Source organism: Hyla sarda, chromosome 7 (genome assembly GCF_029499605.1).
Source record: "Hyla sarda isolate aHylSar1 chromosome 7, aHylSar1.hap1, whole genome shotgun sequence".
NCBI classification, from domain to species: domain Eukaryota; kingdom Metazoa; phylum Chordata; class Amphibia; order Anura; family Hylidae; genus Hyla; species Hyla sarda.
Genome location: NC_079195.1, coordinates 207,649,451 through 207,720,361, shown reverse-complemented (window position 1 = coordinate 207,720,361; position 70,911 = coordinate 207,649,451). Strand labels below are relative to the sequence as shown.

At 42.8% G+C, this 70,911-nt stretch overlaps 1 long non-coding RNA gene across 1 annotated transcript; it reads right to left on the bottom strand.

The window, feature by feature from the left end:
* Window positions 1-33,858: 33,858 nt before the first annotated feature.
* LOC130282169 (uncharacterized) lies at window positions 33,859-41,850 on the bottom strand. Its single transcript, XR_008846263.1, has 2 exons — window positions 41,739-41,850; window positions 33,859-34,353 (listed from the first exon to the last, which is right to left on the bottom strand). It is a non-coding gene; the product is annotated as an uncharacterized LOC130282169 (long non-coding RNA).
* Window positions 41,851-70,911: the final 29,061 nt, after the last annotated feature.

Below are 70,911 nucleotides of genomic sequence, written 5' to 3'. Positions count from 1 at the left end.
AATAGAACATACAGACACATAATTCATGTGATGAAGTCCCACAGATTTTCTAACTTTTCTAGTCCCCTGAAGCTAGGAACATTTCTGCTGCATCTTTTTATATTAATAATAGGCAGAGCCTGGACTCTCAACTATGTAACCAAGTCTGCAAAATGCCAGACTAGTCACATTCTCTGTACGAGAAAATGGAGCCTAATCGGAAAAAAAAAAAAAACATTGAACATTATTGCGCAAATAATATGAGAAAAAAAGGACAATTAGGATTGCACAAGTCCATAAAGTAGCACTGAGTATTGTGTACAGCAAAACCAGAGAGAATAAATTGGGAAATACAGCAAAAATGGGAGCTGCTGAGACTCCCCCGGATTCTATGCGGGTGCTGAATCTCCACTTTTGGAAACCTCCAGTTTCCCGGGACTAGGGACGTGACGTGACGTCACGCCACGCCCCGTCCATTCATGTCTATGGGAGGGGGCGTGACGGCCGTCACGCCCCCTCCCATAGAAATGAATGGACGGGGCGTGGTGTGACATCACGTTACGCCCCTAGTCCCGGAAACCTGGAGGTTTCCGAAACTGGAGATTCAGCACCCGCATAGAATCCAGGGGGGTCTCAGCAGCCGCCCCCCCCCGCGATCAGACACCTTATCCCTATCCTTTGGATAGGGGATAAAATGTTTTTGTCCAGAATACCCCTTTAAACCTTGTGGGAGAGGAAAAGCAACACTAGCGCTCCCGTCCTCATGTCCTAATATCAATACTGTAATCAAATCCCAACCTCATATCTTGTCCTCATATTCCGAACTTATATTCCGCACTCATATCCATCCTCATCTCTCATCCTGACATCCCGTCCTCATTAGTGATGAGCGGCAGGGGCCATATTCGAATTTGCAATATTCGCAAATATATGGATGAATATTCCTCCTATGTTCATGAAATTTGTATATTCGCTATGTTTGTTGACTTTTATTCCCATGCGAAAATCGTAATGAAATTCGTATCGTGCGCATGTGCGATTTTGTATTTCAACTAACTTACATTATACCCTACACTAGAACCTATCTTCTAAACTAACCTACCCTATCTAAATCTAAAAGAAGGGAGGGATCAGTGTCCTCTGGAAGTGCCGATATTTCCGAATATTTGCATATTCTCATATACGAAATATTCGCGCTCCACACCGACTCACACAGTAAATAATATTGGAGCCTTCTTTGGACAACAACAAAAAGCATGGTCTCAAATGGCAGGAGGTCTTCAACCCCAAATGCGGTTGTGCATTTATACTGGGGGAGCAGATCCTGCCCTTGTAGTCCGTTGCTAGGGGCGATCCCCAGCATAAAAATGCATACAATGGGGGATGCCTGCAGCGGACTACAAGTGCCACAATAGAATCCTACACCAGATAAACGGTGTGGATGTGTAACAATTAGAACAATACAATACAGGAATATGGGTGCACTACTGTGGTAGATGTATACAGTGACATTGGCTATCCCTCAACACTGATGTTAAAATTGAGATATTCGCCAGTATATCCTTATATGAAGGACACATTCAATACCAAGGTAAGATACCTATAATGTACTATATAAGCAAAAATTAATTGTTAAATACATAAATGGCTTAATTAACTCCTGTAGTGGTTTATGCACTATATATATACAGTGGTCCCTCAAGTTACAATATTAATTGGTTCCAGGACGACCATTGTATGTTGAAACCATCGTATGTTGAGACCAGAACTCTATGGAAACCTGGTAATTGGTTCTGAAGCCCCAAAATGTCATCCAAAAATAGGAAAAAGTGAGAATTAAAGATAAATAAGTAGATAACTAATATAGATAAAACAAATCCTTACATATAAAAGTAATAGAGAGCTGCTGGGAGCTGTAAATCACTGTCTGTGTCAGTGTTTCCCAACCAGGGTGCCTCCAGCTGTCGCAAAACTACAACTCCCAGCATGCCCGGACAGCCAAAGGCTGTCCGGACATGCTGGGAGTTGTAGTTTTGCAACAGCTGGAGACAACCTCTTTGGAAAACACTGGTCTATGTAGAGGACAGAAGCTTCTTCAGGGTCCTGTACAGAACACGCAATGTCCTAAAAAAAGGAAAATGGAGCCGCCCCCACCTGATGTCCAAAGGAGCAGCTAACCCTGGTACAGGTAAAGAGTACAGAAAATGTAATACCTCCCTGTACTGTAGGGGGGCGCTACCAGACACCAGTCAGTGCATGCACTTTAGGAATACACGGGTTTTACCAGTGAACTATCCATTCTGATTGGTCGGTTCTTCCAGCCATTGACACGTTTCGCAGATTCCAAAGCATTGTATGTTGAGTCTGGTTTCAAGTTTCAATGGTCCAGAAAAGACCATAGTATGTTGAAACTATTGTACGTTGAGGCCATTGTAGGTTGAGGGATCACTATATATATATATATATATATATATATATATATATATATATATATATATATAAGGTACTATGCTTCTTATGTAGCAAATAAGTCCATAAGTAATAACAGTCGCATGTACATTTGATAGCATACATAACAATTCTGAACCCAAATCCTTTCTGAACCCAAAAACATGTTACGAGCACTAGGGGATTGTGGGCAGTATTTATAAGAACCATATTTAAAAATCCCCTTTGGCGTAGCCTTGGTAAGCCAATCCGAGCTACTCGTAGACACCCTGCCCAGCACTAGGATGTCTCTCAAACTATGAGACCTATGGAAGGTTATTATTTGGGGTTTTTAGTTTTCTTATAATATTTCATCCGTAGACTGAACATTAAGATGGCCTTCTTGATCACTAATGCAATTGGTTGGTACGGGAAGGGAAATACATTTATTTTTCTACGGGAGATCATGATGTCCTAAACTGTGAGTCTTTTTTTATTATGGTTCCATATAGTTGCCCTATTTACTTGTGGGATGTTATATCACAAATGATAGGATGTCATGATTCTGGATATTAAAAGGAGTACTGCAGCAAAAAGTAACTTATCCACAATCCACAGGATCTCCTGAACAGGCCCCGACTCTCTGAGAGGTCAGCGCGTGCGCCATTAATTTTCAAGGAAGCGCCCGAGATGCCCAAGTACAGCGCTCGAGTCTCTTGTGCACTCCCATAGAGAATAGAGCGTGTGACAACCCCAGGAGATTGCGGGGGGTCCCAGTGGTCAGAACTAACGACAATCTGACACTTATCACATTTTCTGTGAAAAGGTGGTAAGATACTTTTCACTGCAGTGTCCTTTTAATCTTGATGGGAAACAAACAATTTTCTTATAACTTCATTACCAGTTACATGTGTTAAAGAGGTACTCCGCCCCTAGAATCTTATCCTCTATCCAAAGGATAGGGGATAAGATGTCAGATCGCGGGGGTTCCGCCATTGGGGACCCTCGGGATCTCCGCTGCAGCACCCCGCTATTATTACTGCACAGAGCAAACTCACTCTGTGCGTAATGACCGACGATACAGGGGCCGGAGCATTGTGATGTCACGGCCCCGCCCCCTCATGACGTCACGGCCCACCCGGTTAATGTAAGTCTATGGGAGGGGGCATTAGGGTCGTGACATCATGAGGGGGCGGAGCCATGACATCACGATGCTCCAGCCCCTGTATTGCCCGTCATTACGCACAGAGCGAGTTTGCTCTGTGCAGTAATGATTAGTGTTGCTCGCGAATATTCGCAATTCGAATTTTATTCGCGAATATCGCATATATTCGTAAATACGAATATTGTTTTTTTTGTTTTTTGTTTTTTTTTCACAGTACACATCACAGTGATCATCCCTCTCTGCTTCCAGCTTATGTGGTGTAAGAAGGCTCTAATACTACTGTGTGAGACTGGTGTGCGAATTTTCGCATATGCGAATTTTCGCATATGTAAATTTTTGCATGAACACATTTTCGTATATGCAAATTTTCGCATGCGCGAATATTCGCGAATATGATGAATATTCGTCCATATATTCGCGAATATTCGCGAATTCGAATATGGCCTATGCCGCTCGACACTAGTAATGATAGCGGGGGGGCGTGCTGCAGCGGAGATCCCGGGGGTCCCCAGCAGTGGAACCCCCGCGATCTGACATCTTATCCCCTATCCTTTGGATAGGGGATAAGATGCTAGGGGCAGACTACCCCTTTAAGCTAATTGAATAATATGTGTGACCCTCTGTCAATGCTCTTGTTCTCTTCAACACCTTGTACATGGTATGGTCTTTAAATTATTTATGGAGAACCTCTGTCCATTTTTGGCCTGGTGCTCTGGATCCTAAGGATGCATTCTATGACCAACCAAGACAAGACTCCTGTGCAGCTAAAACGAAATGAAAGAGCGTTCTGTGGTAGCTTGGGGGGTGTAGGGTATGGGGAGTGTAGCTGTGCAGGTAATAAAGGGTGTTTGTTAACCCTTGCTATTCGTGACGCCAGGGTGTGGGCTCCTCAATAAAGCTTTTCCTACCACCGCCCTTCCCAGGAACGATAGGGAGGTAGAAGATACTGAGTTTAAGTAGTGAGTAATAATGGATTGTCCACAACCGGAAAGCTTCTGTAAACAGCGTTAACTTTACTGAAGATTTTCTGTATACTTCAACAACATAGCAGTCTCTCATCAATACAACTTCCTTTTGTAGATTGACAATGGTTGGGACTTTAGCTTTAAGAGTCTCTAGACTATTGCGCTGCTCCACTGGATTTAGAGAATTAGTTGCGGTCCAGGAGTCAGGCTAGTATTAGCAGGAATTAGAGTAAGGCTCACGATTTTTAGTTCTGCTGAGGCCGTAGGTTTTGAGTAGTGTTGAGCGGCATAGGCCATATTCGAATTCCTGAATATTCGCGAATATATGGACGAATATTCGTCATATATTCGCGAATATTCGAATATTCGTAATATTCTCGTTTTATTTTCGCATATACGAACATTCGCGTATGCGAAAATTAACAGTCTCACACAGTAGTATTAGAGCCTTCTTTACACCACACAAGCTGGAAGCAGAGAGGGGTGATCACTGTGATGTGTACTGTGAAGAAAAAAATAAATAAATAAACGAATATTCGTAATTATGAATATATAGCGCTATATTCGCGAAATTTGAGGCCTAACGTGTCATTGAAAGTTGCGCAGCACACCGTCCTGTTAGTCTGGCATCCACGAGAGCAGCAACCCAAGAGAGCGATAATTGGACGCTGCTCCCTTATATGGGCAGGGGCTGGACTAACGCTAATTGGTCCAAACGGATGTCAATCACCTTTACAGAGAATGCTGTGTATCACGTGACCCAAGGACCTCCTAAGGTCCTGCAACATACCATAGAGGTTACTAGCTTGGTCACATGACCGAAGGTCCTGCGACGCTGAACAAGGTAAGTACTATACATTCCTATATAATATAGATAGAATTACTAATATATACATGTATTACTATACAAGTTAAACTTAAGGAGAGGCGACTAGGGGCTGTCCCACCTGAGGAACCCTACCTGAACGTAGTTACTCAGACTTTGGGGACCTCTACACTAGGTACTGGATGCAATACGGTACCGGGACACCACAGTTCCATAGCATAAAATCGCCTGTATAAGGTTCAAACCAATAATGTAAGAAACTCTTACCAGAGGCAGTTGTGTGAACTCACACACAACAATGGTCAGCGTGGGTGAGTGTATGGACCTGGTCTGCAGCCTCCCCGACCTTGTACGATAATGCAGGTGCTGACTTCCACAGAGCGGTGGGTGGATTGCGGCGCTGACCAGGAAAGAACACGTCCAGTAAGTAGAAAGGATTTATTCAAATGCAACACGTTTCATTTGAATAAATCCTTTCTACTCACTGGACGTGTCCTTTCCTGGTCAGCGCCGCAATCCACCCACCGCTCTGTGGAAGTCGGCACCTGCAAGACTCCTGTACAGGCTGACATAATACAGTGATATCGTCATGCTGTTGTCAGCTCAGTGCAGGCAGGCCCAATAATGTCCCTGCATCATATCAGGCACCATTACTGAGTAAAGGCATCAAGGGGCACCATTAGGGTGTTAGAGGGCACTAGCAGGAGCCTTTTACGTGTGGAAGGACAATAAAGAGGCACCATTCTTGTATGAGGGCACCATTGCTAAGTGGGGGTTCAAATATTGTGTGGAGGCCTTAGGTTGGCACCAATACAGGGGGATACTATTACTGTTGGAATAAAGAGAGGGGACACTTATTACTGTATGATGGCACTAAGACAGCACCATTACTGAGTGGGGGCACAATTATTGTTTGGAGGCCCTAGATTAGCTTCAAAAAAAGGGTTACTATTACTGTGGGGATAAACAAAGGGCAAGGATACTGTGAAGGGGGCACATAGGGGTATTATGAATGCATGAGGGCACTATCATGAGGGCACTAACAGGGCACCACTACTGTGTGGAAGCACAATTACTGCGTGAAATAGGGGACAATGTCCCTTGTGGCGGCACATAGGGGCTATCACTACTATGTGGGGACAATACTACTGTTAGGGGCACAAAAGAAGGCAATAATGCATTGGGGTCGGATGGCTCTGATGTTTTTTAGATCTTACTAACACCCCTAAATGTGCAGATTTTTTAGGAGGCTCGGGTGAAAGTTTTTGCATTTGCTGAGGACATATTATTGGGAGACCCACTCAAAATGAATGTGTAATGGATCCTGCAGAGACTTTGATGTTATTTGTGGCAGCTCTTTCTTCTTGCTCATAATAGAAGGTATGGGGGGGGGGTTGATTTTGGGGTGCAGGGTGGAGGGAATTGGTTCGAGTGGAGGCTTGGGGGTCTCTCCTCTCAAATGTATCCATCTGTCTAATTTCAGTTATGATTTATTTCATTGTAGGATCTCTCATTGAGGCCAATGGGAAATGTTTCATCAGGGCAGCAGTTGTGTTATTCTATGGAGGTGTTACTAATTACACATCGCTAATAATAATAATTGCACATTTTGCAGCCTGTTTTTCCTTTTACAGCACAGGAATGGCATTTCAGAAGTTCCAGCAGAGGCCCACCGATCGGAATGGCTTTTCAATCAGGTTTTGACATGCAGACCACCCAAAGGATCTTGCGCAGGGATCTGGTTACAGAAAATTGGCAAGATTTTTTCTCTGCATATAAACAGATGGTTTAATATAGGAGAGTATTTTAAACTTCATCTGAAGGTGTTTACACGTCCCTGTCTGTTCCTGCTTTGCAGTCATTCCCGGAGGGGTTACCATTGAGTCTGTGTGATACGCATTCGAATCACCAAGAAAAATGTTCCAGTCTGTCAATCCGATGTTTTTTAACCCGGCACTGAAAGAGTTAAGTGTACAAGGTTTTGTGGGATCAGATGAATGACTAAGCTAAAATAATCATTTGCGCGCAGTTAATGTATTATTATTGGCCATGGCGGACGGATAGGTTTCCAGGTTCAATAACTGCATGTACATTGCTTTGAAAATTGTCCACAAATAATTTCTTTAGATCAGAACTAAATCTAATTTTATCATATCAAATGTTATTTCGTTTAGACAGAGGGGCACTTAGATATAATTGCATTGCATCTACCGTTCCCAGCTCACGTAATGGAAAACATCTCAGCAAAAAAACTGACCGCCTGCCGCGCAATTTGTGGATTCCGATCTCTAGTTGGCATTGAGCGGTAATTGTGGATACAGTCGAAAACATGAGTTCTGATTTGTGGGATGCAGAGTTTTCACTGTTTCAAGGCTTTAGAGGCTTTGGTAGCACTGTATGCAAAGAATACCTGTATAATCTATAAACTTTACAAAGAGGTTCTGCAGCGGCTTGGGTGTATAGAAAGGGATATGAATTAAAGGTCCAGTGCTGGAATGGAAAAATCTGCAAAAGTGCCCCCATACACTACGGCCAAGGCTGGGACAAGGGGAAGACAGTGTAGGCATCTGCCTTGGGTGCCACTACCTTCCTGGCTCAGCAGGGGGACACGATTGCCAGCACCGGAAATACAAGGCACTTGTATGCAGGAAAACTTATAGAGCAAAAGGGTTTATAGCTCCTTGCCCCGCTGCTTACTCTGTAGACAGCCTTGGGCCTATGACCTACCATAGTCTGGGAGCAGTGAAAGTCCTCTTTGCCTGTTTCCTGCTCATACGCAGGCACGATGACATCACTCGGTGTTTGCCTGTCAGCAGTACAGCAACGTGGGGGAGGACATCCCAGGGAGGGCACGAAGAAGGGTGTGTATGTAATGTTTATTTTGTAAGAAGGGTGTGTATGTAATGTTTATTTTGTAAGAAGGGTGTGTATGTAATGTTTATTTTTTTTACTAATGTGGAGCCTTCTAAACTGGAGAAACATATCTACACTTGGGGTAAACCATCGACATCCTAGTGGCACCTATTAGCCACCTACTGAGGGACACCTGGTTACTTACTGGGGGGGGGGGGGGGGAAGCCTTATTATTTACAGAGTAAGGAGAAGGGCTGAAGCCAGGAAGTGGTCTCCGCGCTGCTATACATTCGGTGGGATCAGTAAAAATTCTGAAGTCATCGGTATTGTAAGTTCAACTTTATTACGTTCACACAACGCGTTTCTGGTTGTAAACCCTTTCATCAGGCACGATCACTAGTGTTGAGCGGCATAGGCCATATTCGAATTCGGGAATATTCGCGAATATATGGACGAATATTTGTCATATATTCGCGAATATTCGCATATTCGTTATAATCTCGTTTTATGTTCGCACATGCAAAAATTTACATATGTGAAAATTAGCATATACAAAATTAGCATACGCTAAAATTCGCATATGCGAAAATTTGCATATGCTATTTTTCGCATATGCGAATTTTCGCATGCCAGTCTCACACAGTAGTGTTACAGCCTTCTTTACACCCCACAAGCTGGAAGCAGAGAGGGGTGATCACTGTGATGTGTACTGTGAAGAAAAAAAAAACGAATATTCGTAATTACGAATATATAGCGCTATATACGCGAGATTTGCGAATTTGCGAATATGCGATATTCGCGAATAATATTCGAATTGCGATTATTCGCGAGCAACATTAACGATCACGCCTGACGAAAGGGTTTACACCCAGAAACGCGTTGTGTGAACGTAATAAAGTTGAACTTACAATACCGATGATTTCAGAATTTTTACCGATCCCACCCAACGCATAGCAGCGCAGAGACTACTTCCCAGCTTCACCCTTTCTCCTTACCCTGATTCAATGCCGATGCTTTCAGTATGGGAAGCCGCAGCAGCTTGATCTACTTCGATATGCCTCTGTAAGTGTTGTGCCTGAATTAGCACAACCTCTCCAGGTGAGCACGTTTCCTTTCTCCAAGAATCTTCATTCTACATAGTTGATCCCGCACAAGGAAGCACTTTCTGTCTATTTGTCTTTCTTTATTATTTACAGGGAAGGGGAGGCATTTATCTACCAACTGGAGGACCTACCTACTTATTGGTTGCACCTATCGTGCTACTGGTGGGCTTTTGGCTAATTATTGGGGACACCTGATTACTTACTGAAGGGACAGCTATGTACTGTGGGCACCTATCTAACTACAGGGGGGCACTTAACTACCTAATGTGGGTTAAATAACTACTGTTGTCACCTATCTACATACTGGGGGGCAACTATCTACCTACTGGGAAACAAATACCTAAAGAGCTTCCAGAAGACATCCGATAGGTGATGATGTCAGTCTGTATTTCACAGGAATACAGCTGACCCAGGACTGATCACTACCTCTGACACTATAAATACGGTGAATTTTTGTGGGTCAGGCTGTTGATCACGTGACCCAGTTACAGTAATGAACCAAATGGATGTTCTGGAATAAAACAGATGGTATTCTAGGACTAGTGATAGTCAGTGTGCATGATATGGGCAAAGATAAATCCTCCTGGAGTGCTTCTTTAGCTGTATGTTTATGAAGGAGATTTGTAGCTCTGTATAAGCAAAACTGAGCTTTAACCTCAAGATATATTGAGAAATAAATCATCTTGAAAAGCTAAACCTACCGATGACATAATGTAAAAAGGTGAAGATTCTGAAAGGCAACTTAAAAATATTTGAACTTATTTATCATAAAGTCTTGTACATAAAGAAGCGTAACAATGTATTCATTTATAAGATTTAAGAACGTATATTCTTTTCTTCTAAAAACACTTATTTTTTTAAAGAAAAACATCCAAATGTGTAAATGTTTCTATAGAAAAGTTTATTAAATCTTCCTGGTGCAAACACTTTCTTTCCTTTCTAATAACAAATGTATAATTGACAAAATGTTTGCCTGCGATGTACCAACGTCTCTCAGATAAGGATGGGAAAGTTGTATAAATGTTTGTCTTAGATGTGCAAATCGTTTATGAAGGAATATTCGAGCTGTATAAATGTTTGCTTAGGGCGCATACACAGCTTTAGCCGGGAGTGGAATATTATTGCTTCAGCTTTAGATGATTTTTTAGATGTACTATAGGGATGAACTGTAACTGTATTCAGGATATTACGGCGATTCCATAAAACATAAACGTATTTATTTATTTCCAGTTGTTTGTTTATCACCAACATATTCTGCAGCACTGTACAGAGATTATTAACCGAACAGGTTCAAAATGTATAAGCTCTGTGAGCCGTACCAGGGAGCAGAGTCTAGGGAGCCGCTGGTTTTCACCAGAGCCCGCCGCAAAGCGGGATTGACTTGCTGCGGCAGGCGGCTCCCAGGTCGCTACCCCTGGCACGACTCATCCACAAAGGCTGCTGAGGAGATAAGTGGCACATAAGGAATGATACGGAGTCGTAGTGAGGGACTGGCAGGAGGTCAGGACTGTCAGCACTATAGCAAGGTCAGGTCATGTAGCAAGAGGTCAGAGGGCTGGCAGCACAGGAGCAAGGTCAGGAAACATAGCAATGGGGTCAGATATACAGCAAGAAACATCCAGTACGCTTTCTCTTAGGCAGAATGGCACAAAGATGCGGCAGGGGTCAAGGAAGTGCGGAGTTAAATAAGGTCAGGACCAGACAAGCACCAATCAATGGAGCGCTGGCCCTTTTAACCACAGGAAGCCAGTGCTCGCGTGCCCTAGGAGGCGGGGACACATGCACCGGTGGCCAGGGACAGCGGAAGGGACAGAGACACGGGGAGGTGAGTGATGGCTCGGTGTTCACCTGCGGGCGCTTCCCATGATGTGAACAGCAGCAGAGCCAGCATGGGATGACGGGGCAGGAGTGTGCTTGCGGCCAGCGCATCTGGCCGTAGCGCCACTCGTAATAGTACCCCCCCCCCCTTAGGTCTCCCTCTCTTTTTGGGCTGCAGGACCCTCAGCACCAGATCCCGATCTAAGATGTTCCCAGGACCTCTCCTCATGACCAAAACCCTTCCAATCCACCAAGAAGTACCATTTCTCCCTGATGGTCTTGGTGGCAAGAATCTCCTTAACCTCAAAAACATTGGCAGCACCGGACAAGGGAGTAGGAGAGACTTCGCCGAAAATGGATTAGGAAATTGAATCTAAAGAAGAAAAGAGACCACTTGGCCTGCCGGGATTTAGACGCTGAGCAGACTGAAGGTACAAAAGGTTCTTATGGTCTGTGTAGACAGTGGCGTTGCTAAGGTTGGTGTCACCCGGTGCGGTAGAAAATGGTGTCACCCCATACCTTACTCTCCCCCCCCCCCCCCCCCCGCTCAGTAAGTTTTTAGCCTGTTGTGACAGACACCACTGGTGTAGCGCATTGTGAGAAATTCCAGTATAATAATCAGATATACCAGTTGCCACAGAATAGGAAAGTGTTAAAGAAGTTTTCACCATTTAAATGTACAGCTCCCAGAATTACTTAAAGGGGTACTCCACTGGAAAACATTTACTTTTATATCAACTGGTGCCAGAAAGTTAAACAGATTTTTAAATTACTTCTATTTAAAATCTTAATCCTTACAGTACTTATAAGCTGTTGTATTCTCCACAGGAAGTTGTGTAGTTCTTTCCAGTCTGTCCACAGTGCTCTGTCTGTCCATGTTAGGAACTGTCCAGAGCAGGATAGGTTTGCAATGGGGATTTGCTCCTACTATGGACAGTTCTTGACATGGACAGAGGTGTCAGCACAGAGCACTGTAGTCAGACAGAAAATAAATTAAAAAAGAAAAGAACTTCCTGTGAATCACTTATACAGCAGCTAATAAGTAATGGAAGGATTAAGATTTTTAAGTAGAAGTAATTTATAAATCTGTTTAACTTTGTAGCACCAGTTGATTAAAATAAATGTTTTCCAGTAGAGTACCCCTTTGAGCAGTGGTGAGGTTATGCTGGTAGTTGTAGTTTCACTCATCATAACTGTAGAACTGACAAGTGACTACAGCTCTGATAGGACATAGAGAGGAGAATGTACAATGATATCAGAGACTACAGGTGACGTCTTCTCTATAGTCTTCCCTTATCTAATTCAGATGGTACATACCGCCAGGACTTGTTCCAGCTAAAACTTCTCTCTGCAGAAGGTGACGCCCAGACGTCTCCTCACTATGTCAGCGCATTCTCATCCTCTATACGAAAACAATAATTATTATAAACCTGCCAGACACTGTGTCCTCTAAATATAATACTACTATACACTATACTCTTTGATTATAAACCTTCCATACACCATACCCACTGAATATAATATTACCACACACTGTACACTCTGAATATAAATCTGCCACATACTGTATCCTCTGAATATAAATCTGCCACATACTGTACCCTCTGAATATAAATCTGCCACATACTGTACCCTCTGAATATAAATCTGCCACATACTGTACCCTCTGAATATAAATCTGCCACATACTGTATCCTCTGAATATAAATCTGCCACATACTGTACCCTCTGAATATAAATCTGCCACATACTGTACCCTCTGAATATAAATCTGCCACATACTGTACCCTCTGAATATAAATCTGCCACATACTGTACCCTCTGAATATAATACCGCCACATACTGTACCCTCTGAATATAAATCTGGTGGTGTTGCTAGTGGATGATGGGGGTGCTAGTACTGGGGAGGTGTTTCTGGAGGATGATGAGGGTGCTACTGGCCATCCCCCCTGGCAGTATCACCCCCATCATCCATCGGCAGGATCATCCTCCTGGCAGGAGCACCCCCATCATCCACCATCAGGATCTGCTGATGGAGGTGCTGCTGCTGGGGGGGGGGGTTTGCTGGTGGATGATGAGGGTGCTACTGCCAGGGGGGAGCATTAGGTAGGCAGCAGTTCCCCCACATTACGTAGGTAGCAGTTACCCCACATTAGGTAGTAATTTCCCCACATTAGGTAGCACAGATTCCCCACATTAGGTAGCACAGATTCCACACATTAGGTAGCCCAGATTCCACACATTAGGTAGCAGTTTCCCCACATTAGGTAGCACAGATTCCCCACATTTGGTAGTAGTTTCCCCCCATTAGGCCGCAGGTTCCCTGGCATGTTCCCCACAATAGGTCAAAGTCTCCCCACATTAGATCACTGGAGAGAGATACACACACACAGTCAGAGAGACACACACTCACAGACACGAGTCACACACAGTCACGAGTCACACACAGTCACACACAGACAGTCACACACAGACAGAGAGCCACACACAGACAGAGATAGCGACAGACACAAACACACACAGTCACACACACAGTCACACACAGACAGAGAGTCACACACACACACACAGTCACACACACACACACACACAGAGTCACACACACACAGAGTCACACACAGACACACACAGTCACACACAGAGAGTCACACAAAGTCACACACACACACAGAGAGTCACACACAGTCACACACACACACAGACAGAGACACACAAACAGAGAGAGTGAGACAGACACACACTCACTCACCCATCCAGCGCAGCACTCCTTCTCTCCGGGCGCTCTGCGAGTGACGTCACGTCCTCCTGCGCGGCCCTGCGGAGGGACGTCAGGCCGGTGCCACAGAAGACGTGGGGGCGCAGGCCGGTTCACTGTGCAGGTGACGGAGGGGGGGTGGTGCTACTAGTACGGAGACAGTGCAAGTGGGGGGGGGGGCTGCTAGTACAGAGACAGCGCAAGTGATGACAGGGGGCTGCTAGTACAGAGACAGCGCAAGTGATGACGGGGGGGGGGGGCTGCTAGTACAGAGACAGCGCAAGTGAGGACCGGGGGCGTACCTGGTGTCACCCCATCAAGATGGTGTCACCCAGTGGGGGCCGCACCCCCCGCACCCCGGTCGCAACGCCACTGTGTGTAGATACTGATTGGATGACTAGAGCCTTCAAGTAGGTGACGCCATTCTTCCAAGGCGAGCTTAATGGCGATTAGTTCACTATCTCCAATGGAATAATTCCTCTCGGCAGGCGAAAAGGTCTTGGAGAAAAAACACAAGTCACGGTTTTACCCCTGGAGGTCTTTTGGGTCAGAATAGCTCCAGCTCCTAGAGGCATCTACTTCCAGGGCGAAGGGTTTTTCTGGGTCAGGTCTCGATAAAACTGGAGCAGAGGCAAACGCGGATTTCAATCGGGAGAAGGCTTCTTCAGCCTTAGGAGGCCAGGATTTTGGGTTACTGTTCTTAGTAGAGCCACTATCAGAGCAACCAAGGAGGAAAAGTGTGGAATAAACTGTCAATAATGATTGGCAAACCCCAGAAAGCATTCTATAGCCTGCAGGCCAGTAGGTCGAGGCCAGTTAAGAACAGAAGACAACTTATCAGGGTCCATCTGGAGGCCTTGATTGGAGACTATATATCCAAGAAACGGAAGACTTGTGAGAGGCATTTCTCGCGTAGAGACGATTGTTCTGTAGGCGTCTTAGGACCTGTTGCACATGTGTGCGATGAAGTTTTCACAAGGTCGCTTCCCCTGGCACGACTCATCCACAAAGGGTGCTGAGGAGATGCGTGGCACAGAAGGAATGATACGAGGTCGTAGTGAGACACACACTAGCGTTCTGTAGGAGGGATCCTAGTCAGTGCATAATATAACGGGAGCCGCAAGTGACTCCACCAGCAGAGGGAGGCAGAGAGAGAATGGGCAATGAGGGCAGCAGGAGGAAAAGGCAATGGTGGCTCCAGGCTGTTAATCGGCTGAGGCAGAGTACACAACTATAGTCGAGCCCCCTTGTCCCACAGGCCCCATAGTATTTGCATGGTCTGCCTCTATGTAGGCCAAAGTCCTTAAGCTTAGTGCAGATTCCATTGATTTCTACGTCCTTCAGTCTTCAGGCTGCTGATCGGAAGAGCAGACCACACAACTGCAATTGGACCCCCCCTATCCAATGGACCTCGCAGCAGTTGCGTGGTCTGTCTCTTTGGGTGATACACCCCTGCTGAGGGGGTAATGTAACTCTTTGGGGAGACCACCAGTTGGTGCAAGGAGTCTTATAGGTCAAGCAGCGATGCATGGGAAAAAAATAGGCAAATTAGTCCTCCTCTAGGGTCATGTTTCAAGGTTGGTTGGAAAACACTGGCTTTGCACAATGTTAATTCCTAAAGAACTGAAGAACTGGCTATATATGGAAAAAAGAAAGCGAGGCTTATTTTCATAAAAATTATATTACCGGCATTATTAGTATTATTACACCATGAGTTCAGATAACTATTACATTCCAGCCCCGGAAAAACAATCGTTCTGCATCTGTGTGTAATGAACAAAGAATCTAATTGTATAACATGGGGGATATATAACTTTATACAGCGCGTTGGAGTTTTCTTTCCTATAAAAGGAAACCAGATCAGACAATTTAACACAACAGAACTCCCCATCTGGATTTTATTTCCTTTGGTAAATTATTTAATCCACTGTTCAATATGTATAATGTGTTACTGCACAACATGAGTCAAACACATATATCCCTGACTGTAGTATGTCAAGCCGGTGGTGATACCCCTGCTTATAGGGCTTAATGCTGATTGTTTGACTTTTTTTTAACTCATTTTTATTCTATTTGGCTGAATGGCACATATGGCCTCATATACGCTGTTCGTCTTGTGACCTCTTGTGTGAGGCTTTAGTGAGACAATAAAAAATTAAAATAGTGATGTCTTTGGCTTCTGTGGGGCCCAAGTGGAGGGCTGGCCAAAGTTGGCCTGACATAACAGAGTGTGCCCTGAGGAGCCCACCCCTAATGCAATAATACAACTAGGTTCCAGGGATACAGCAGAAGAAGACAAGCTCATTTGGAGGAGACTTTGGAGCCATCACTTGTCACACTGCTGAATGTCCATCTAGAAATCCCATTCCACAGACAGCGGGTGCCAACAGAACATGCCGGTGCTAGGACCGCTCGGAAATATGCCAACGGCTATGACTTTCCGAGTGGATTCCGCAGAAAGAATTGACACGTCAATCAGAAAATCGGTAATTCCGCCATGTGCACGATGCACCAGAATCCCATTGTTCTCTTCTGCAATTAAATTTCTGATTGGGGCCCCGTACAGGAGATCACGATGGGTCCTGTTGAAACAATATTTTATTTAGATAGATATTCTATATACTGCCCAATAAAAAGGGAACTTTCTGGATTAGAAAGAAAAGGTGATTGTGTAGCCTAGCACAGCACCACTCTAAGGAAAGTGTCTAGTACTGCAACATCATTTTGGGTGTCCCCATATTACAGTTTACGCCATCACTTGATCGGTGGTGATCCTTCATACCAGTGTTCTTCAAACTGTGGACCTCCAGCTGTTGCAAAACTACAATGCCCAGCATGCTGGGAGTTGTAGTTTTGCAACAGCTGGAGGTCCACAGTTTGCAGAACAATGCTATATGCCCTTGGATAAGAAGGGTGCTGTTTCTGGAAAAAGTCAGACCCCATTTTCCTGATCTGGAACAATCCCCTTCAACTTCATCAGGAAACACTTTGCATATGATGAATGAATTCATGGCTGTACTGTGAAAAGGCAGAAATAATAATGATTATTCCTTTGTGACCCTGGTGCTATAAATATCCGAACGCGCCTGTAATTATATCAGCAATTACACTTCAAGGGTCTGATGAGAGACGGCTCGAAAAAAATCCCTTCAGCCTGTCTGTCAGCATCTGTCCTAACAAGCGCTGAGGAACGACATTTCTCATTTATTTCTGAAGACGTGTCGCGGGTTCTTGATGGTTACTGACATTTACTGCTGTGATTATTGGTTTACATTGTGGGGATTAAGACATTTAGCAAACACTGGTGGGATCCACAATGTAATGTGATGACTGCGCATCTGGCTGCTTAATTTAGAATACAATATCTATCTATCATCTATCTATATATCTATTTATCTATCGATTTATCTATCTAATCTATCTCCTATCGATCCATCTCATATCCATATCTTTCTATTTTCTTTCTTTCATCTATCTATCTATATATCTCATATCTATTTATTATTTAACTGTTTACTCTATCTATCTATCTCATATCTATCTATCTATCTAACGTAGAAAGCAGCAGCACTCAATTCCGTGGAAAAAATGTGTGGCTTTATTCAACCAAACATACAGGAGGCGACGTTCTATGATCGTAATAACCACTGTACTGTTGCACTTTGTTTTGTAAACAATTATGACACTAATTGATTGTCACCTGTTGACTATATAAACCCCACACTATGTACCAGTCACTGCTTGACAAAGGCTGTGTGAGACAGCTGAAACGTCGCCTCCTGTATGTTTGGTTGAATAAAGCCACACATTTTTTCCACGGAATTGAGTGCTGCTGCTTTCTACGTTGGATTTACTGGACCTGTGACCGGGTTTACCTGCAGCACCAGCATACACTTAACAGTGCTGCCCACCTTTCTATAATATCTATCTATCTATCAACAAACAGCAGACTACAGCAGCACACTGCTAGTACAAATATACAGATAAAACATGAAATGCTATATTACCACAATAAAAAATGAAAAATTGAGGTGCTTTGCTCACCATTTGGCCAAATAGTTTGGACCATCCCACCGCGATAAGGTGACCTCATTGGGACGGACCCTACACTGTGAATATGCCTCTGTGCAATCAGTTACCAGGCTTGTAAGGTCTGAAACATCCAGCACCTTATAAGATGGGTGGGGTGCAGGAACCAACATGTAGGTAGCCACTCCCCCATACAGTGGGGATCAAAAGTTTGGGCACCCCAGGTAAAAATTTGTATTAATGTGCATAAAGAAGCCAAGGAAAGATGGAAAAATCTCCAAAAAGCAACAAATTACAGATTGGACATTCTTATAATATGTCAACAAAAGTTAGATTTTATTTCCAACATTTACACTTTCAAGATAACAGAAAACAAAAAAATGGCGTCTGCAAAAGTTTGGACACCCTGCAGAATTTATAGCATGCACTGACCCCTTTGCAAAGCTGAGACCTGCCAGTGTCATGGATTGTTCTCAATCATCATCTGGGAAGACCAGGTGATGTCAATTTCAAAGGTTGTAAATGCCCAGACTCATCTGACCTTGCCCCAACAATCAGCACCATAGGTTCTTCTAAGCAGTTGTCTAGCATATGTTTGCTACGGGGATTTTCTCCTGCTCTGGACAGTTCCTAAAATGGACAGCAGAGGTCAGCAGAGAGCACTGTGTTCATGACATCAGAGGAAAATGCATTTCTTTTTTGGATTTCTCTTTAGTATACATCCCCTAAAAAGTACTGGAAGGATTAAGATTTTTTAATAGAAGTTATTTACAAATCTTTCTGGCACCAGTTGATTTAAAAAAAAAAAAAGCATGGGGGTGGATCAATCATGCTTTGGGGTTGTATTGCAGCCAGTGGCACAGGGAACATCTCACGAGTAGAAGGAAAAATGGATTCAATAACATTTCAGCAAATTTTGGATGCTAACTTGATGCCTTCTGCTAAAAAGCTGAAGTTAAAGAGAGGATGGCTTCTCCAAATGGATAATGATCCTAAACACACTTCGAAATCCACGGGGGATTACATCAAGAGGCGTAAACTGAAAGTTTTTGACCTTCACAATCTCCTCACCTCAACATAATTGAAAATCTATGGATAGACCTTAAAAGAGCAGTGCGTGACAGACAGCCCAGAAATCTCAAAGAACTGGAAGACTTTTGTAAGGAAGAATGGGCAAAGATACCTCAAACAAGAATTGAAAGACTCTTGGCTGGCTACAAAAAGCGTTTACAAGCTGTGATACTTGCCAAAGGGGCAGTACAAGATATTAACTCTGCAGGGTGCCCAAACTTTTGCAGACACCATTTTTTTGTTTTCTGTTATTTTGAAAGTGTAAATGATGGAAATAAAATCTAACTTTTGTTGACATATTATAAGAATGTCTAATCTGTAATTTGATGCCTTTTGGAGATTTTTCCATCTTTCCTCGGCTTCTTTATGCACATTACTCAAATTTTTACCTGGGGTGCCCAAACTTTTGATCCCCACTGTATGTATAACACAAAAAAAAGGATAAGTTGGCCAGCACATACTGATACCAAACTATTGCATGGACCCAGAATACAGGTGCATGCTGCTATGCTAAATATACACAAACAGGAGAATACAGCAGCACACTGCTAGCACAAAGATACAGATAAAACATGAAATGCTATATTGCTACAATGAAAAATGAAAATTTGAAGCGCTTCACTCACCATATCTAATTCATCTATCTATCTATCTATCTAATATCTAATATCTATCTATTCATTCTTCATGTCAGTTTTCAGTATACAGTAAGCTCCTCAGCTCCCTCTTGTGGCAGCCAGAGGTTTATCGTTTCATTTACTTTTGAGTTCTGTATCAGGAAAATTAAGCTCAGACAGCTACAAACATTGGGCCTCATTTACTTTTCCGAGTAGAAAAAAAAAAAAAAGACTTTTCCGAGTAGACTTTGTAGGGTTTCTTGAGTCACATGTGTCGTGCACCAGAATTTCCGAAAAAAAATCCAACCAACCCTACTAACTCCCCCTTTACTCAGAAAACTCTACAAAGGAGCGTGGTCATCAGGGAAAGGGGGCGTGTCTCCAAAAAACCCCTACATTTTTCGAAACAAACCTACAAATTTACTAAGGTTTCCACACAAAATGTGGTGGATTTCAGCTCTGGGAAACCTGACAGCTCACAGCAGGTGTAAAAAGAGCAAAATATAAGGAAATCCACCAAATACAAGATACAATAGCAAATACCTTGGAAAAATCGCTGTCGGAAACAAAAACCCACAAAGAAAACTCCACTCCACACTTAGTACACGAAGCTCATTGAGTATGAAATCAATTAGATAAAGGTTGTCCGGGCATGCTGGGAGTTGTAGTTTTGCAACATCTGGAGGTCCACAGTTTGGAGACCACTGTCCTTTAAGCTCCACTTCATGATGATTTTACATGCATTGATACATTGTAGCAAACTACCAAGGAAAGAGATATTTGTGCTAACAGAACTTCATGGGTGTTGTCCAGAAACAGCGCTACTCCTACCCATGGGCTATGTCTGGTATTGCAGCTCATCTCCATTTAGGCACATAGGACTAAACTCCAGTATCATGTGGTACCGGGGTGTTGCAATGGTGTAGCAGGGTCTGGGGGTATTAACCCTGTGGGGTAAGGTGTTATTAACCCATGATTAGTCGTGACGCCAGGCTGTGGTTGTTTTCGGTATAAAGCCCTGCCGACAACCAACCCAGAAACGGCTTGCAATAAAGGAATGTCCACAGCGGGAATTGTGAAAATAACTGGAACTTTTACTTGCAATTCTTAAGAAACAGTCTTTACAAATATGCAGTTTCTCTAGAGGCAAGCGGGATGCAGGATACCTCACAGGCTTGCTGGGACTTGTAGTATTGAGATGATTTATGCAGGTCACTGTGCTACTAATATTATCCTTGAGTTGAGTAGTAGTCATTAGAATTGTAGATAGAGCTTGATCACTCACGTTTTGAAGTGGCTGCAGGTTCTTTAGGCTTTGGCCTAGTGCAGATGAATTTAGATAGTACAGGTATTGTGCTTGGCTAAAATCCAGGAGATAAGAGAGAAAATTTTGAGACTACAGCCCCTTATATATTAGGGAGGCTGGACTAAAGCCCATTGGTTGCTAAGTCTGTGGTTCCTGTGCCCATGGCACTCTGGGTAATGTCACATGACAGTGGTTCACATGACTAACCTCTATACATTTGTACAACTTTATGTATAATGAACAACATGTACACAACACATTTACAATGCTTTAACAGAAGGGAAGCAAGGGGTGAGCCCCGCAGGAGAGCCCTATGGACTGCAGGGACTCTTCCGGAGTGGATCTAGAGATGGTGCAGGACCATGTCCTGTACCGGGACACCCCAATCAGATACAGTTTATGGACAAGAGTGGGGGAGATTTATAAAAACCTGTACAGAGGAAAAGTTGCCCAGTTGCCCATAGCAACCAATCCGGCCGCTTCTTTCATTTTTAACAAGGCCTCTGCAAAATGAAAGAAGCGATCTGATTGGTTGCTATGGGCAACCGGGAAACTTTTCCTCTGCACAGGTTTTTATAAATCTCCCCCTATATTCTAATCCTGGACAACTCATGAGCATTCACAGATGTATTTCACCTTATAAGTCAGTGTTTCCCAACCAGGGTGCCTCCAGCAGTTGCAAAACTACAACTCCCAGCATGTCCGGACAGCCGTTGGCTGTCCGGGCATGCTGGGAGTTGTAGTTTTGCAACAGCTGAAGGCACCCTGATTGGTAAGCACTGTTATAAGCGTATATGTATTGAGCGTATGCAACCTCTATATTCGTCCCATTGGGTTTTGGCCGTAAAGTTTCTGGAACATCTTTTGAACAGATGCTACTTAATAAAGACAACGAGAAAATGGCCCCCGCAGAGCTGTCTTTATTAAATGTTCTCTTTCACCCGGGGGCTATTTTCTATTGTACAATTTTGTCACTCAACAGTTTACACAAAACATCCTGTAACCAAAAACCAAGCGAAACGGTAACAAAGTGTCTAGAGGAATTTGCAGTATTTGCTAAACCGAAACCATGGAAATAAAGGCTGGAAACACAACAGAGGAGACCACAACATGTACCGTCCCCGAGCATTAAAGGGGTACTCCGGTGGAAAACTATTTTTTTTAAATCAACTGGTGCCAGAAAGTTAAACAGATCTGTAAATTACTTCTATTAAAAAATCTTAATCCTTCCATTACTTATTAGCTGCTGAATACCACAGAGGAAATTATTTTCTTTTTGGAACACAGAGCTCTCTGCTGACATCATGACCACAGTGCTCTCTGCGGACACCTCTGTCCATTTTAGGAACTGTCCAGAGCAGCATATAATTTCTATGGATATTTTCTCCTACTCTGGGCAATTCTTAAAATGGACAGAGGTGTCAGCAGAGAGCACTGTGGTCATGATGTCAGCAGAGAGCTCTGTGTTCCAGAAAGAAAATAATTTCCTCTGTAGTATTCATCAGCTAATAAGTACTGGAAGGATTAAGATTTTTTAATAGTAATTTACAGATCTGTTTAATTTTCTCGCACCAGTTGATTAAAAAAAAAAATTTTTTTTTAAAAGTGTTCCACCGGAGTACCCCTTTAATGGTCTCTGTACAGGATGAATACTTGGGGGAATTTATCATTGTCTTTAGAGCATTTTTTATGTATAGATTTGTCTCTATTAGGGCTATTTTTTGCGCCTTTTAGATTTACACCTTTTTTTTTTTTTTAAATAAAAGAGCGTACAGGCCAGATGTTAAGGGTTAATCTTGTGCAGTGGTAATGAATTTATCAACTGCGACTTTCACAAAAAAAGTCACAAAACCCTCCCAATTAATAGACACGAACAGTACCCAAAAGCATCGAGGGGCCCACTAATACTAAAAACCAAACCCCTGGGCAGCATCCTGGGGTAAAAAAAAAACCTTCTATAAGTAACCCCTAAAACGTAACCTTTATTGTGTGATTATAAAAACTTATAAAACCCAACAAAAATATGTTAAAACTGATACCAGAATTGACCAAGCTATATAAATATAACGTATTAGGAGCTATCACTCCCTGGAGAGAAGATGCAGTGAACCGCAATATTACTTGGCTATTCCAATAATCACTTAAAAAATCACTTAAAGGGGTACTCCATTGGAAAACTTTTTTTTTTTAAATCAACTGGTGCCAGAAAGTTAAACAAATTTGTAAATTACTTCTATTAAAAAAAAATCGTAATCCTTCCAGTACGTATTAGCTGCTGAATACTACAGAGGAAATTATTTTCTTTTTGGAACACAGAGCTCTCTGCTGACATCATGACCACAGTGCTCTCTGCTGACATCTCTGTCCATTTTAGGAACTGCATATGTTTGCTATGGGGATTTTCTCCTACTCTGGATAGTTCTTAAAATGGACAGAGATGTCAGCAGAGAGCACTGTGGTCATGATGTCAGCAGAATGCTCTGTGTTCCAAAAAGAAAAGAATTTCCTCTTTAGTATTCAGCAGCTGATAAGTACTGGAAGGATTAAGTTTTTTTTTTTTTTTAATAGAAGTAATTTACAAATCTGTTTAACTTTCTGGGACAAGTTGATTTATAAAAAAAAAAAAAAAAGTACCCCTTTAAACCTCTACATTCCAATAATCACTTTAACCTCTACATGTTATGCCGCTACCACAAGAGGCGATTGTGGCAATGGCTGCAATAAAATGGCGGCAGGGGTATTTATGACCATACATAGTGACATCACTTTCAATCGCCCATCTATAAGCTCCAATCATACACCTGGTAACAAAAACAGCCCATGGAACAATCCATTACATTTTTTACCCCGAGCTACTGCCCAGGGGTTTGTTTATTAGTAAACACCCCAATTAGGCGCAATTCTACACCCGCTCAGACCTAGCTTAGCTTTCTGGTGTATGTGAAGAGTGAAATTTCAGAAAATGTGTATCCTCCAGAAAATGTATCACATGACCTGCGACCATGTAATACATTTGGCGGAGTCACATAAAAAAACACGCAAAAAAAATAAAATAAAAATGAACTAAATCACACACGTCTTAGTAAATTTCCCCCAATGTTCTCAGAATAGGAATCCGTTTCTGCTCAACACGAAGAATTTCAATTGTTGCCGAAACTCTGGTGAAAACTTTTTTTATTTAAAATTCTGACCAACACTATTTACAGTACAACAAATCTAATCATACAGTAACCATGCCGACCGTAGTTGTTTAATTTCATCAGTTTTTCCATTTAAAATGATTAAATACCGTATTTTTTCGCCGTATAAGACGCACTTTTTCTTCCCGAAAACTGGGGGGGAAAAGTTGGTGCGTCTCATACGGCGAATACCTGCGGCCATCAATGGCCGGGACCCGCGGCTAATACAGGAAATCACCGATCGCGGTGATGCCCTTCAGACGCGGCGGTCAGCTTCAGATTTTCTGAAACGAAAATAACACTAACCCGGCTGCTCAATCGGGCTGTTCGGGACCGCCGCGGGGTGAAATCACGGCGTCCCGAACAGCTTACAGGACACCGGGAGGGACCTTACCTGCCTCCTCGGTGTCTGCTCCGTGCCGGGATCCCCTGCGCTCTCCTTCAACGTCATCGCGCACGTTGTCGTGCACGCCGTCATGACAGAGAGCGTGGATCCCGGGAAAGAAGAAGTCCGGAGCGACGGGGACAGCGATGGAGCGACATCCAGGGCAGCGGTGACGGGTCCGGAGCGGCGGGGACACGTGAGTACTACCTCCTATACCAGTGGTCTTCAACCTGCGGACCTCCAGATGTTGCAAAACTACAACTCCCAGCATGCCCGGACAGCCGTTGGCTGTCCGGGCATGCTGGGAGTTGTAGTTTTGCAACATCTGGAGATCCGCAGGTTGAAGACCACTGTTGGGTTCAGAATCTTTATTTTTTTTAGATTTTGCACCTATAAATTGGGTGCGTCTTATATGCCGGAGCGTCCTATAGGGCAAAAAATACGGTATATAAATTAATAAAAACATATAAATAAATACATAAATAAATAAAAAATAAATATCTAAATAAAAATAAACAAATAAATAAATAAATTAGAACAATGCTGTGCTATACTTTTGACCGATAAATAATGGAAACATTTTTTTTTTTTTTTTTTGCCATTGTCGTCTTCCAAGTGCCGTAACTTTTTGTCATTTTTCTGCTGACAAAGCCGTTTTGTTTTTGTAGGACAAGTTGTAGCTTTTAATACCACCATTTCAGGATTCATGTACAATGGTCCCTTTAACATACAGTGGCCTCAGGTTACAATATTATCACATACAGTGGTCTTTTCTGGACCATTGTAACTTGAATCCACACTCAACATACAATGCTATGGAACAGTGGTCCCCAAACTGTGGCCCTCCAGATGTTGCAAAACTACAACTCCCAGCATGCCTGGACAGCCAACAGCTGTCCAGGCATGCTGGGAATTGTAGGTTTGCAACATCTGGAGGGCCACAGTTTGGGGACCACTGCTATGGAAAGTCCAGATCTGCAAAATGTGTCAATGGCTGGAAGAACTGACCAATCACAATGGGCCTCTTACTGGTAAAACCCCTGTATCAGGCTATGTTCACGTAGTAGAATTTCTGCAGTAAATTCCGCAGAAATTAATTGTCCAGCGGAATCCCATTAGAGTGTATTGGCTATAAATCCATGCAGAATTTTCATGTGGAATTCCATACAGAAATTCTGACGTGTGAACATAGTTTTACTGAAGTGTATGCACTGACTGTCTGTCTGGTAGCGCCCCCTACAGTACAGGGAGGTATTACATGTTCTGTACTCTTTACCTGTGCCAGGGTTAGCTGCCCCTTTGGACACCAGGCGAGGGCGGCTCCATGTTACTTTTTTGGGACACAGGGGGGGGGGGGGGGGTATGTATGAAGGATTTTACCCTGTTTTTTTGTCTGTGATTTGTCAAAAATGTCCTTTTTATGTCACTTTTTGTGACAAACAATTGCGCCAAATGGTTTAGAACAAAATCACTGATTTCACTTTTGTTAGTCGTGATTTCAGTTACAATCATTCTTTGGTCTGGAATTCATTAATTGCGACTTTTCGATTTGGCACAAGTTTAGGCGCAAATACCTTCATTTAGGCGCAAATCTACACCATGAATAAAGTGACAGAGAAAATAGCTACAACAATAGAACGTCCCAAAGTCAGATTTACTGCCTGGAATTCTGGGGTCTGCGCCTTTTGTAGGGCTACATTTGTGCCAAAATTACAAACTTGCGTACGACAATTGATAATTTTGGGGCAAATATACTCCATTTGACGCAAAAAACATACATAAAATCACACATTGCTGCACCATTATTGATACATGTCCCCCACTGTGTGTACTGTACAGGACCCTGAAGAAGCTCCTGTCCTCTACATAGACAGAGATTTACAGCTCCCAGCAGATCATTCTTACTTTTATATGTAAGGACTTATGTATGTCTCTGTTCTTTATGTTTTCCATGTTTTTATTAACCCATAATTAGCCCATATGTCATAATTATGGTGTAGTGTCCTAGAACCTGTGTTCCAGCTGCAATCTATAAGAACTTGGCAGAGAGAAACTCTTTTTTACCTTCATAACTCTGTGTACGGGGTACTGTGAATTAACTTACAAATCTGATATTGTGCAATGCATTGTCATAATTGTGTACACTGAGGTACAATGTAAGTTTAAGGGTTAAAGATTTGCATATGCAAATAATGAGTGATGCCTTGGTCACATGATACTTCCCAGCTAGTTTCTATGCAAATACTTCAAGAAAGCAGTGGGAAGAGTCCATACCCCAACCCTTCCTTCCCAGAGGGCTGGACCTAAATCAATCTGTATAAAGAGTAGGAGAGGCTCTTATCAACTAGTTTCCTGGGACCCAAGCTACTCAAATAACACCTATACCCACCGTGTAAAAAATGCAATAAATGGAAAATGGAAATTGAGGCTCAGGGTCAATGAATATTGGATGATGATATGTTCATTATAATTAAATATATATGATAGTTAAAGTGTTTGCCGAACCTTACAGGGCCCTTGTAGGTCAGCCAGGGCCCTTTTTGCTGTTTTTAATTTGTTCATTAGGGGGATATTCATCCAGACCTCTGCCTTGGAAAAGTGTTACATTTTCAGGTTGCTTCTTTTATTGTTCAGGGTCCATTTTCCACTTTTTGGTTGGGCACTGTTTAAATGTCCTACATTTTATTGTTGTAGTTATTTTCTCTGTCATTTTATTTTTGGTTTGGATTTGCACCTTAATGAAGGTATTTGCGCCAAAATTTGTGCCAAATCGAAAAGTCGCAATTGAAGAATTCCAAACCAATGTATGATTTCAACTGAAATCACGACTAACACCATGAATTCAGTGATAATGTTCTAAACCCTTTGGCCCAACTGTTTGTCGCAAAAAGTAACATATAAAGGAAAAAGCGACAAAACACAGTAAAAAAAAAAAAAACTGTGTAAAAGCCTTCATACATACCCCTCATTGTGCTCAAGTTTTCTGGCCTAAGAATGAGTATTATTTAGCCAACAGAGAAGGCAGCTGAACAAGGACCCCTCTGCTCTCTAATATCTTCAGTGATCTATGATTAGAGTTAGTGCTGTGTGGCTTAACATGTCACAGACGTTTTCCTACGTACATCCTACATGTAGGACAGTGTTTCCCAACCAGGTTGCCTGCAGCTGTTGCAAAACTACAAATTCCAACATGCCAGTAAGCTAACCTGTGTATGCCCCCCCCCCCCCCCCACAGTAGAGTACAAGTTTATTGGATTGTATTGTGTGGGCAACTTCATCTAGATTTATAACTTTACATACATGTGGGAAGAGCATCTCAGAGAAGTTTAACTCACATAGGACCATCATTACAATCTACCTCCCTAATAGTGTTGCTCGCGAATATTCGCAATGCAAATTTTATTCGTGAATATAGCACTATATATTCGTAATTACGAATATTCGTCTTTTTTTTCTTCTTCTTCACAGTAAACATCACAGTGATCATCCCTCTCTGCTTCCAGCTTGTGTGGTGTAAAGAAGGCTCTAATACTACTGTGTGAGACTGGTGCTCGAATTTCCGCATATGCGAATATTTGCATATGCTAATGTTCACATTTGCGAATGTTTGCTTATGCTAATTTTTGCATATGCAAAATGTCGCATTTGCAAATTTTCGCTTATGCTAATTTTCGCATTTACTAATTTTTTTTGTTATGCAAATTTTCGCATACAAAAAATTTTTTGTATGCATAAATTATTCGCATGTGCGAAAATAAACCGCGAATATTACGAATATGCAAATTTTGCGAATGTATGACGAATATTCATGCATATATTCGTGAAATATCGCGAATTCGAATATGGCCTATGCCGCTCAACACTAGTGTTGCTCGCGAATATTCGCAATGCGAATTTTATTCGCGTATATCGCATATTCGCGAATATTCGCAAATATAGTGCTATATATTCGTAATTACGAATATTCGTTTATTTTTATTTTTTTCCACAGTACACATCACAGTGATCACCCCTCTCTGCTTCCAGCTTGTGTGGTGTAAAGAAGGTTCTAATACTACTGTTTGAGACTGGCGTGCGAATTTTCGCACATGCGAAAATGTGCATATGCAAATTTTCGCACATGCAAAAATTTGCATATGCAAGTTTTCGCATATGCAAAATTTTGCTTATGTAAATTTTAGTATATGCTAATTTTCGCATGCGTGAATTTTCGCATATGCGAAAATAAACAGCGAATATTACGAATATGCGAATTTAGCAAATATATGACGAATATTCGTCCATATATTTGCGAAATATCGCGAATTCGAATATGGCCTATGCCGCTCAACACTACTCAACACTGCTCCCTTAGGGCTCTCCTGTCCTGAAAAACCCATCATTCTTGTGGGTACCACACTGGGATGGTAGTTTGGTGGTGGCTCAGAAGATGATTGTGTATTACGGTTGCTATCTGATAGCAGTGGCTGGTATTGGAGTCAAAATGTTGGTTGTTAACTCCATAGACAGTGTGGTCAATAGAAACCATGGCATCAAGGTGGTAAGAAAATGTGATGTGGCGTCCTCTACTGGCTCATGGATGCAGCTTATACTGGACCACCAGATAGCAATTCCAGCAGAGAAGGGGGCTGGAAGAAAACAGTCCAGATAGAGAAGTTTGGGAAGGGAGACATAGGGGGATTTATCAAAGCTGTCTATATCCCGCATCAATATAGACCAATATAGATAGGTTGGTCTATATTGATGGACAGTGCACTATTACAAATGGATCTGGAGAGGTCGGAGGTTTGGGCTGGGAAGTGGCAGATGAGGTTCAACACTGATAAATGTAAGGTAATGCACATGGGGAAGAAAAATCCGGGGTGAGATTATGTATTGAATGGGAGAACACTTGGGACGTGGAAAAAGATTTGGGAGTCTTAGTTAATAGTAAATTTATCTGTAGTGACCAGTGTTGGGCAGCTGCTGCCAAGGCAAATAAAATCAGGGGGGGGGGCATCAATAGGGGCATAGATGCCCACGACAAGGAAAGAATTCTACCGCTGTACAAATCACTAGTCAGACCACACATAGAATACTGTGTACAGTACTGGTCAGACCACACATGGAATACTGTATACAGTACTGGTCAGACCACACATAGAATACTGTGTACAGTACTGGTCAGACCACACATGGAATACTGTGTACAGTACTGGTCAGACCACACATGGAATACTGTGTACAGTACTGGTCAGACCACACATGGAATACTGTGTACAGTACTGGTCAGACCACACATAGAATACTGTGTACAGTACTGGTCAGACCACACATGGAATACTGTGTACAGTACTGGTCAGACCACACATGGAATACTGTGTACAGTACTGGTCAGACCACACATAGAATACTGTGTACAGTACTGGTCAGACCACACATAGAATACTGTGTACAGTACTGGTCAGACCACACATGGAATACTGTGTACAGTACTGGTCAGACCACACATGGAATACTGTGTACAGTACTGGTCAGACCACACATAGAATACTGTGTACAGTACTGGGAACCAGTGTACAAGAATGATATAGTGGAGCTGGAGAGGGTTCAAAGACGGGCAACCGGAGTAATACGGGGAATGGGAGGACTACAGTACCCAGAAAGATTATCAGAATTAGGGTTATTTAGTTTAGAAAAAAGAAGGCTTAGAGGCGACCTAATAACTATGTATAAATATATCAGGGGACAGTACAGAGATCTCTCCCATGATCTATTTATACCCAGGACTGTATCTATAACAAGGGGGCATCCTCTACGTCTAGAGGAAAGAAGGTTTCTACACCAGCACAGACGGTGGTTCTTTACTGTAAGAGCAGTGAGACTGTGGAATTCTCTGCCTGAGGAGGTGATCATGGGGAACTCTGTAAAAGAATTTAAAAGGGGTCTGGATGCATTTTTGGAGAACAACAACATCGCTGGTTATGGATTCTAGATCTATAGGGACAGAACGTTGATCCAGGGATTTATTCTGATGCCATATTTGGAGTTGGGAAGGAATTTTTACCTCTAGTATGAGGGGTTTTTCTTTCCTCTGGATCAACTCAGTAGGGACTCGTTAGGGTTATAGGTTGAACTTTATGGACTCTGGTCTTTTTTAACTATGTTACTATTGTGCGCTTAATTTATCAAAATTTGCAAAGCTCTTAATAAATTCTGCACACGGGCTTCAGGATCTATGCTTTAGACTGTACTTAAACCTGCTCCAGCATGGTCTGACATTGCAGCGTACTTTAGGCCGGAAAGACTTTTCGCCGAAAAGTCTCTATTGATAAATTCAGCACCAATGCATTTTTTGTTCCTGAAATAGACATATTTAGACTGCAACTTTTTGAGAGACAATTTTAGATGGGAAAAAGGGGTGGCTGCAGATGCTGCAATTTTAGATCGGAAAAAAGGGTGTCTGCAGATGCTGCAAAACTACAACTCCCAGCATGCCTGGACAGCCGAAGGCTGTCCAGGCATGCTGGGAGTTGTAGTTTTGAAATACCTGGTGGCACCCTGGTTGGGAAACACTGTCCTAGACACTACTGTTTGTCCCTCACTTACCTCGGTTTCAGACCAAGATTGCTCAGACCTGTAGTAGATTTTAGGGTAGTCCAGATTGGCCATCTTATGGACTTTTCCTGGTTCTGGAGCATTTTCAGCATTTACCTCTGTTGCCCGGGACCAGCAGACAAAGGGCTAATGTCCTGCAGGAACTCATGGGAACGGAGTTCCTGCACTTTTTCCACAGCAGGAACACAGTTCCCATTAGCAGGAGTCCTGCAGGACCAGCCCTTAAAGGGGTACTCCGCCCCTAGACATCTTATCCCCTATCCAAAGTATAGGGGATAAGATGTCTGATCCCCAGCAGCAGGACCCCCGCGATCTTGGCTGCAGCACCCCAGACATCCGGTGCATGGAGCGAGCTTCGCTCCGTGCTGGATGACTGGTGATGCGAGACAGAGGCTCGTGACGTCACAGTAATGCCCCCTCAATACAAGTCTATCAGTCTATAGACTTGCATTGAGGAGTCGTGATGTCACGAGCTTCCGGCGCTACATCCAAGGCTCTAAACGAATGCCGGGTGCAGCAGGGAGAACGTGGGGGTACCCAGCGGAGGGACCCCTGGGATTAGACATCTTATCCCCTATCCTTTTCAACAGGTGCCTTACTGACCTTCACGTTTTTATGGTATGTGGTTCTGTGGCATGTGTGCACTCCTTTTGGCCATGACCTGGAAAAGGTGTGCCAACTGAGCACCTTCCCATTAAAATGAACCTCTCCTAGGCCTTGGTAGCTATATGAACTGGTAAGCGATGCGTTAGTCTATTTAAAGGGGTACTCAAATTGATTTTTTTTTTTTTTTAAGTTGAATAGATTTTTAATTTGCTTCCATTTAAAAATCCTAATGCTTCCAGTACTTATCAGCTGCTGTATGCCCCAGAGGAAGTTGTGTAGTTCTTTCCAGTCTGAACACAGTGCTCTCTGCTGACACCTCTGTTTGTGTCAGGAACTGTCCAGAGCACGAGCAAATCCCCATAGCAAACCTCTCCTGCTCTGGACAGTTCCTGACAAAGACAGAGGTGTCAGCAGAGAGCACTGTGGTCAGATAGAAAAGAACTACACAACTTCCTCTGGAGCAGCTGACAAGTACTGAAAGAAGTCATTTACAAATCTGTTTAACTTTTTGGCACCAAATGATTTAAAAACATTTTTTCCCACTGGAGTACCCCTTTAAGGATCCAGCAACTAACCTCAGTTGCTGTGTATATATCGATTTTGCTAGTGTTTTTCTGCCTTGAGTCTCTACGTCTTGTGGGTTTTAGCATTTCACATTGGAAGTTTCTCTGGTGTATTGCAGAATTCAGCCTATTGACTTTTCCGGCCTTCTTGTTTTAGATATTTCCTTCATTCTGTGTTACCCTGTTGTGTGTTTGCACTTTATCTGAGCCATAATGAAGGACTACTACTCCCAACAGTCACTGATATCTAATAGCAAGTTGCCCTTTGTTTTTGCTTCTGACATTTGATGTGTGCCTGTATGAATTTGTTGCGCGACTGGGTCCATTATTCTGCCTTACCACAAGTCCTGGGAGTATCTGAGTTTCCGGAAGCCATTGTTAGGTTAATACTAAAAATTGAAGGCTGGTTCTGCATCTTAGAAACCTGTCAGTGTTGTTACAAATGAACAAACTTGGCAAAACAAACTGGATGGTCCAGTGCTTGATTCGGTAAAATAGCGAGGATTTTATTCAAAAGTATTACTAATGCTGTGAACTAGCAGCTGAAACGCGTCACGATTTTGTATTTGTATCTTTTGAATAAAATCCTTGCTATTTTACCTAATCAAGCGCTGGTACATCCTGTTTGTTTTACCAATATTGCATGGAAGTGGTTCGTTCTGGTCCGAGACGCTCCGGGCTATAGAGGGAGAGCTGGACTTTGTGCTCTACATTGGATTCAAATTAACAAACTGATACAATTGTTTTTAGAAGAGTATACATCATTGACAGCCCTACTCTTGGGGGGGGGAGGCACAGTCACCAATGCTACGTAAGAGAAGCAGGTCCACTATATGGGCTTAAAGGGGTACTCTGCTGCTAGACATCTCATCCCCTATCCAAAGGATAGGGGATAAGGTGTCTAATCGCGGGAGTCCCAGCCTCGCACGATCTCCCACATCACCCGTCGTTGTAAACAAATGCCGGGTTCCTGCAGCAGTGGTTGTGACGTCACACCACGCCCCTTCCACCACGCCCCTTCTACCACGCCCCTTCCATTCATGTCTATGGGAGGGGGCGTGTCGGAAGACACGCCCCTCACATAGACATGAATGGAGGGGGCATGATGTGAACCTCACGAGGCTGTGACATGCCGATCACGGCCTCCGACTCCGAGCGTTCTGGACAAAATGTTTAGAACACTGGAGCACCAGCGTACCCTTTAAATACATATTATGTTTTACTTTATGTTTCTGGGGGGGAACTTCTGGACCCAATAAAACGAGGCTGCCCAACTTTATAATCATTGGGTTTTCTTATATTAGGGCCCAGAACTAATATGCAACCATTGCCCTTGCCCTTTCTTCTAGTAGCAACCATGACGTCTCCATCTGCCATTCCAATCCTGCCCCAAACTCCATCCTCTACAGCCTCTCTTACCACCACTCCTATGAAAGAATCCAGGATCGGAATGGAACCAGTAGGCTATTTTTCAGACGTTCAAAGCCGAAAGAGCCGGTGCACAGGAAAGAAAAATGATTTTCTGTCCAAAACGGAAATTGTCGGACGGGATGTTTTTGGAAAATTGAAGTAATTTATATGAAATATGATGATATAACAGATGCGGAGCCACATTCATGTGATTAATTTATTGGCAGTTGTGTTAGGCCCCGGTGGAGAAGCTATACTTGTAATCTATCATCCACAACTGTACGTTTCCTTCAGTCCCAAGTGTACTAAAAAATACGTCGAAAATAAACATATCCATACTTACATAGCCACCAGCATAAAAGAACCATTATATACACTCAAGCTCCAACACTTCACTTGGGCCTTGGAGTCAGGGAAAATGGCCGCCTAGTAGAGATATTTAGTAGAAAATCTTAAGACGTCTGTAAAGGTTTTGTCAGATTTTCTTCCAACCAAACAAAAAATAGTCTACATTCTGGAGCTCCTGTCATTCAAGAGACATGTTTTCTTATTTCAAGACATTCCTATATTTCCCTCCTCTGGTGACTTTAGGACAACTTGATCTTTGCTGAAGTTGAAGCGGGCTCCAGAGGGAATACAGGGTTTCATTGGAAGTCGGGCCCTATGGGACGCTGCATGATATAATGGTTTATACTGAGCTGAAAGTAAACGAGTAGAAGATTAATTGGTGTAATGTATGCAATAAAACCAGAGATATGATCTGTCTAAACATTGCTGGACCAAAATAAGCCAGATTTGCTCATCTGTTTTTGTAAAAAAAAAAAGACAATAACGCATTTGGGTGGAACGGGGAAGATACGTTTTTTTTTTTTTTTGGCAACTGTAGGAGAAGCGTTAAAACACATCTGGGGCGAGTTATGAAAGGGCAAGTATGATGTTAAAAAAATACAATCCATCCCTTTCTTCCCCCAAAGTGAATGGCGTATTGACATTGCTTGGACCCCTACTGGTGTCTTGCTTGTAGTTACCAACCTCTACTTTCTGAGTTCCTTTTAGTGAAAAAATTTCTTAAAAGGGTACTCCGGCTTTATACATCTTATCCCCTATCCAAAGGATAAGATGAATGATCGCCGAGGTCCCCCATGATCTCTGTGCTGCACCCGGCGTTCATTTAGAGCTTAAGGTTCAGCACCGGAGGCTCGTGACATCATGGCCATGCCCCACTTGTGATGTCATAGCCCCGCCCCTCAATGCAAGTCTATGGGAGGGGGCGTGACGGCCGTCACGCCCCCTCCCATAGACTTGCATTGAGGGAGCAAGGCCGTGATGTCACGAGCCTCCGCCCCGCATCGCCAGTCATCCGGCATGGAGCAAAGTTCGCTCTGTGCGCCGGATGTCTGGGGTGCCGCAGCCGAGATCGCGGGGGTCCCCAGCGGCGCATAGAGGATAAGATGTCTAGGGGGGAGTACCCCTTTAAAGGGGTATTCCAGGAAAAAACTTTTTTTTTTTTATATGAACTGGCTGGAGACAGTTGGGTTGGTGTCAGTTCACACTGTGCAGTTTGCATCTGTTTTCACTGTGCGTTTTAAGAGAAATATTACATTGAGAGGAAAGTGATCTGCCTAAAATTATAACTGAGGTTTTCTTTTTTTTTTTAGGAAGAACTGACAATTTTAGGTTGTGTTCACGTGTTGAATTTTTATTGCATTTTTCATAGATTTTTACTGCATTGTAGCTGTTTTTGCAGCTTTTTTTTTCAAAATTGTGGTAAAAATTACACATTTGCACATCTGAGGTACAATATGTCCATTTTGCCATGATTTGGGGAAAATCACAGCGGAAACTAAAAAAAAGCTGCATGTTTTGCAATGTATAAACAAGGCCTCAGGGGAGGTGTATAAGTACTATATACTACTATATACTGATTCCATAGAGATACCAGCAGCAGTATACAGATGCAGCTGGGAGGGGTATAACTACTATATATATATATTGATTCCATAGAGATACCAGCAGCAGTATACAGATAGAGATGGGAGGGGTATAACTACTATATATTCTGATCCCACAGAGATAGCAGCAGTAAACATAATTAGCTGGAGGGGAGGTGTAAAACTACTATATATCCTGATCCCATAGAGATAGCAGCAGTATACAGATAGAGCTAGGAGGGAGATCCCATAGAGGTAGCAAATGGAGCTGGTAGGGGAGGGGTCTTAGAGCTGGTAGGAGGGGATCAGGCAGGTGATGATATCATCATGTAGTTCTGTTTATTTTGAGTCAGACTAGTGTGGTGATCACGTGACCAAGTTACAGTAATAAAACACATGGAGCAGCTATGCTGAAATAAAACAAATGATGCTGTATGAGTACTGATGTTGATTGATTGTGCATGATATGGGCAAGAAAAAAAACAAAAAAGCCTATAGTGCTTTTAAAAGTATTTTCTATTTGCCATAAGCTTTTTTTAAGCGCCTAGACCAGTGGTCCACACTGTGGACCTCCAGCTGTTGCTAAACTACAACTCTCAGTCTGCCCAGATAACTAAAGGCATGCTGGGAGTTGTAGTTTTGCCACATCTTTAGCGCCACAGTTTGAAGACCACTGATGTAGTCCACTGACAAAGTAAAGGATGCTTCCGGGCAATACCAGTGAATCTGAAGCTCCTAGCTGGTCTTTTATATTAGTAGATTGCTCCTGCCAATCAAATGAGAAATAATGATAGTAATATATGAGAATATTCCTGAGAGCACAATTCTCCAATATAAGTCTTATAATTGCCTTAAGATTACATATAATTAAGCCATTTAATTCCGTTACTTTACAGTATGACATCTGTAACAGCAGCTTCAGTGTGTGACATATCATTAACATATTTAAAGGGAACCTGTCATCATTTTCATGCTGCCGGAACCAGAAGTCCCCAGCAGGGCTGGTTCTGTCTATAGGCAAAATAGGCAGCCGCCTAGAGCGCCCTCTTGATGGGGCCCCACTCTGACAGCTGCAAAAAAAATAATTAGCCAGCCAACATCCAAAGCACCCGCTCATCCAAGGCACCCGCCCAGCCAGTATCACCTTTACACCCCCTAACCAAATCTCCCCCCCCCCCTCCAGCCTCCTGGAGGAGCGCAGTGCCAGCTCCACGGCAGACAGGCAGGTCAGGTCCACCCAGCATCTGGACATCGTATGTGCCTCCATACATCCCCCCCCCCCCCCCCCCCGCCTCTCCTGAGCAATCACATCTGTCCACCTCGGAGGAGTACTGCTTTCAGCGGCCACATGCTCCTCAGAGGCAGACAGGCATGATCGCTAATGTCCCCTGCCTCATGACATCACAACTCCACGCGGGCTATAGAGGACAATGATGGCGCTACTGACAGTCAATGGGGGCTTGTGTGCAGATTCTTAAAATGTGTAAGCGCACCATCATGTATGTTTGTTTCAGTGAGTCACCCCAGTAATAGGTAGATTACATGAGGAGGAGGTTTGTTACAGTGTGTCACCCCAGTAATAAGTAGATTACATGAGGAGGAGGTTTGTTACAGTGTGTCACCCCAGCAATAAGTAGATTACATGAAGAGGAGGTTTGTTACAGTGTGTCACCCCAGTAGTAAGGAGATTACATGAGGAGGAGGTTTGTTACAGTGTGTCACGCCAGTAGTAAGGAGATTACATGAGGAGGTGGTTTGTAATAGTGTGTCACCCCAGTAGTAAGGAGATTACCTGAGGAGGAGGTTTGTTACAGTGTGTGACCTCAGTAGTAAGATAATTACATACGGAGGAGATTTGTTACAGTGTGTCACCCCAGTGGTAAGGAGATTACATGAGAAGTGGGTTTGCTACAGTGTGTCACCCCAGTGGTAAGGAGATTACATGAGGAGTGGGTTTGCTACAGTGTGTCACCCCAATAGTAAGGAGATTACATAAGGGGGAGGTTTGTTACAGTGTGTCACCCCAGTAGTAAGGAGATTACATGAGGAGGGGGTTTGTAACAGTGTGTCACCCCAGTAGTAAGGAGATTACCTGAGGAGGAGGTTTGTTACAGTGTGTGACCTCAGTAGTAAGATAATTACATACGGAGGAGATTTGTTACAGTGTGTCACCCCAGTGGTAAGGAGATTACATGAGAAGTGGGTTTGCTACAGTGTGTCACCCCAGTGGTAAGGAGATTACATGAGGTGGAGGTTTGTTACAGTGTATCACCCCAGTAGTAAGGAGATTACATGAGGAGGAGGTTTGTTACAGTGTATCACCCCAGTAGTAAGGAGATTACATGAGGTAGAGGTTTGTTACAGTGTGTCACCCCAGTAGTAAGGAGATTACATGAGAAGGAGGTTTGTTACAGTGTGTCACCCCAGTAGTAAGAAGATTACATGAGGTAGAGGTTTGTTACAGTGTGTCACCCCAGTAGTAAGGAGATTACATGTGGTGGAGGTTTGTTACAGTGTGTCACCCTAGTAGTAAGGAGATTACATGAGATGGGGGGGGGGGTTGTTACAGTGTGTCACCCCAGTAGTAAGTAGATTACATGAGGAGGAGGTTTGTTACAGTGTGTCACCCCAGTAGTAAGGTCGGGCATGTCAAAGGGCGGGATCAATGGGCGAGGTCAAGGGAAGACAAAATAAGCTTTTGCCTAGGGTAGCAAAAATCCTTGCACCAGCCCCAGTAGCTTTACAGCTACACTGATCACACTGATGTCGGCCACTGACCTATCTATTGATAAATATCTATCTAAATATCTATCTAGAAAAATTGAATAAACAGTGGCACACCAGGTGTCAACAAAAGAAAGGTGAATTATTAAAAAAACATGTTAGGCAACGTTTCAGCTGGCTCACTCAGCCATTTTCAAGCCAAGGCTTGAAAATGGCTGGGTGAGCCAGCTGAAACGTTGCCTAACACGTTTTTTGGAATAAATCACCTTTCTTTTGTTGACACCTGGTGTGCCACTGTTTATTAAATTTTTCGGTATCTTGGGGGGGTCCCCAACCTGGACCTGGCACAGTAGGCACCCGTGCACCTTTTTACCCTGGAGTGCTGCTTTCCTGCCCCATCTAACTATCTATCTAGGAGCTGGAGAACGGCAACGAGAGGTTGCTGAAACGTTGCTTCTTTTGTACACTGGGATAATGCAATAAACCTCCACCTTTTTTGCACCAATTGTTTTGTGTGCTGCTGGTCTCTTGTTTTATATCTATCTATCTATCTATCTATCTATCTTATCAATTATCTATCTGTATTTTTATCCATTAGCTAGCTTTATATTTACTGGGGTATTCCAGGAAATTTTTATATATATATATATATATATATATATATATATATATATCAATCAACTGGCTCCAGAAAGTTTAAACAGATTTGTAAATAACTTCTATTAAAAAATCTTAATCCTTCCAATCATTATCAGCTGCTGAAGTTGAGTTGTTCTTTTCTGTCTGACCACAGTGCTCTCTGCTGACACCTCTGTCTGTCTCAGAGTAGAAGAGGTTTGCTATGGGGATTTGCTTCTACTCTGGACAGTTCCCAAGACAGGTGACATCAGAGAGCACTTAGACAGAAAAGAACAACTCAACTTCAGCAGCTCATAAGTACTGAAAGGATTAAGATTTTTTAATAGAAGTAATCTACAAATCTATTTAACTTTCTAGAGCCAGTTGATTTTATATACATATATATATATATACATATATATATATATATATATATATATATATATATATATATAAATATAATTTAAAAAAAGTTTTTTCTCCTGGATAACCCCTTTAACTACTATAAGATATAATAAATAAATAAAAGAATAAAAAAACTATAACAAAAATAATTATATATATATATATATATATATATATATATATATATATATATATAAATAATTATTTTTGTTATAGTTTTTTTATTCTTTTATTTATTTATTATATCTTATAGTAGTTAAAGGGGTTATCCAGGAGAAAAAAAACTTTTTTGTAAATATAAATATATATATATATATATATATATATATATATATTTATATATATTGGCTACTTCTTTGTGTACATTAGATTGAGCATCCTAAGATGTCATTCTTTTTAGTGCCATAAACCCTGAGATTCCTCAGGTAGTCATTGGGTCAGCAATGTTTTGACGTATAGAAAATTGTTAGCGATGACAAAGGATCAGCGGAATTGATGTTGAAAAAGGAGCGGAGCCGCTGCTATCTTAACTCTAAAACCCGTTAAGTAAACCGTGCATGCTTTCTGAACTGCAGGGGATGTTTAAGTAACGTTATGATAAGCTAAGCTGGACCCAGAACCTGCATTTAACCCCCCAGTATCTAAATCAACACTTCCTCTCTGGCAGACTGGCCCTGGGGTCCGCACATTTTTATGCTCACACATGACTGACAAATCCTAGGTGGGTAAACTAACTTAACCTTCATTTAGCAAACTTGTGAAGCGACGGCGAAAATGTGTCTTGAGAAAGTAATTACTGGGCGTTTTTTACACAAGAGGAGATCGCCTAACGAAGGAAGGCATCTGCGATGAGCCGGCCAGGAATTGATCTGCCCGTAATGTCCCTATTTATATGCAGCGCTCCCTCTTAGCTGTAGGTCACAGCCACTTTGAACTACTCAAAGACCCCGGTTTGTTAAGCTGGGCCTCAAAGCCACGGCAAAAATGATATTTTAGAAAAGTAAATATTGTCATGTGAGGTATTAAGAGGAGGAAAGCTGTTTATTTTAAGACTTATTCTTTACACTAGGCAACTGTTTCTTATTACAAACACCTCTCAACACCCGGTGGGGACGGGGATCATGAATACAAATGGTTGGAGACGCGGCATGCCATAGATAGATCTATGCACACAAGCCCTGTGTTATGGAAAATAGGGCTGGATCCTTAATGAAATGGAAAAAATATAAAATAATAAATAAATAAATGTATTGAAATATATATATATACCGTATTTTTTGCCGTATAAGGCTGGGTTCACACCACGTTTTGTTAAATATGGTTCCCGTATATGGCTGGGAGGAGGGGGCGGGGCTTAATCACAGCGCCCGCACTCAGCCGTATTCGGGAACTGTATTTAATGTATGTCTATGAGCCGACCGGAGTGAACCGCAGCCTCCGGTCGGCTTCGTTTTTGGCCGTATGCGGGTTCCCGACCGTAGACCGTCGACCATGTTTTTGCCTGCGGTAGGGAAACCGCATACGGCCGAAAACGAAGCAGTATACGGGAACCGTATTTAACAAAACGTGGTGTGAACCCAGCCGAAGACGCACTTTTTCTTCCCCAAAACTGGGGGGGGGGGGGAAGTTGGTGCGTCTTATATGGCGAATGCACACCTATCACAGCGGTCCCTGTGGCCATCAATGGCCGGGACCCACGGCTAATACAGGACATCACTGATAGCGGTGATGTCCTGTATTAACCCTTCAGACGCGGCCATCAAAGCTGACCGCCGCGTCTGAAGCGAAAGTGACACTAACTGCACCGGGAGGGACCTTACCTGCCTCCTCGGTGTCTGCTCCGTGCCGGGATCCCCTGCATGGGCGGCGCTCTCCTTCGTCGCCATCATGTCGTCGCGCATGCCGCCCCATCATCCAATAGGAGCAGCGTGTGTAGCGGCGTGCGTAGCGATGTGATGGCGGCGACGAAGAGCAAGGATACCGGGCAGCAGAGACGTTCCGAAGAGACAGGGACACCCCGAGGACGCGGCGACAGCGGTGGAGGGCGACATCCAGGGCAGCGGTGACGAACAGTGACGGTCCGGAGCGGCAGGGACACGCGAGTATTACCTCCTATACAAGTGGTCTTCAACCTGTGGACCTCCAGATGTTGCAAAACTACAACTCCTGACATGCCCGGACAGCCAACGGCTGTCCGGGCATGCTGAGAGTTGCAGTTTTGCAACATCTGGAGGTTCGCTGGTTGAAGATCACTGTGACCTATACTTTACATTGTATTCTAGATTTTCCTCATTTAAAATTGGGTGTGTCTTATATGCCGGAGCGTCCTATAGGGCGAAAAATACGGTATATATATGGAATTATAAATTATGTACTAAATAATATAAAAATACAGTTAAACCTACATATGAGTGTCAGGCTCAGTTCACACATTGTTTTACCCCTAACGTAGGAGATAAATGCCAAAAGGGCACTATTTGGTTTGGCTGATAATCTAGTCATTTGTAATCGCTGTTGCACCACAATTTAGGCTCTAAAGGGATATTTAGCAATACCTGTGCAGAGTAAAGGTTGCCCAGTTGCCCATAGCAACCAATCAGGTTGCTTCTTTCATTTTTCAAAATGAAAGAAGCAATCTGATTGGTTGCTATGGGCAACGGCACCACTCTTCCTCTACACTGGTTTAGATGAATCTCCCCCTAAATGAGCCACAATTATGGAGAACAGCAATAGAGACACATTTAAAGGGGTACTCCGGCCCTAAGACATCTTATCCCCTATCCAAAGGATAGGGGATAAGATGTCTGACCGCAGAGGTCCCGCCGCTGGGGACCCCCGCAATCTTGCATTCGGCACCCACCTCTTTGAGCTGCACGCTGCGATGCCAGCTCACAAACTGCTGGGTGCCAACCACGGGACCGGAGTATCATAACGTCACAACTCCGCCCCCGTGTGACGGCACCCCCCGCCCCCGCTATGCAAGTCTATGGGAGGGGGCGTGACACCCTCACGCCTCCTCCCATAGACTTGCATATCGGGGGTTGATGTCACACGGTGGCGGAGTTGTGATGTCATGATACTCCGGTCCCGTGGTCGGCACCCAGCAGTTTGTGAGCTGGCAGCGCGGCGTTCAGCTCAAAGAGGTGGGTGCCTAATGCAAGATTGTGGGGGTCCCCAGCGGTCAGACTTCATATCTTCTATCCTTTGGATAGGGGATAAGATGTCTTAGTGCCGGAGTACCCCTTTAATATGCACAGTGCACGAAAATGAAAAGTAAAATGTGCCTTGTGTGATGAGGGTATGTGGCCTAAAATGTGATGCCATGAGACAAAAAATGCACCACAATTTTGCCACCTTACCTCACCGATCTTAGTACAATAAATGTGAAATAGTGCAACCTTAGACTAGACCAGCGGTCTTCAAACTGTGGCCCTCCAGATGTTGCAAAACTACAACTCCCAGCATGCCCGGACAGCCAACGGCTGTCCGGGCATGCTGGGAATTGTAGTTTTGCAACACCTGGAGGGCCACAGATTGAAGACCACTGGACTAGACAGTCTAGAGATGTATTAAACAGTCTGAGCCACTGTGATAAATCTGATGCATTTTCAGTCTGTCCTTAAGTCTGCTAAGAATTAGACAGTTTTTGTAATGTCCTCTTAAAGGGGTACTCCCGTAGAAAACTATTTTTTTTTTTTTAAATCAACTGGTGCCAGAAAGTTAAACAGATTTGTAAATAACTACTATTTAAAAATCTTAATCCTTCATGTACTTTTTTTGGGCTGTATACTACAGAGGAAATGCTTTTTTGGGGGGATTTCCCTTCTGTCACGACCACAGTGCTCTCTGCTGACCTCTGCTGTCCATTTTAGGAACTGTTCAGAGCAGCATATGTTTGCTTTGGGGATTTTCTCCTGCTCTGGACAGTTCCTAAAATGGACAGCAGAGGTCAGCAGAGAGCACTGTGGTTGTGACAGAAGAGAAATCCAAAAAGAAAAGCATTTCCTCTGTAGTATACAGCCCCTAAAAAGTACTGGAAGGATTAAAATTGTTTAATTCATTTACAAATCTGTTTTACTTTCTGGCACCAATTGATTTAAAAAAAAAAAAAAAAAAAAAAGGTTTTCACTGGAGTACCCCTTTAATGTTTGAAGGATCTTTTTTTTACTTCAAGATTGACCTACCGTGTAGCTACATATAGGTGAAACTAGAGAGCCAGATCTTTTCATTCTGGAGGAGAGGTAATTTGCATATCTTTTATTCTTCCCAGGGAGCCTTGTCCCCCTCAGACCCACTGTATCTATGTTTATATATATATATATATATATATATATATATATAGGACGCACAGTACATTACATTTATCTATACACTTATAACATAATGCATATCAGTCCAGCACATGACAAGAGGAAACACTACATTAGGTTAGCTGCATGTGCTAGAAGCTTGTTCACAACATGATATATTGAGAGGAGCAGGTACATCGACCAGAAAAAAGCCCGGGGCATGAAGGTGCAATCCACATATCAATGTATGACATCCGTTCCAAATGTAAGATCTAACTTTTTATTTTGCCAATATCAGAAGCGTTTCGAGACCTACGTCTCTTTAGCAATGATACAATGGATTCTAGAACCGCAATGCTCTCTGCTGACACCTCTGTCTGTGTCAGGAACTGTCCAGAGCAGGAGAGGTTTGCTATGGGGATTTGTTCCTGCTCTGGACAGTTCCTGACATGGACAGAGATGTCAGCAAAGAGCACTGTGGCCAGAAAAAAAGTACTACACAACCTCCTCTGGAGCATACAGCAGCTCATATGTACTGTAAGGATTAAGTCTTTTAAAGGAAATCTGTCATCAGAATCACCCGCACTAAACCTGTTACACAGGCTTGTAGTGCGGGTGATCCTGATTAAAACGCTCCTTACCTGGTTAAAAATGGTTCAGCGGTTCTTAAGATATCTATATTTTTAGTTTTCTGTTATTCCCTGGCTTGGGACTCAGTGGGAGGTGTTATCATCTGGGACTCGGCCACACGTCATTCTAGCTGGGCGGAGCTGCCGCCCGGCTCATGAATATTCATGAACGTATCCACACAAATATATCTATACATAACCTGCTTGTTCCTTCAGTTTGTGAATAAATACACCCTCCGTCCCTCCCTTCCTCCCACCCCCGGCTTTTCACTCATGCAGCCTGTCTTCTTACTTGTATAGGGCCGCAGCTCGAGTGAAGCCGGGGGGAGAACGCTGCTTCCGGGTGTACGGAAAGCGTCGCATGCGCGGCCCTCCCCACCAGACCGAGAAAAAGGAGTTAGACCACGAGGATAAGTTCATGAATATTCATGAGCCGGGCGGCAGCTCCGCCCAGCTAGAATGACGCATGGCCGAGTCCCAGATGATAACACCTCCCACTGAGTCCCAAGCCAGGGAATAACAGAAAACTAAAAATATAGATATCTTAAGAACCGCTGAACCATTTTTAACCAGGTAAGAAGCGTTTTAATCAGGATCACCCGCACTACAAGCCTGTGTAGCAGGTTTAGTGCGGGTGATTCTGATGACAGATTTCCTTTAAATAGAAGTAATTTACAAATCTGTTTAAATTTCTGGTACCAATTGATTGGAAAAAAAAAAATTTTCCACTGGAGTATCTCTTTAACCACTTAGGGACCCAGGGCGTACAGGTACACCCTGATACTTACGGACCCAGGGCGTACCTGTTTGCCTGTGGGAACTTCTGTCCCTGCTGTACGTCGGGCGGGGACCGGAATGGGATGCCTGCTGAAATCATTCAGCAGGCATCCTGTGCAAATGCCTGGGGGAGATTTGCAGCGATTCCAGGTCAATCGGGTCACCAGTGACCCGGAAAAAAAGGGTGATTGGTGCAGTCCGAGTCGCCACCAATCACCAGGGTTGCAGTGAACATTTACACCCCACTGGTGTCTGACAGATTTTTGGAACAGTGGTCCATGAAAATGAAAAATTTTATTTTTCATTTGCTCAGCCCACTGTTCCAAAAGTCTGTAAAACGTCAGTGGGGTGTAAATGCTCACTGCACCCCTTGTTACATTCCGTGAGGGGTGTAGTTTCCAAAATAGGGTCACATGTGTGTGGGGGTCCACTGTTCTGGCACCACTGTAAACACACATGGCCCCCGACTTGAATTCCAGCCGAATTCTCTCTCCAAGCCCAATGGTGCTCCTTCTCTTCTGAGCATTGTAGTTCGCCCACAGAGCACTTTACATCCACACATGGGATATTTCCAAATGGGGTTACAAATTTTTGGGGGCATTTTTTCCTACTACCGCTTGTAAAAATGGTAAATTTGGGGGGGAAAACTGCATTTTAGTGATTAAAAAAAAACTTTTCATTTACACATCCGACTTTAACAAAAAGTCGTCAATCACCTGTGGGGTATTAAGGCTCACTGGACCCCTTGTTACGTTCCTTGAGGGGTGTAGTTCCCGAAATAGTATGCCATGTTGTTGTTTTTTTATGTTCTGACACCATAGGGGCTTCCTAAATGAGACATGCCCCCCAAAAACCATTTCAGCAAAATTTGCTTTCCAAAAGCCAAATGTGACTCCTTCTCTTCTGAGCATTGTAGTTCGCCTGCAGTGCACTTGATGTCCACACATGGGGTATTTCCATACTCAGAAGAAATGGGGTTACAAATTTTGAGGGGCATTTTCTCCTATTACCCCTTGGGAAAATGTAAAATTTGGGGGAAAACCAGAATTTTAGTGAAAAAAATAATTAATTTACACATCCAATTAAAAAAAAAGTCGCCAAACTCCCGTGGGGTGTTAAGGCTCACTGTACCCCTTGTTACGTTCCTTGAGGGGTGTAGTTTCCAAAATAGTTTGCCATGTTTTTTTTTTTTTTTTGCTGTTCTGGCACCTTAGGGGCTTCCTAAATGTGACATACCCCCCAAAAACCATTTCAGAAAAATTCACTCTCCAAAATCCCATTGTCGCTCCTTCCCTTCTGAGCCCTCTAGTACACCCACAGAGCACTTTAAATCCACATATGAGGTATTTCCTTACTCTAGAGAAATTGGGGTCCAAATTTTAGGGGGATTTCTCTCCTTTTACCACTTGTAAAAATTCAAAAACTGGGTCTACAAGAACACGCTAGTGTAAATTATCTCCTTCACTTTGCTGCTATTCCTAAGTGTGTTAACACACTTTATGACTGTCATTTTGAATACTTTGAGGGGTGCAGTTTTAATAATGGGGTCATTTATGGGGTATTTCTAATATGGAGGCCCTTCAAATCCTCTTCAAACCTGAACTGGTCCCTGAAAAATTCCGATTTTGAAAATGTTGTAAAAAATTGGAAAATTGCTGCTGAACTTTGAAGCCCTTTGATGTATTCCAGAAGTAAAAACATGTCAACTTAATGATGCAAACATAAAGTAGACATATTGTATATGGGAATCAATATATCATTTATTTGGAATCTCCATTTTCCTTATAAGCAGAGAGTCTCAAAGTAAAAAAATGCTAATTTTTCTAATTTTTCATCAAGTTTTGGAATTTTTCACCAAGAAATGATGCAATTATCGACAATCTCGGAATAAGAATGAAAAGTAAAAGCATTCCAGAGTTATTAATGCTTAAAGTGACAGTGGTCAGATGGGCAAAAAATGCTCTGGTCCTTAACCCCTTAACTACACAGGACGTAAATGTACGTCCTGGTGAGCTGGTACTTAACACACCAGGACGTACATCGGAGCGATGCCCGGATCATGCTCGGCAGGTCCCAGCTGCTAATCGCAATTGTCTGCGTCCTTAAGGCCCAAATGGGCTAAGTCCTTAAGGTGTTAAGGTGGGATGGTTAGGATGGCAAAATAAAGGTATGAATCAGCTTACCGCCATATGCAATCAAATGTATCCAGGTGAAGTAGAGGTGCAAGCACAGGAAAGGGAAATTGCTAGGTCAACTCCTGGTTACACCTGCAAACATGATAAAAGCATTTTCTCCAACTCCCATAAGATATACTGTATAAAATGTTGCCGTTATAATGACATGTTTAAAAAAATAATAATTCACATTGAAAATTGTATTGATCCTCATTGTGGCACAACTATAGTTGCATTGTAAGTATGGTTGAAAAAAGATATACGTCCATCAAGTTCAACCAAGGTGAAGGGAAGGGTCCTGGGAGGATGAAGGGGAGGGGATTCTATATTTCTGCATATGCATCAATGTTATTTTGCTCTTGGAATGTATTTAACCCTGTTTTGAAGCCCACAACTATTCCTGCTTTGACCAGTTCCTGAGGTAGACTGTTCCAAAAATTCACAGTTCTTATGGTAAAGATGCCTGACAATATCCTGCTGGCCTTAGAAGCAGCTGCCTCACATTGTACTGTTCTGTGGTCTATGATCTACAAGTCACCCAGATCCTTCTCTACCAGTGATTCTCCCAGTTTAGCCCCCTAATATGTTAGGCACAAGTTATTAGTACCTAGATGCATAACTTTACATTTATTGACATTAAACCTCATTTGCCGAGTGGATGCACACACACAGGGTGCCTAAGAGAGCTTTTCCCACAGCAGCCAATAACAGTTCAGAACTCGTTAGCTGAGCTGTGATTGGTTGCTGTGGGAAAATGGGAAAATTTCTAAAAAAAAATTCTCACACAGTTTGATAAATCTGGGCCATAGACCTTATATCGGGTTGTGATCATGAGTGAGTAATGCGTCAGACTTTATTATTTTCAGCCAAAATCTCACAGAAGATCTTGCTTGTGAAATTGATTCTACACTCCCATGTGTTAATACTGTGAACAGCTTCACCGGGTTAAAAATATACCACACAAGTATACAAAAGGAAGAAAATAAACCTTGACCCAGCAGGCATCTTGCAACAATCAACCGATAGCTCACAGTTAGCCGGTCTGTTTTCAGGTTCAGGGTGCTATTACGTTATAGAGACATCACCTTCAAGAAAACGTCATAGAAGGAAAGAAACGGAGCATTCACCCGAGGATACTCTTATCTTCATAAAGTTTATGCTCATCAGTAATACAACAAACGGGAGCTAACACCCCAGCAGGAATAGTGCAGGGGCATGACGGAACTTACAGTGTCTGACAAATTTGTTTATTGTACCACTTTAAAGATAAGAGAATCCACTGGTGAGTGCTACGTTTCTTTCCTTTGTCTATAAAATATAGTGCACAAACATATTCCTATACTACAACAAGCCCCCACACTGCATCAGATTTTACAACATGGGTTTAGATGCGTTGCGCGTAAAGCTAGATCCCTGTAGAATATGTTATCGCCAAATTTATATGTCATCTCTTCGTCTACTGCAAATTGGATTTCTACTACTGGTAGTTATGAATGTCCTAAATCTCAGTGTCCATTGTCTAGATATATGACAAAATCTTTCAGTCTTTCGCCATTGGTGCTTCATCTCCTATTGCCATATATCAATTGAGAAAGTGCTTATGTAATCAACTTGGCTGCATATACCGTTTGCATTACAATATGTAGAAAGGCTACACAGGAATAGTCAGATCCGTTAGCCCAGAGGAACGTTCATTGTAGCAAAATAAGAATAATGGTGTTCTTTATTAGTTTTGAGCGGCATAGGCCATATTTGAATTCGCGAATATTCGTGAATATATGGACGAATATTCTTCATATATTCGCGAATATTCGAATATTCGTAATATTCTCGATTTATTTTCGCATATGAGAAAATTTGCGTTTGCGAAAATTAACATATGCGAAAATTAACATATACCTTAATTAACATAAGCGAAAATTCGTATATGCGCAAATTAGCATATGCACATTTTCGTATATGCGAAAATTCGCACACCGGTCTCACACAGTAGTATTAGAGCCTTCTTTACACCACACAAGCTGGAAGCAGAAAGGGATGATCACTGTGATGTGTACTGTGAAAAAAAAAATTAAGTTAAAAAAAAAAATAAATAAGAATATTCGTAATTACGAATATATAGTGCTATATTCGCGAATATTCGCGAATCCGCGAATATGCGATATTCGCGAATAAAATTCGCATTGCGAATATTCGCGAGCAACACTATCCTTTATGTTATTGTGTGTATTTTCCCTTCTGGCATCAACTGATCTCTGAACCAACATCTTTATTAGTGATGAGCAGCATAGGCCATATTTGTGTTGCTCACGAATATTCGCGAATTTAGCACTATATATTCGCAATTACGAATATTCGTATTCTTTTTTCCACAGTACACATCACAGTGATCATCCCTCTCTGCTTCCAGCTTGTGTGGTGTAAAGAAGGCTCTAATACTACATACTGTGTGAGACTGGCGTCCGAATTTTCGCATATGCAAAAATTAGCATATGCAAATTTTCGCGTAAGCTTATTTTCAAATATGCTAATTTTCACTTATGCAAATTTTCGCATATGCTATTTTTCGCATATGCGAAAATAAAACTGCGAATATTACGAATATGCGAATTTAGCAAATATATGACAGATATTCATCCATATATTCGTGAAATATTGCAAATTCGAATATGGCCTATGCCGCTCAACACTAATTTGAATTAGCAATATTTCGCAAATATATGGACGAATCGTCCTATATTCGCGAATTTCGCATGTTCGTTAACTTTTTATCCATGCAAAATTCGTAATGAAATTCGCAAAATACAAATGCCCGATTATATCTTTCAACTAACAACTTTCCTATTGGTTCCTAGGGATGTTGACAACTGTATTTGCATCCTTTTCATTGGCCCACAAGCTAAAAGAAGGGAGGGATGAGTGTCCTCTGGAACCTGCCAGTGTCATGGATTGTTCTCAATCCTCATCTGGGAAGATCAGGTGATGTCAATCTCAAAAGTTTTAAATGTCCAGACTCATCTGACCTTGCCCCAACAATATGCACCATGGGTTCTTCTAAGCAGTTGTCTAGAAATCTGAAACTGAAAATAGTTGATGCTCACATAGCTGGAGAAGGCTGTAACAAGATAGCAAAATGTTTTCAGATGTCAATATCCTCTGTTCGGAATGTAATTAACAAATGGCAGTCACCAGGAACAGTGGAAGTTAAAGCAAGATCTGGAAGACCAAGAAAAATATCAGGCAGAACAGCTCGCAGGATTGTGAGAAAAACAATTCAAAACCCACATTTGACTGCACAATCCCTCCAGAAAGATCTGGCAGACACTGGAGTTGTGGCACACTATTCCACTATAAAGAGATACTTGTACAAATATGGTCTTCATGGAAGAGTCATCAGAAGAAAACCTCTTCTACGTCCTCACCACAAAAATCAGCGTTTGAACTTTGAAAATGAACATATAGACAAGCCTGATGCATTTTGGAAACAAGTTCTGTGGACCGATGAGGTAAAATTTTACTTTTGGGCCGGAATGAGCAAAGGTATGTTTGGAGAAGAAGGGGAACAGAATTTAATGAAAAGAACCTCTGTCCAACTGTTAAGCATGGGGGTGGATCATTCATGCTTTGGGGTTGTATTGCAGCCAGGGCACAGGGAACATCTCACAAGTAGAAGGAAAAATTGATTCAATAAAATTTCAGCAAATTTTGGATGCTAACTTGATGCCATCTGTGAAAAAGCTGAAGTTAAAGAGAGGATGGCTTCTACAAATGGATAAGGATCCTAAACACACCTTGAAATACAAAGGGGAATACATCTAGAGGCATAAACTGAAGTTTTGCCATTGCCTTTACAATCTCCTGACCTCAATATAATTGAAAATCTATGGATAGACCTTAAAAGTGCAGTGCATGACAGACAGCCCAGAAATCTCAAAGAACTGGAAGACTTTTGTAAGGAAGAATGGGCAAAGATACCTCAAACAAGAATTGAAAGACTCTTGGCTGGCTACAAAAAGTGTTTACAAGCTGTGATACTTGCCAAAGGGGCAGTACAAGATATTAACTCCGCAGGGTGCCCAAACTTTTACAGATGCCATTTTTTTTTGTTTTCTGTTATTTTGAAAGTGTAAATGATGGAAATAAAATCTAACTTTTGTTGACATATTATAAGAATGTCTAAACTGTAATTTGATGCCTTTTGGAGATCCCCACTGTATATATATATATATATATATATATATATATATATATATATATCTATCTTATATGCACATAAAATTGGTCCTCACCTTAACCCCTTAAAGGGGTACTACCGTGGATTTTTTAAAATCAACTGGTGCCAGAAAGTTAAACAGATTTGTATATAACTCCTATTAAAAAATCTTAATCCTTCCAGTACTTTTTAGGGGTTGTATACTAAAGAGAAATCCAAAAAAGAAATGCATTTCCTCTGATGTCATGACCACAGTGCTCTCTGCTGTCCATTTTAGGAACTGTCCAGAGCAGGAGAAAATCCCCATAGCAAACATATACTTCTCTGGACAGTTCCTAATATGGTCATCAGAGGAAGTGCATTTCTTTTTTGGATTTCTCTTTAGTATACAGCCCCTAAAAAGTACTGGAAGGATTAAGATTTTTTAATAGGAGTGATTTACAAATCTGTTTAACTCTCTGGCATCAGTTGACTCAAAAGAAAAAGTTTTCCACGGGAGTACCCCTTTAAGGAATCATGACGTACCGCTACGTCATGAGTCCGCTCCCGATCCATAATGGTCGGGCCCGGCCTCTAACAACAGCCGGGACCCGTGGCTAATAGCGCGCGGCACTGATCGCAGTGCGACGCGCTATTAACCCTTCAGACACGGCGATCAAAGTTGATCGCCGAGTCTGAAAACGAAAGTAAACTGTTCCCGGCAGCTCAGTCGGGCTGATCGGGACATCGCGATAAAATCGCGATGTTCCGATCAGCTGGGACGCAGACGGATGTCTCCTTACCTCTCTCCGCGGCATCCGATCGTCGGTTGATTGCTCCAAGCCTGAGCTACAGGCTTGAGTAATCGACCGCCTATCTGACTGATCCCTGCAAAGCTATGGCTTTGCAGGGATCAGTATAAGAGATCAGTGTGTGAAGTTATAGCTCCCTATGGGACCTATAACACTGCAAAAAAGGTGGAAAAAAAAGTTAACAAAGGTCATTTAACCCCTTCCCTATTAAAAGTTTGAATCACCCCCCCTTCCCATAAAAAAAACCCAGTGTAAATAAAAATAAAAATAAACATATGTGGTATCGCCGCATGCGAAAATGTCCGATCTATAAAAATATATTGTTAATTAAATTGCACGGTCAATGGCGTGTGCGCAAAAAAATTCCAAAGTCCAAAATAGTGTATTTTTGGTCATTTTTTATATCATGAAAAAATGAATAAAAAGCGATGAAAAAGTCCGATCAATACAAAAATGGTACCAATAAAAACTTCAGAACATGGCGCAAAAAATGAGTCCTCATACCGGCCCGTACGCGGAAAAAAAAAAGTTATAGGGGTTAGAAGATGAGAATTTTTAACATATAAATTTTCCTGCATGTAGTTATGATTTTTTTCCGAAGTACGACAATATCAAACCTATCATTTTAACCGTATGGACCTACAGAATAAAGATAAGGTGTTATTTTTACTGAAAAATGCACTGTGTAGAAACGGAAGCCCCCAAAAGTTACAAAATGAAATTTTTTTCTTCAATTTTGTCCCACATTGATTTTTTTTTCCATTTCGCCGTGGCTTTTTTGGTAAAATGACTAATGTCACTGCAAAGTAGAATTGGTGGCGCAAAAAATAAGCCATAATATGGATTTTTAGGTGCAAAATTGAAAGCGTTATGATTTTTGGAAGGTGATGAGGAAAAAATGAAAATGCAAAAACGGAAAAACGCTGAGTCCTTAAGGGGTTAATGATTGTGTAACAATCCAGCCTCCACCAATGTAGTCACCTTTACAAACATGAGTGATATAATGGGTTGTTCTACTAGTGTTGCTCGCGAATATTCGCAATGCAAATTTTATTAGCAAATTTGCGAATATTCGCGAATATAGCACTATATATTCGTAATTACGAATATTTTTTTTTGTTTTGTGTTTTTTTTCACAGTACACATTACAGTTAGTGTTGAGCGGCATAGGCCATATTCGAATTCGCGAATATTCGCGAATATATGGACGAATATTCGTCATATATTCACGTATATTCGCATATTCGTAATATTCTCGTTTTATTTTCGCAAATGCGAAGAATTCACGTATACGAAAATTAACATATACGAAAATTAGCATATACAAAAAAATAGGATAAACGTAAATTCGCATATGCGAAAATTCGCACGCCAGTCTCACACAGTAGTATTAGAACCTTCTTTACACCACACAAGCTGGAAGCAGAGAGGGATGATCACTGTGAAAAAAAAATAAAAAAAATAAAACGAATATTCGTAATTACGAATATATAGCGCTATGTTCGCGAAATTCGCGAATATGCGATATTCGCGAATAATATTCGAATTGCGAATATTCGCGAGCAACACTAATCACAGTGATCATCCCTCTCTGCTTCCAGTTTGTGTGATGAAAAGAAGGCTCTAATACTACTGTGTGAGACTGGTGTGCGAATTTTCGCACATGCGAACATTTGCATATGCTAATTTGCGGTTATGCTAATTTTTCGCATGTGCGCATTTTTCGCATATGCTAAAATAAAACGCGAATATTACGAATATGCGAATATAGCGAATATATGACGAATATTCGTCCATATATTCGCAACATATTGCGAATTCGAATATGGCCTATGCCGCTCAACACTATATAGAACTCACAGAATTGCAGTGCGGTGCTGTAAGGAACCACCAATGCAACAAATCAGTTTATTGAATGTCTTCCTTCCTTGATCTTCCACCTTGATCATCCATCAATTGTTGTATTATTAAAGGGGTACTTCACCCCTAGACATCTTATCCCCTATCCAAAGTATAGGGGATAAGATGTCTGATCGCGGGGGTCCCGCCCCTGGGGACCCCCGCAATATAGCATGCGGCACCCACCTGTTACTGCTCCGGAAGCGCTGGAGGGCCTGGGTTCCAACCACGGGAACGGAAGATCGCGACGTCATGACTCCGCCCCCTCAATGCAAGTCTATGGGAGGGGGCGTGACACCCATCACGCCCCCTCCCATAGACTTGCATTGAGGGGGTGGGGCGTGATGTCACACGGGGGCAGAGTCGTGACATCACGATCTTCCTTTCCCGTAGTCGGGACCCAGACCCACATCTGCCAAAAAAATTGGCAAAAGAATCTGTGCCCCTCCTTCAATGCATGAGTTTCTATGGCCGTGATCACACTTGTCCATCGGATAAGTGTGATTCCTTACTCCACAGAACATGTTTCCTCTGCTCCAGAGTCCATTGTTAGTTGCTTTCCACCAATTTATTCAACACCTGGCATTGTGCTTGGCGATGTAAGGCTTGGATGCAGCCACTGGGCCGTAGAAACCCATGCCATGAAGCTCCCGGCGGGCACAGTTTTTGTGCTGATTTTAATGCCAGATGAGGTTTGGTCTCAGCAGAGCAATGATGAAATTTATATCCACTATGCACCTCAGCACTTAGCTACCCTGCTCCATAACTTTATGTGGTCTCCACTTCATGGATGAGTTGCTGTGGTTCTTAAATAGATAATAGGTGGAGATCTAAAACCTGAACTTTGATTAGCCACATGACAGAAAGGAGCAGGAGGAAGGATCACATGACCTCAGGGAATCCATTAAAGGGGTACTCCCATGAAAAACTTTTTTTTTTTTAAATCAACTGGTGCCAGAAAGTTAAACAAATTTTCTTTTTCTAATTTTACTAAAAAATCCACAGCAAAAATCCACAGCAATTTTGTGCGACAAAATTGACGAAAAAATGTAATTTGGGGGCTTCCATTTCTAAGCAGTGCATTTTTTTGGCAAAAATGACACCTTAACTTTATTCTGTAGGTCCATACGGTTAAAATGATACCCTACTTATATAGGTTGGATATTGTCGGACTTCTGGAAAAAATCATAACTACATGCAGGAAAATTTATACGTAAAAAATTCTCATGTTCTGACCCCTATAACTTTTTTATTTTTCCACGTAAGGGCCGGTATGAGGGCTCATTTCTTGCGCCATGTTCTGAAGTTTTTGTCGGTACCATTTTGGTATTGATCTGACTTTTTTTATTATTTTTTTATTTATTTTTTCATGATATAAAAAGAGACCAAAAATACGCTTTTTCGGACTTGGCATTTTTTTGCGCGTACGCCATTGACCGTACGGTTTAATTAACAATGTATTTCTATAGTTCGGACATTTACGCACGCGGAGATATCACATATGTTTATTTTTATTTACACAGTGTTTTATTTATGGGAAAAGGGGGGGGGGGTGATTCAAACTTTTATTAGGGAAGGGGTTAAATGACCTTTATTAACTTTCTTTTTCACTTTTTTTTTGCAGTGTTCTAGCTCCTATAGGGGGCTATAACACTGCACACACTGATCTTTTACCCTGATCCCTGCAAAGCCATAGCTTTGCATGGATCAGCGTTATAGGGGGTTGATTGCTCAAGCCTGTAGCTCAGGCTTGGAGCAATCAAACGCTGATCGTACGCGATGGAGCAAGGTAAGAGGACCTCCGCTTATGTCCTAGCTGATCGGGAGATCACGATTTTATCGCGACAGTCCTGATCAGCCCAACTGAGCTGCTGGGAAGCTTTTACTTTACATTTAGACATGACGATCAACTTTGATCGCCACATCTGAAGGGTTAATAGCGCGCGGCACAACGATCGGTGCTGCACTCTATTAGCCCAGGGTCCCGGCTATCATTAGCTGCCGGGACCGACCCAGTATGATGTAAGTACCGGGACCGAGCGCAGGGCGTACAGGTACGCCCTGTGTCCTTAAGAGGTTAAAAAAAAAATAATGTATATATATATCCAGAAAAAGATGCAGCACTACTTATCCAAGTCCACAATGGGTGCAAGCGCTCCAGAGCCGATTAAAGTCCATGTAATATAAAAGTAGAAAAGCGCAGCACTCCTCTAAAAGGTGCAAAAAAATTTGGATTTATTAGCTCACATAGCAGCAGCTATAGCTGCTGCTATGTGAGCGAATAAATCCAATTTTTTTTGCACCTATTGGAGGAGTGCTGCGCTTTTTTTACACACACACACACACATATATATATATATATATATATATATATATATAATTTTTGTGCCCTTTCTAGGATAGTTTTTCACAGCTTGTATAAAGATACTGCTTCTTCACATTCCAGGCACAAAACCTGGTGCTTCTCCCAAATATGGATCATTGTTTGGACCACTTAAAAAAGCCATAGCTTCTCCCAATACTTCTGTGTGCATATATATGGACATTTCTCAACGGGTTTAGTCAGGTTTTCTTTACTATAATTGTCGCAAAATTGTCGCAACTGCGACTACACGATTTTTCGTGCCACATTTTGACTGGAAAGCGAGAAAAGCAAGTTTTCCAAAAATCAACTACGTAGTAATAATTTTAAAATGGACTACGGGTAGTCAGGCATTTATTAACTGCGACAGTCGCAACTGCGCAAAAAAAAAGTCGCAACAGGGTTAAAAATTGACTAAATTTACTCCAGCTCAAACATGGAGCAGAAAAAGCGACTACCAAAGTAAAAAAGGAAAAATTGCTTACGTGAAAGAAAATTATCAACAGGCTGAAAGCAGGTGATAAATAAGTCACACATAAGCAAAAAAAAAAGTAAGGAAAAAATTACTAAAAAAAGAATACATAAGCAAAGATTGATAAATGTCCCTCATAAACACTAGCAGGCATCTGTCTCCAAAAACTTTATTTACTAAGGTTTCCACATAAAATGTGGTGGATTTGAGCTGAGGAAAACCCGACAGATCAGAACATGTGTAAAAAAAAGCAAAGTGCAGGGAAAGTGGAAAATGTAGGGAAACCTTAGTAAAATACCGTGGAAAACAAATTGCAGGGAATTAAAACCCACAAAGAAACCTACACAACACTCTTAGTAAATGAGGGCTATTATGCGAGAGATTTATCAAAACCTGTCCAGAGGAAAAGTTGTCCAGTTGCCCATAGCAACCAATCAGATCGCTTCTTTCATTTTTAAAGAGGCCTGTGAAAAATGAAAGAAGCGATCGGATTGGTTGCTATGGGCAACTCAGCAACTTTTCCGCTAGACAGGTTTTGATAAATCTCTCCCAATATCTATATAGTGTGTCTATAACGGAATAAAATCACTATTTATTGCCAAGTATGTATTACGAACCGAGGAACACTGGGAATGATGTACTAAGAACTAGTGTTGAGCGGCATAGGCCATATTCGAATTCGCGAATATTCGCGTATATATGGATGAATATTCGTCACATATTCGCTAAATTCGCATATTCGCAATATTCTCGTTTTATTTTCGCATATGCAAAATTTCGCATATGCGGAAATTCGCGTATGCGAAAACAAACATATACAAAAGTTAGCATGTAAAAAATGTGTGCAAGCGAAAATTCACATATGCGAAAGTGTGCATATGTAAATTTTTCGCATATGCGAACATTCGCACGCCAGTCTCACACAGTAATATTGGAACCTTCTTTACACCACACAAGCTGGAAGCAGAGAGGGATGATCACTGTGATGTTTACTGTGAAATTTTTTTTATAAATAAATAAAAAAACGAATAATCGTATTTCCGAATATATAGTGCTATATTCGCAAATATTCATGAATTCGCAATTATGCAATATTCGTGAGCAACACTACTAAGAACTAGTGTTGCTCGCGAATATTCGCAATGCGAATTTTATTTGCGAATATCGCACTATTTTTTCTTCACAGTAAACATCGCAGTGATCATCTCTCTCTGCTTCCAGCTTGTGTGGTGTAAAGAAGGTTCTAATACTACTGTGTGTGCAAATTTTCGCTTATGCAAATTTTCGCATTCACCAATTTTTGCTTATGCAAATTTTCGCATATGCTAATTTTTGCATATGCACATTTTCGCTTATGCAAATTTTCGCATTCACCAATTTTTGCTTATGCAAATTTTCGCATATGCTAATTTTTGCATATGCACATTTTCGCATATGCAAATTTTGGCATATGCGAAAATAAGACGCGACCATTACGAATATGCAAATTTAGCGAATATATGACGAATATTCGTCCATATATTCGCGAAATATCGCAAATTCGAATATGGCCTATGCCGCTCAACACTATTAAGAACCTGACCCAGACTTTGCACTAAAGACTGATATGTCACCAATTCACATACCTTTTTATTACAACACCTACTGTATGCATAACGTCTATATATTACACACCATTATGTTAAGTTAAATGTTAACTTCTATTCAGTGTATAGAGGAATGCACACGTCTATCCTTCCATGAACCCATCATCAGTAAAAACGTCCTGACTTCAGCCTGACATAGCTGAGCTAAACATATATTCTACATACGTATGTGAATAGGACAGTGTTTCCCAACCAGGGGGCCTCCAGATGTTGCAAAACTACACCTTGTTGTAATTTTGCAACACCTGGAGGCACCCTGGTTGGAAAACACTGGCATAGGTACTAGAGCGTATAATTAATATGGACCCACTCCATATATATATATGTATATATTTCCTAGGTCTCCAAACTGTGGACCTCCGGTTGTTACAAAACTACAACTCTCAGCATGCCCGGACAGCCATCGGCTGTCCGGGCATGCTGGGAGTTGTAGTTTTGCAACAGCTGGAGGTCCACAGTTTGGAGACCTAGGAAATATATACAGTATATACATATATATATATATATATATATATATATATATATATATATATATGTCCATATTAATTATATGATAAGTAATATATATATATATATATATATATGTATATGTATATATATATATATATATATATATATTCAATCTTTTTTGTCATATGTCATACAGTCCTACAAAATACAAAACAAAGTAGTTTATACTGTGTGTTTCCGTGTTGCAAATTACATGATTAATAAAAAATATTATATTTATTTATTTTATTTATTTATTTTTTGTCATATTTATTTATTTATTTTTGTCATATATCATACACAGTCCTACAACATATAAAGCCGAAGGTTAGGACAAAGTAGTTTATACTATATTTTTCCATGTTGCACATTATATAATTAATAATAATAATAATATTATAAGTATATGTATTTATTTATTTATTTATTTATGTATTTATTTTTTATCATATGTCATACAGTTTTACAACATATAAAGCTGGAGGTTACACCGATGCAGTTTATACTGTTTCCTCGTTGCAAATTTCGTAAAACTTGCTGACCTGTCTCCATCTAGTGTCAGAAAACTGAATTGCACTTGGCTCACTGATGCATTGCAGGAGCTTTTTATTAGGTAAATAGAAATAAGATATAGACCAGGTATCCTAAACCATTGGCTCTACAGATGTTGCAAAACTACAACTCTCATCATGCCCTAACAAAATTGGGAAACAGCCCATGATCTGCGGTCTGCTTAATCTGAGCTGGCTGAGAAAGTGTCCTGAGAAGTTCTGGGCTGTGTGAAAGCTTCACCAATGAGTGTCCGGCTCTGTGGTCTGTGAAGTGGCTTCAGTGGACTGGTGGGAATTAAACAATGGTATAATGACCAGGGGTTCCTTTTAGTGGGTAAGAGAAAACACCTTTGGGTAAATGTGCAGTGGGTACAGTGTAAGATTCAAGTGAAGTTGACATGCGACAAGTTAAAGTCATCTGTATTGCTCTTAAATAGTTTACCACGTTCACCCTAAAACCCTACCGTGTTTATCCAGAGGAAGACAACCCTCCCCTTATGAGGCTGATGCCAATTGCCCCGTGGCCGCCGCCGGCTCTGTGATGTCTCTGTCCCCAGGAAGTTGAATGAGGTTCGCATTGCTGGACCATGAGGCCGGTACCGGACCGACGGGGGCACGTAGGAAGGTATGTTAAAGTTTATTTTGTTTATTTTTTTTGCAGCCCGGGCAAAACAATATATAAAAGTCTTGCACTACAGTTGTCCTTTAAGACTGTATTCTAGTTGTGCAAGTTAAAGTAAGCAGTACAGTACCTTTAATAGCGGTGTCCTTTCATGGATCCTGTGACCTAATGGTGGTCTGAGAGTTAGTGATATGTCTTTGCATGATCACTGACAAAGCTTCTTGAAATTAATTATATGAGAGATAGGGACTTTGTGGTCAAAAGGACCTCTGGAGTTACTGGACCTAGCAAAATGGAGAGACTGGTGCAACCCTATCAGTACCATTTTGGCTCCTCATTTTGAGCTTATTCTCCTTGAGGACTCTCAGCAACACTAAAGGATGGAGAAAGCAATCTGACTAGCGAAGAATCATGTGGTACCCAGCCCGGCAAAGAACCACTAATAAAAACTCAGGTTTGAGATAAAGGGGTTATCTACCATAAGGTGATTTTAGTACAGTGGTCCCTCAACATACGATGGTAATCCGTTCCAAATGAACCATTGTATTTTGAGGGATCCGTGCAATGTAAAGTATAGGAAGTAATACTCACCTGTCCCCGCTCGTCACCGCTGCCCTGGGTGTTGCTCTCCATCGCTGTCTCCGCGTCCCCGGGGTGTCCCAGACGCTCCGGACAACTCTGCTTCCCCGGGATCCTCGCTCTCCATCGCCGCCATCACGTCGCTACGCACGCCGCTCCTATTTGATGACGACAAAGGAGAGCGTCAGCGATGCAGCGGAGCCCCAAGGACAGGTAAGAGACCATCACCGGAGCACACGGGGCACCGTAAACGGCTATCCGGCGGCAGCTGAAGCAGACTGCGCTGCCGGATAGCCGTTTATGCGATGTCCCCGACATACAAAAGCATTGTATGTTGATGCTGCCTTCAACATGTGATGGCCTCTGAGAGTCCATCGCATGTTGAAATTATCGTATGTCGGGGCCATCGTAGGTCGGGGGGTCACTGTACTTACCTGACAGACAGGGTGCCTCCAGCTGTTGGAAAAATACAATTAGTTTCAGAATGATCTTCCACCCAGCGGTCGCTCCACCCAATGAAGCAGATAGGCTCCCTTTGCACACCTGACTAGTGATATCATGTCTTGGCCGCACTGCAACCTGGGAAAACCTGAGACCTGAAACCTGAGGCGAAAATCACAGAAGAATTGGGAGACCAACGTCACACACAGGTACAGACACTACATTATGAACTACATTAACTTTACAACCCCTATAACATAGTCAAATAAAAAAAAATCTGGAACACCCCTTTAAGTAATGTCTTTCAGAGACTTTTCTGCCACCTTACAAGTCTACTATTCCTCAAGCTTTCCATACCTGCTTGTGAACAAATAAAGACTTTTCATCAGTACATTTTGTGATCATGTTTGGAGGGTTACCCCAAAGACACCCCATTATTTTGACACGCCCTCACCCTTATTATGGCCCATTGACCAATTTCTCCTCTTTGCACACTAATAATGCAATTCCTCCAAAAAGTTCTCTTTATACCAGGCAGGGTGGCGGAACAAAGGGGCATTCTAGTTATTTAAATAATAAGAACAGAACACCTGCAAAATCCTTCGATCCTCCTCCTGGTGCAAGGAAGTGTGGGCTCGCCAATCTGTATGTATACAGCAAAGGATCCAGCACCAATGGAGATGATCCAAAGTCAGCTCTGCCTATAGGCAAAATAGGCGGCTGCCTAGGGCGCCATCTTGAGGGGGGAACTGCTTTGCCCTCAGCAAGTCAGCATCTGAACCACCTGCTCATGGCCATCACCACTCCCACCGAACCGACATCCTGACAGCGAGCACCCAATAACTCCCCCCAGTACCAGAATAATTAGGATTCTTCATTGTGCAAGAGGAGCCCAACACTGCATGCAGCGCTCCTCATTGAGGTTCGTAGCGCTTGCATCTCATAACTTCCTTCTCTCCGACACCCCCATCCTCCCCCCCCCCCCAGTGTGTCACCTCAATAGTATGGAGATATTACATGAGGAGGGGATCTGTTACAGTGTGTCACTCCAATGGTAAGGTGATTACATGTAGAGGAGGTTTGTTACAGTGTGTCACCCTAAGAGTAAGGAGATTACATGGCGAGGAGGTTTGTGACTGTGGGGTGGCAATATTAACTTTTGCCTAGGGTGGCAAAAATTCTTCCACCAGCCCTGAGAAGGTCCAAGTGCAAATACTTTAAGCATCTAGGACAAAAATGACACAAAGGTTCTCAATCACAAAATCCTGTTGCCTAAAGTTAATTCCTATGTAGCGTCTAACACAAGAAAAATTAACGTTATCAAGTGACCATGAGGCCTGGATTGGAAATGTTTTCTATATATTTAATATCAGTAAGATATTCCTAATTTTATAATATAGTACATGATCCCATAGGGAACCTATATTTAGAATATTAGTATAGATACTTGTTTGGTGAAGATGAAGGGTGCAGATTTTAGAACCAGGGGTCGGAATTACAAAGCATTCCTATCTTAATTTGGAACTGATGTAAAACATATCCAATTCCGCAACATTATAATTAAATTATACAACTAAAAGATGTGTTAACAAAAAGTCAAGGACTCTCCGCCATGTAAATGGCCACCTATAGAGATGTTATGTTATGGGCCATGTCTGCACATTGTGTATTGTAAGAGGCATTTGTTGTGTGTTGTCTATATATATATATATATATATATATATATATATATATATATATATATAGACAACACGCAACAAATATATATATATATATATATATATATATATATATATATATATGTCTTATGTGTCTTGATTTTAATAAACAGTTCCATTTTACTAATCCAATTTTCCAATTCCCAATATTGTTGGTCTGTTGAAAAATTACCAATTCTGACCAACATTCTGCTTAAATTAAGACAAAGAAATTTTATATTAGTTTATCCAAAGGTAAACCAAAGAAATTAATTGTAAATTAGATATTTCTGGATGTGTCAATTTCATTATCCAACAGAATAATATGGTGGGATTTAAGTACCTTATTAGATTTGGTTGCTTTAATTCCTCTTTAAAAAGAAATAAAAAAAACAAGCTTGATAACCTGTCTTGGTCCTGTAATCCTCCCATACCATCACTTATCCTTGTCACCCTCCTCTGTACACTCTCCAGTTCGGCCATGTCCTTCTTATATACAGGTGTCCAGAATTGGACACAATACTCCATATGTGGTCTGACTTATGATTTATACAGAGGTAACACCATGTCCTTATCACGAGCCCCATTGTTACATTCCATGACTTTATTAGCCTTTATTTGTTTACTGGCCACCAGTACCCTCAAATAATTTCCGGCAGAAGTTTTACCTAATGTTTTATTTGTTTCTTAAAAGTTTCTGAAATACCAAGTTAACAAGAGTAGAACTCTGTCTCAGGTCCCTGTTCTCTTCACAGGAGTTTCTTTTAGAACTTTGTTACTTTCCACAGGCCCATTTCATGTCTGGTGACCTGACCTGTTCTGTCTCATGGACACAGGTACCATCCAAAAGACTACATCTCAATACTAGGACGACTAGGCTATGCTTCAAACCTACTAAATATTCACTCATCCTTCCAGACGGAAGAGCAGTCTTTCCAACCTTGGCCCCTCTGACCAACAGGGGCTCCCATTGTGCAATTTCTCACACTGTGCTCAGGCGGCCTTTCTTCAGGACTGAGCACCCAGTCCACACTTCAGACCTTCAGAGCAACCATACCTAAACAAGACTTAAAGGAGTACTACAGCCATAGAACACTTATCCCCTATCTGTAGTATAGTGGATAAGTGTCTGATCGCAGGGTTCAACCGCTGGGACCCCCCCATGATCTCTGGTTCGGGGCTGCGGCTCTCCCCATGCAGGAGGCATGTCGGCCATGCTGTCATGCTGTGGCTGACACATTTCCTGCATGGGGAGAGCTGCTGCAGAGTCTCCTCCATGTATGTCTATGGGAGAGGTGGAGATACAGCGTTCGTGGATTCCCGCATCTCCTATAGTGCTGAATGGAGGGTGTGTGTCTTTCAACCTCTTAGTGAGGTCAATGACACGAGCATTAGCCGTGCAGTGCTGCGGCAAAGCCTGGTCCCCATATGGGAGATCCCAGTGGTAGAAGCCCTCACGATCAGACACTTATCCTCTATCCTGTGGATAGGGGATAAGTGGTCTATGGCTGCAGTACTCCTTTAACTACAGCATCCACAGGTTTTACCACTCCAGTGAAGTCTCTAGAACTTATCAACCACCTCCTGGCTGGTATTGTACTCATCCAGTCTAGCTTCAGCAGTGGCCTATACAGAACACTGAAAGCCACCTTATCCACAATCAGACATTACTAGTTCCTACAACTGGTCTCCCCATTCGCTTATCTTCTGCTTCATGACACTTTCTCCCAGACTCACTTGTTGAAGCAGCAGAATGACTCCCTCCCTCCGGCACATAAGGCGACCTGTTTCACAGCCCATCAGAGGCCGACATCACACCTCTAATCCACCACCTCTTCACCAGCATTCCTCCTCTCCTGCAGAAGGACAAGATTTCTTGTACACATAAACAGGCCTGTGCCTTTCTTTTACACACAAGTCAATAGGATTCTTTGTGGCACCACTCATGGACCATCCGAACACACCAAATTGGTGCTAAAACATCTATCTCCTAAGCTACTCCCCTCTATAGCACAATGGCGCATTGTATTACATTATCATGCACAGATTCCAGCTCGCATTAGTCTCTTCCTTGGCTTCATTTGTCTCTGTACTTTCCCTGTTGCCATAAGACAACCACTCCTGTGTCTAGCCATAGAAATCTATATGCAGAAGAGCTGCAGGGTAGTATTATTTAACATTTTGTTCAGAACGCTCGGAGCTGGAGGCCATGATCATGATGTCACAGCCACACCCCCTCCCATAGAAAAGAATGGAGGGGGTGCATCGTGACATCATGACTACTGCCGCAGGAACCCAGTGTTTGTTTGGCACACCGGGTGCTGCGGGAGATCACGGGGGCCCCAGCAGCGGGACCCCCGTGATCGGAATTCTTATTCCCTATGCTTTGAATAGGGGATATGATGTCTAGCAGCGGAGTTCCCCATAAAAGGCATTATCCAGCCTTACAAAATTGACGGTCTATCCTCAGGACAGGCCATTAATATTTGTATAGTGAAGAGTGACTCTGAAGATCAGCTGTATGAAGGACCCTCTGTGCTTGTGCAGGCGCTGCAACCTCTTCAGTGTTTATTTCTGTTGTCTTTTTATCTCCATACTGATAGGTTGGGTTCTTATCTCTGAGATTCTAAGGGCTGCCGATGGCGACTGAATTAGTGGGGAAAGTATTCAGGATGGATAACGCCGAAAGAATGAGCAAGATCATCTTTTCTGTCGCTCAAATTCCATAATGTGCTCCGTGCAGCCGAATCCCACTGACACCAAAGGGATTCTGCTGCACCGAAATTTCAAAACTAGACTTTCAAAAGCAGAGTTCCGCTTGGAAATTCTGTGGTGTGACTCTAGCCATAGTATAGCAGGTGCAAGTTACTGCCGCCCTGTCCCATTCAAGTGAAGAGGGCACCACCACTGCTGTTATTTGCACTGCTGCTACTACAAGTATGGTGATACAGGGATGAAAAGAAGTAACTAGAGGTGAGCGAATATTTGAAAAATTCAATTCGGCCGATTCGCCAAATTTGGTTTGGTCCGAATTTATTTGTGGCGAATCTCTATTAAAAAGGCTATTTCTGGCCAACAGAGAGCCTCAATAGGGGTGTAGAACACTTTGCTTTGCTGTAACACGCATAGGGTATGTGCTGGGTTAGTGAAATAATATTGTTATTCAGTATGACATGCAGATTAGAGGCGTCGCTATTAGAATCACATAGTTACGGAGCCGCACAATTACAGAGCCTGAAGGTGGCATCAGTATGAGGAGACCATACAGTGGCTGAATGACACAGTGTGGAGGTGGAGGCAGGATGAGGAGACCATATAGTGGCAGAATGAGACAGCCTGGAGGTGGCAGCAGCATGAGGAGCACATAAGGTGGCATCAGCATGAGGAGAACAGATGGTGGCAGAATGAGACAGCATGGAAGTGGCATCAGCAGCATCAGAAGTCCTGAAAGTGACCCGTGACATAGTGGGGCAGTGGATGGCAATACCAGTACCTGGTGACGAAGGTGGGTGAAAAAAAGAGAACTTGGCATCAGATGTGTGACATCAGACGGGTGGCAGGATCAGAATAGTAGCTGAGGCAGGTAAGCAGAAGAATATGGTCTCTTTTGTAAAAGTGTTAGTGTGCACAAGTATTGAGGATATGCATTACATAAAACTTAACTTTTAATAATATTCTTAAGATAAAATGTATGTACCCAATTTTTTTTTTTAAATCAAATAAAAGAAAAGCAAAAAAGACCCTGTGCCACCTACACCACCAAGTATTCATGTGATGCAAAGACCTCTAAAAGGTGGAAGGGAAGAACGTATGTTTCATTCTAACCGGTGGGGGTAAAAACTTCCCCTGTAAGGCCCTATTCTCGCATTATTAATTCCCTTCTATGCAAGTGTTATTCGCAGTGCTATTTCCCAGGGTTTTTAGGTGCAAATAGGGAGTGTTTCCTGTGTGGGGTCGCCCTTTTTAAGATGAAACGGTACACCACTTAAATGTTCGTACGTGGTATGCACTTATGAGGGGAGTACAATGCGCTCCAGTACGCTTAAAACAGTATTTTTCTACAATACCAGCAGGTGTGTACTTTTGCCTGGCCTTTCACAATAACTAGGTCCTTAGGACTTTAACAGGAACAAAATGGTACATGTTACGCCGAGCGCTCCGGGTCCCCGCTCCTCCCCGGAGCACTCGCTACACTTCCCTCACTGCAGCGCCCCGGTCGGTTCCACGGACCCGGGGCGCTGCGTTACCACCTCCGGCCGGGATGCGATTCGCGATGCGGGTAGCGCCCGCTCGCGATGCGCACCCCGGCTCCCGTACCTTACTCGCTCCCCGTCAGTTCTGTCCCGGCGCGCGCGGCCCCGCTCCCTAGGGCGCGCGCGCGCCGGGTCTTTGCGATTTAAAGGGCCACTGCACCGCTGATTGGTGCAGTGGTTCCAATTAGTGTTTACACCTGTGCACTTCCCTATATCACCTCACTTCCCCTTCACTCCCTCGCCGGATCTTGTTGCCCTAGTGCCAGTGAAAGCGTTCCTTGTGTGTTCCTTGCCTGTGATTCCAGACCTTCTGCCGTTGCCCCTGACTACGATCCTTGCTGCCTGCCCCGACCTTCTGCTACGTCCGACCTTGCTTCTGTCTACTCCCTTGTACCGCGCCTATCTTCAGCAGCCAGAGAGGTTGAGCCGTTGCTAGGGGATACGACCTGGTCACTACCGCCGCAGCAAGACCATCCCGCTTTGCGGCGGGCTCTGGTGAAAACCAGTAGTGACTTAGAACCGATCCTCTAGCACGGTCCACGCCAATCCCTCTCTGGCACAGAGGATCCACTACCTGCCAGCCGGCATCGTGACAGTAGATCCGGCCATGGATCCCGCTGAAGTTCCTCTGCCAGTTGTCGCTGACCTCACCACGGTGGTCGCCCAGCAGTCACAACAGATTGCGCAACAAGGCCAACAGCTGTCTCAACTGACTGTTATGCTACAACAGTTACTACCACAGCTCCAGCAATCATCTCCTCCGCCAGCTCCTGTACCTCCTCCGCAGCGAGTGGCCGCTTCTGGAATACGACTATCCTTGCCGGATAAATTTGATGGGGACTCTAAGTTTTGCCGTGGCTTTCTTTCCCAATGTTCATTACACTTGGAGATGATGTCGGACCAGTTCCCCACTGAAAGGTCTAAGGTGGCTTTCGTAGTCAGCCTGCTGTCTGGAAAAGCCCTGGCTTGGGCCACACCGCTCTGGGACCGCAATGACCCCGTCACTGCCTCTGTACACTCCTTCTTCTCGGAAATTCGAAGTGTCTTTGAGGAACCTGCCCGAGCCTCTTCTGCTGAGACTGCCCTGTTGAACCTGGTCCAGGGTAATTCTTCCGTTGGCGAGTATGCCGTACAGTTCCGTACCCTTGCTTCAGAATTATCCTGGAATAATGAGGCACTCTGCGCGACCTTTAAAAAAGGCCTATCCAGCAACATTAAAGATGTTCTGGCCGCACGAGAAATCCCTGCTAACCTACATGAACTCATCCATCTTGCCACTCGCATTGACATGCGTTTTTCCGAACGGCGTCAGGAGCTCCGCCAGGATATGGACTCTGTTCGCACGAGGCGTTTCTTCTCCCCGGCTCCTCTCTCCTCTGGTCCCCTGCAATCTGTTCCTGTGCCTCCCGCCGTGGAGGCTATGCAGGTCGACCGGTCTCGCCTGACACCCCAAGAGAGGACACGACGCCGCATGGAGAATCTCTGCCTGTACTGTGCTAGTACCGAACACTTCCTGAAGGATTGTCCTATCCGTCCTCCCCGCCTGGAAAGACGTCCGCTGACTCCGCACAAAGGTGAGACAGTCCTTGATGTCTACTCTGCTTCTCCACGTCTTACTGTGCCTGTGCGGATGTCTGCCTCTGCCTTCTCCTTCTCTGCTGTGGCCTTCCTGGACTCTGGATCTGCAGGAAATTTCATCTTAGCCTCTCTCGTCAACAGGTTCAACATCCCGGTGACCAGTCTCGCCAGACCCCTCTACATCAATTGTGTAAACAATGAAAGATTGGACTGTACTATACGTTTCCGCACGGAGCCCCTTCTAATGTGCATCGGATCTCATCACGAGAGGATTGAACTGTTGGTCCTCCCCAATTGCACTTCTGAAATCCTTCTTGGACTTCCCTGGCTTCAACTCCATTCCCCAATCCTGGATTGGTCCACTGGGGAGATCAAGAGTTGGGGGCCCTCTTGTTCCAAGGACTGCTTAAAACCGGTTCCCAGTAAACCTTGCCGTGTCCCTGTGCTTCCTCATGTAACCGGTCTCCCTAAGGCCTATATGGACTTTGCGGACGTTTTTTGCAAAAAACAAGCTGAGACTCTACCTCCTCACAGGCCTTATGATTGTCCCATTGACCTCCTCCCGGGCACTACTCCACCCCGGGGCAGAATCTATCCTCTGTCCGTCCCAGAGACTCTTGCCATGTCTGAATACGTCCAAGAAAATTTAAAAAAGGGCTTTATCCGTAAATCCTCCTCTCCTGCCGGAGCCGGATTTTTCTTTGTGTCCAAAAAAGATGGCTCTCTACGTCCTTGCATTGACTACCGCGGTCTTAATAAAATCACGGTTAAGAACCGCTACCCCCTACCCCTCATCTCTGAACTCTTTGATCGTCTCCAAGGTGCCCATATTTTTACCAAACTGGACTTAAGAGGTGCTTATAATCTCATCCGCATCAGAGAGGGGGATGAATGGAAAACGGCATTTAACACCAGAGATGGACACTTTGAGTATCTGGTCATGCCCTTTGGTCTATGCAACGCCCCTGCCGTCTTCCAAGACTTTGTTAATGAAATTTTTCGTGATCTACTATACTCCTGTGTTGTTGTATATCTGGACGATATCCTGATTTTTTCTGCCAATCTTGAAGAACACCGCCAGCATGTCCGTATGGTTCTTCAGAGACTTCGTGATAATCAACTCTATGCCAAAATAGAGAAATGTCTGTTTGAATGCCAATCTCTTCCTTTTCTAGGATACTTGGTCTCTGGCCAGGGACTACAAATGGACCCAGATAAACTCTCTGCCGTCTTAGATTGGCCACGCCCCTCCGGACTCCGTGCCATCCAACGTTTTTTGGGGTTCGCCAATTATTACAGGCAATTTATTCCACATTTTTCTACCATTGTGGCTCCTATTGTGGCTTTAACAAAAAAAAATGCCGATCCCAAGTCTTGGCCTCCTCAAGCGGAAGACGCCTTTAAACGACTCAAGTCTGCCTTTTCTTCGGCTCCCGTGCTCTCCAGACCTGACCCATCTAAACCCTTCCTATTGGAGGTTGATGCCTCCTCAGTGGGAGCTGGAGCTGTCCTTCTACAAAAAAACTCTTCCGGGCATGCTGTTACTTGTGGTTTTTTTTCCAGGACCTTCTCTCCGGCGGAGAGGAACTACTCCATCGGGGATCGAGAGCTTCTAGCCATTAAATTAGCACTTGAGGAATGGAGGCATCTGCTGGAGGGATCAAGATTTCCAGTTATTATTTACACCGATCACAAGAACCTCTCCTACCTCCAGTCTGCCCAACGGCTGAATCCTCGTCAGGCCAGGTGGTCTCTGTTCTTTGCCCGATTTAATTTTGAAATTCACTTTCGGCCTGCTGATAAAAACATTAGGGCCGATGCTCTCTCTCGTTCCTCAGATGCCTCTGAAATTGAACTCTCTCCTCAACACATCATTCCTCCTGACTGCCTGATTTCCACTTCTCCAGCCTCCATCAGGCAAACTCCTCCAGGAAAGACCTTTGTTTCTCCACGCCAACGCCTTGGGATCCTCAAATGGGGTCACTCCTCCCATCTCGCAGGTCATGCGGGCATCAAGAAATCTGTGCAACTCATCTCTCGCTTCTATTGGTGGCCGACTCTAGAGACTGATGTGGTGGACTTTGTGCGAGCCTGCACTATCTGTGCCCGGGATAAG